The 72,089-nt window shown below is 40.8% G+C and overlaps 2 protein-coding genes across 2 annotated transcripts in view; both read left to right on the forward strand.

Moving 5' to 3' along the window:
- The first annotated feature begins 22,453 nt into the window (after nucleotides 1–22,453).
- Nucleotides 22,454–53,648, forward strand: LOC135197855 (uncharacterized). The gene is made up of 2 exons (XM_064225037.1): nucleotides 22,454–22,612; nucleotides 50,798–53,648. Exons 1-2 carry the CDS (start codon nucleotides 22,570–22,572, stop codon nucleotides 52,444–52,446), a joined length of 1,692 nt encoding a protein of 563 aa, XP_064081107.1. The 5' UTR covers nucleotides 22,454–22,569; the 3' UTR covers nucleotides 52,447–53,648.
- Nucleotides 53,649–62,417: 8,769 nt separating this feature from the next.
- LOC135197856 (activating signal cointegrator 1 complex subunit 2-like) overlaps nucleotides 62,418–72,089 on the forward strand; it is a 283,256-nt gene continuing 273,584 nt past the window's right edge. The window contains exon 1 of the mRNA XM_064225038.1: nucleotides 62,418–62,780. Coding sequence (XP_064081108.1) covers nucleotides 62,736–62,780 — 45 coding nt within the window. The 5' untranslated portion in view covers nucleotides 62,418–62,735. The remainder of the gene's footprint in view (nucleotides 62,781–72,089) is intronic.

Raw genomic sequence — 72,089 nt, forward strand, 5'->3', positions numbered from 1 at the left:
TAATGGAACTGTTTCAAGACCTCCTAAAAAAGTCTACCAGTCGAAAGGTATACTGGGATGAAATGTTACAGGATCCATTCAAAAAGACTAAAGAAATCTTATGCAATTTGATTGGGGATGGATTGGCCTATTATGATAAATCTAGGCGAACTGCGGTAATCACTGACTGGTCGCATGATAGGATGGGATTTCTGGTGTTACAACAACATTGCAGTTGCGAAGAGGATAAAGTCCTATTTTGTTGCAAAGGGGGATGGAAGCTTGTCCTCTGTGGAAGTAGACATTTAACCTCGGCAGAAGTCAATTATGCAGTCGTTGAAGGAGAGACTGCTGCTGTGGTATGGTGCTTTCAGAAAGCTAGATTATTCTTATTGGGATGTCCGAATATTATCCTTGTTACTGAAGCACCGTCTGCTGGTCAAAGTGTTTGGTGCAAGAGAATTAAAAGACATAGCGAATCCTCGTTTGCTTAGATTAAAGGAAAAAACATTACAATACTGTTTCACAGTGAAATACATTCCTGGGAAGAAAAACTCAGCAGCCGATACTCTTTCAAGATACCCAGTAATCAGGAGCCCAATAAATGCAAGTGACAGTGAAATGGGGGAGGAGGTTGAGAGTTCGTGTGTTGCAGCACTGATCACGTCGCTAAGTGATGACATCATAACCCTCGACTAGAATTCTGTGAAAGAAGCTGCTGAAAGCGATGTGGAATATCAGCTGCAAAAGAGTATGGTAGCCACAGGTTCTTGGCCGGTATCAAGAAATTTAGTAGACTCCAGCATAAAGCCGTATTTTAATCTACGGGACCGAATTGGCCTTGTGGACAAACTGGTGGTATATTCATATGACGAAGGGCACATACGTCTAGTAATACCTGTCTCACTACGAGACCGAGTTGTCTCTAACCTACACTCAGGCCACCAAAGTTCTGATTCAATGATTCGTAGGGCACGACAGGCTGTGTATTAGCCTGGGATGGAGGGTCAATTGAAACTCAAGAGAAAGCAGTGCAGAACATGTGACGTCATCGCTCCATCCCAACAAAAGGAACCGCTATTGCCTACCCCACCCCCTGAATATCCTTTTCAACAGACAGTCATGGATATGTTTCAAATATGTGGAAAACAATATCTGGCATATGCTTATAGGCTTACTGGTTGGCTGGAAATTGCCTTCTTTCCAAGTGGGGCTACTTCTGCTAAGTTGATCCCACTCTTCCGATGATACTTCATGCAGTGGGGTGCCCCGGAAGAAATCTCCCTCGATGGTGGCACCAATTTGGTAACCACTGAAATGGCTAGCTTCCTACAGAAATGGGGGGTTAGGATGAGAATATCCTCAGCCCATTACCCCCAATCCAACGGAAGGGGAGAGGCAGCAGTACGTACAGCAAAAAGAACCATTCAAGATAATACAAGAAGTGACAGAAGCCTCGACACAGATAGTTTTGCAAGAGCCATTTTGCAAAATAGAAATACGCCCCTAAGAGACATCGATAAATCGCTGGCACAATTAGTGATGGGACGACAACTCAGAGACTCAGTCCCCATGATTAAAAGCTATCATAAGATAACAGAGCAGTGGGCAGACATTATGATAGACAGAGAGGAGAAGATGGGTAGACACTTGAGAAATGTCAAGTTCCATCATAATTCGAGTGCAAAGAGACTCCGCCCCTTGCAAACGGGTACCACAGTAGCAGTGAAAACTGTTGTCTCTAAGGCCTGGGATCGTATTGCAAAAGCGATTGAAATGAAAAGAGACTGCCAATATGTCATAAAACTAGATGGTAGTGGAAGGGTATCAACGAGAAACAGAAGACATCTCCGGGAAATAAGAGTGCAGGATTCCCCACCCACTCGTTTAATTCCCCCCGCTGACTCGTGTGCTGACCACCAACCTAGAAGAGGGACGAGGAAAATAAATCCTCCGAGTTGGCATAAAAACTACATTTTGTGATTTTTCAGTTATGTACAATTTGATTTCTCTTTAGTTATGCACAATTTGATTTTTCTTTTTGCACTGAATATGTGACCATTTTTGTAATAACTTGTCAATTTCATGCAACTAAATGTCATCCTACTTTGCAATGAGCACGTAATCACGTGCCACTTATATGATTTTTTTTTCTCTTTCATATAACACCATTTTGTCGTCAGTATGCCATACACTTCCCTTCTGTATAATACTTGATAACCTTCAATTTCATGAAAAGTGTAATACATTTATTTTAGAGAAGGGATGTAGGATGTTTCCATATGATGCACATGAAAGTTAATTGTATTCCCGCCAAAATGTGTTTAAGGCGGGACAGGAGGAACTGAGTCTGGGACAGTCTCGCTGGAGTAAGCGTGGCCTCAACATTGTCACGCGCACTGCTGACCATCATGTATTGGATTACGTGAATATACAGCTATTGCATATTGCTCGTGTTTGAGTATACCTAACCTGCTTACATGGCGCAGTGATATAAGGACCTGGGAAGCCTTCAAGATGTCGGGTGCAAGATATTCAACAACACCAAGAAGAGGGGCCCTTCGACAGGCTGCACGTAGCCGCATCAATGGTGGAAATGACCTTCTGAGTGCCATGGCAAACCTTTTCTTGCAGCAGCGACAGAGCAGTGGTGCCCCCTCAAGTATGAGCGCAATTATGCCAGACAAATGTTCGTACGAAATGTCACTAGGAGCATTTAGGAAGTGGCGTAGGTCTATGACAGATTGGTTCCAGAGGGGAAACCGTTGGTTTTTTACTCTCACACGGAACTTTGTGAATACCGGAAATTAGTGAAGAAGTGGACTGCCTGCCTAATTAGGGGGGTTTCACACGGTCAAACATGTCCATGAGCACCTTTGACAACATGATGTTTGAGCGTATGTTTGAATGTGTAAAAGGGGTAAACATGTTTGAATGAGTTGGATGGATGTCTGATCTGGTCTGACTTTTGTAGGCAGAACTTGGTGGTTCGTGTTTAAAGTCTGAACGTCTGAACAAGCATCAGCCTCCAAACGTCATACTTATTCAATTCTCGAGGTGGTAACATCTTTAAGCAGCTCCTTCACTGACAAAGAGAATTTGCTATTTCCAAGAAGAATTACAACATGGGTTATGTGTGCGCCATTAAAAACAAAGAGAAATTATGGTTGATTTCATAGCAATATATAGGAAACACCAAGCACTGTGGAAGGTAAAATCTAAAGATTATTTTAATAAGAATTTAAGCAATATGGGTATCGAGGAATTACATGCAAAACTAAGAGAACTTGACCCTCAGTGCACAAGGCAGGATGTGACCAAAAAAAAATCAACTGTCTTCGTAGTTCCTTCAGAAGAGAACTATGAAAACTTGAAAACTCCAATAAGTGTGGCAAATCACCTGATGACATATACACACCCTCTCTCTGGTATTTTGAAGACTTGATGTTCATTTGTGACCAAGAGTTGCCAAGAGAAAGTATATCAAATTTGGATTGTATTGATGAAGGGTTGAGTTGTATGGTTTTATCGTGTTATGTATATATCTATATATCTATCTACCTATCTATCTATATATCTGTCTAATTATGTATTTTACCTTATTTATTTACTTAATTGATGTTAATTGTGTTTTTATTTATTTATTTATTTATTTATTTATTTTTGCATTTACTTATTTATTCTTTGGCATTGGGTAGATGATGTTAATCAGCTTTATGGTCACTTTGATATAAGGATTTAAAATGTTTCCTGACTTCTAAATAAAATAATTTGCAAATTCATACAAATCTGGATTACAACATATTATTTTATTAAGATTCTAAATGGCCACCCTAATGGATTTCCTCATAACGGTGCCTTTATGAATAATGAAAGAAATGACCAAATTCAAAGGTTCTACATATGTCGTCTCTTCCATGCGCATATAATTACGCCAATCATCTGGCTGGAGTTTCAGCTCTTTCATAATGTTGGTATGAGAAATTTGGTACCTTTGTCCATGTTTACCGCTGCTTCTTTTTCTTTTCCTTGATCGCAATCACCATCCCAATAGCCATCACCTCGTCTTGGGTAAGAGACATGTTGCTCCTCCTTCTCCTCTTCGTGCCGACTGAGGTTGTCTGTCTCTTTGGTTTGAACGTGTAAAAGCTCTTCAAGCATGTTGTGTTGGAAGTTTGATGAGCGTGTTGAACAACGTGTTTGACCGTGTGAAACCCCCTTAAGAAAGAAGCGCCAGCTGTGCTTCCTGAAAAATTACTTAGAAGAACATGTTATTCCGAAAACCTTTGGACGAATTTGTGACGTCTCCTTTCTCGGACATGAATTTCCTGACTTCCAGAGATCGTTCCTTAAAGATGAAATTGAGGAAGTGGAGTGCGCTCATTTGGACCTGAGGAGACGATGAGAGAACTGCAAGATCTTCTACATCCAGTCATGTTCGAGGGCGCCAAACGGAGAGCAGGTGAGGTAGCCTTATGCAGAAATGTGGCACATAATTGTAAACTTGACTCAAAATTAAGAAATCTGATAAGTAGAACAATATGGACCAAAATTGCAAAATGGTTAATTTATCTTCTATGACTATTACAGCAGAAAAAAATTGCTCGGTCTTGGTTTGAATTGCTGTTTAGGGATTAGTAACACAGACCTCTTACAAAGTATTAGCTATAAAAACCATTTTAATTTCAGACACTATGAGTTTCAGATAAACTTTTTGAAAGGTGTTTTAATCAATAATTATTTACATGGACAAATTGGAATCTTAACTAGAAGACACAAAATAGCCTTAAAAGAATTATATGGGAACAAGGACATCAAAATAATTATGAAAGCGGACAAGGGAGGGTCACTTGTTATTATGGACCATAACATACATTTCCAAAGCGAACTCTTTACTTGATGATGACAATACTTATATTAAACTCAACGAAATACCCTCATTGACTTCACCGCAATTAAAATTCAATAGAGATGTAAGAAAAATTGCTAGTACGTTGACTGAATAGGAACATAAACAAATCATAATAAGTAAGATTTCCAATAAAAACCCGAGTCTTCCCTATTTTATGGCTTACCGAAAATGCATAAGAGTGGTTGTCCCCTGCGTCCTATAGTTGCCACTTGCAATTCACCTCAGTTGGTTTTAGCAAAATGGTTAGCAGAACAACTGAGCCCCTTGTTGGATACTTTTTCTGAGGCTCATCTTCTTCACTCGATAGATTTTATGGAATGTCTCAAGAAACTAGGAAACATTCAGGGTAAAATGATTATTCTAGATGTAACAGGGCTTTTCACTAATGTGCCATTGGAATATGTACTTGATAAGCTCAAGGAATAGTCGGATTTAGGTAACATTAGTTTTGCTTTTGCCAAGCCTTTTCTCCTCTTCCTCCCTCTCACAGAGAGAGAGAGAGAAGAAGAAGAAGCTGAGGACAGAAAGGGAGTGGTGGGACCTCCCTAACTTCCCCGAGCATCTTCTCTTCCACCCTATCACACAGAGAGAAAGAGAAAGGAAAGACTGAGACAGACAGATAGGGAAGAAGAAGAGGCAGACAGAAATGGAGGGTAGGACCTCCCTACCTTCCCCGAGCATCTTCTCTTCCACCCTATCACACAGAGAGAAAGAAAAAGGAGTGACTGAGACAGAGAGATAGGGAAGAATAAGGAGAAACAGACGAAATGGGAGGGGTGGGACGCCACCTTACCTTCCCAGAGCCACCTCTCCTTCTTTCTCCCCCTCACAGAGAAAGAAAAAGGAGTGACTGAGACAGAGAGATAGGGAAGAAGAAGGAGAAGCAGACAGAAATGGAGGGGTGGGACCACCTTACCTTCCCAGAGCCACCTCTCCTCTTTCTCCCCCTCACAGAGAGAGAGAGAGAGGGAAAGAAGGAGAGACGAAGAAGAAGCTAAGGACAGAAAGGGAGGGGTGGGACCTCCCCCGAGCCTCTTCTCTTCCTCCCTCTCACAGAGAGAGGGGGGGCGGTTGGGAAAGAGAGAGGAGAAGAAGAATAAGAAGCTGAGGACAGAAAGGGAGGGGTTGGACCTCCCTTCCTGCCCTGAGCCTCTTCTCTTCCTCCCTCTCAAAGAGAGAGAGGAGAGAAAGCTGAGGTACCAGAAAAGGGGAGGGGTGGGATTGGGACCCCCTTCCTACCCTCCCCGAGCCGCTTCTCCTCTTCCTCCCTCTCAAAGAGAGAGAGAGAAGAAGAAGTTGAGGACAGAAAGGGATGGGTGGGACCTCCCTTCCTATCCTGAGTCTCTTCTCCTCTTCCTCCCTCTCACAGAGAGAGAGACGAATCGAAGAGGGATGAGGACAGAAAGGGAGGGGTGAGACCACCTCCCACCCCGAGCCACATCTCTCTTCCTCCCTATCAAGACGGAAGAGAGAGAGAGAAAGAAAGAAGCTGTCTGACAGAAAGGGAGGGGGTGGGACCTCCCTTCCTACCCCACCGAGCCGCTTCTTCCTCTTCCTCCCTCTCAAAGAGAGAGAGAGAAGAAGAAGTTGAGGACAGAAAGGGATGGGTGGGACCTCCCTTCCTATCCTGAGTCTCTTCTCCTCTTCCTCCCTCTCACAGAGAGAGAGAAGAAGAAGAGGCTGAGGACAGAAAGGGAGGGGTGAGACCTCCCCTCCCACCCCGAGCCACTTCTCCTCTTCCTCCCTCTCACAGAGGAAGAGAGAGAGAGAAAGAAAGAAGCTCTTGACAGAAAGGGAGGGGTGGGACCTCCCTTCCTACCCCGAGCCTCTTCTCCTCTTCCTCCCTCTCAAAGAGAGAGAGAGAAGTTGAGGACAGAAAGGGAGGGGTGGGACCTCCCTTCCTGTCCTGAGCCTCTTCTCCTCTTCCTCCCTCTCACAGAGAGAGAGAGAGAGAAGAAGAAGAGGCTGAGGACAGAAAGGGAGGGGTGGGACCTCCCCTCCCACCCCGAGCCACTTCTCCTCTTCCTCCCTCTCACAGAGAGAGAGAGAGAAAGCTGTTGACAGAAAGGGAGGGGTGGGACCTTCCTTCCTGTCCTGAGCCTCTTCTCCTCTTCCTCCCTCTCACAGAGAGAGAAAGAAATAAGCTGAGTACAGAAAGGGAGGGGTGGGACCTCCTTACTTTCCCTGAGCCTCTTCTCCTCTTCCTCCTTCTCACAAAAGAGATAGAGAGATAGAGAAATGAGACAGACAGAGAGGGAAGAAGAAGAAGCTGAGGACAGAGGGAGGGGTGGGATCTCCCTTCCTGCCCCGAGCCTTTTCTCCTCCTCCTACCTCCCACAGAGAGAGAGAGACCTTACCTTACCTTACAGACCTTACATCTTGTTCGGGTTGCCCCAGGTCCCTCAGTGTGAGGCACCTCTAATGTCTACCAGAGAGTTGCTAGTACATCTTCCGGTATATTTTGCATCTTCCAATCTTGGATGGTCTGGGATGCAGCTTAGATATTTGTCGAGCTTATTCTTAAACACATCTACGCTCACTCCTGATATATTCCTCAGATGAGCTGGCAACGCATTGAATAGGTGCTGCATTATCGATGCTGGTGCGTAGTGGATTAATGTCCTGTGTGCTTTCCTTATTTTTCCTGGTATAGTTTTGGGCACTATTAATCTACCTCTGCTTGCTCTTTCTGATATTTTTAGCTCCATGATGTTTTCGGCTATTCCTTCTATCTGTTTCCATGCCTGAATTATCATGTAGCGTTCTCTTCAACTTTCTAGACTATGTAATTTTAAGGATTGTAGTCTTTCCCAGTAGTCAAGGTCCTTAACTTCTATTCTAGCTGTAAAGGACCTTTGTACACTCTCTGTGCAATATTCTTTTGATAGTGTGGGTACCATATCATATTGCAATATTCAAGTGGACTACGAACATATATTTTATAAAGCATAATCATGTGTTCAGCTTTTCTTGTTTTGAAGTGCCGTTGTGTTCAGCTTTTCTTGTTTTGAAGTGCCGTTGTGTTCAGCTTTTCTTGTTTTGAAGTGCCGTAACAACATTCCCATTTTTGCTTTACATTTTGCCAATAGAATTGCTATTTGATCATTGCATAACATGTTCCTATTCAACATCACACCAAGGTCTTTAACTGCTTCCTTATTTGTGATTGTCTCATTATCAGGTCCCCTATATGCATATAGCTTTCCTTCTCTGTCTCCATAATTTATTTTTCAAATCTATTAGTTAAATACTATCCTATTTACCTCTGCCCAATCATATACTATGTTAAGGTCTCTTTGTGGCGCATTCCTATCTTCATCACAAGTAATTTCTCTACTTATTCTTGTGTCATCGACAAAACTACTCACTACCGAGTCCTTAACATTACTGTCTATGTCTGCAATCATAATAACAAACAGTAATGCAGATAACACCGTACCTTGTGGCACACCGGATATTACCTTAGCTTCATCCGATTTCTCATCGTTTGCAATAACTATCTGTTTTCTGTTGTGCAAAAATTCTTTTAATCATCTTCCTACTTTATCCACTATATTATGTTTTCTAATTTTCTTAGCTAATATATTATGATCTACCTTGTCAAAAGCTTTTGCAAAGTCTAGATAAACCACATCTGTTTTATTTCTGCTTTTCATATTTTTATATATGTTCTCACGGTGGACTAACAGTTGGGTTTGTGTACTTTTTCCAGGTACAAAACAGTTGGCCGTATATTAAACAAATTATTTTTTATTAAATGTTTCATAATATTTTTCTTCATTACCCTTTCATACACTTTCATAATATGTGATGTTAGACTCACAGGCCTATAATTACTTGCCTCTAGTCTTGATCCACTTTTGAAAGTAGGGGTAATATATGCTAATTTGCGCTCATCATAAATCTTGCCTGAATCTACACTTTGTCTTGATAATATTGCAAGTGGCTTTGCGATAGAATGAACTACTTTCTTTAACAAAATAGCAGGGATACCATCAGGCCCAGCTGCAGCTCCATTTTTAATTTCATTAATAGCCTGCACAATATCAGCTTCATTAATATCTATGTCTGCTAAATATTCACTATTTTCATCCCTTACTTCTATATCATTATCTTCATTATCAATTCTAGGAGTGAATTCTCTCTTATATCGTTCTGCCAATATGTTGCATATTTCCTTTTTTTCATTCGTTAATCTCCCTTCAATTCTTAGAGGGCCTATTTCTATTCTTCTTATATTCATCTTTTTCGCATACAAGTGCAATAGTTTGGGGTTTTGCTTGATATTTACTAGGGTTTTTTCTTTTAAGTCCCGTTTTTCATTTTCTTTTGATTGTATAATCTTTTGTTCTGCATTTTCTATCTTACTTTTTAGTTCGATCACTTTCCATGCCTTTTTTTCTTTTGCAAGACCTTTTTTCCACTTTCTGATTTTCTGGAACAAGATCCTTCTGTCTCTTGGTATGCATGACTGATGCTTACTTTTCTTCTTCGGTAGATATTTATCCACTATTTTCTCTAATATTTTATATAATATCTCCGTATTTACCTTTATATCATCACTTACGAAAATATTATCCCAATCTTTGTTTAATTCTTCATTTATTTCTGACCATTTTATATTTTTACTGTAGAAGTTGTATTTTCCATATCCTTCCCACTTTTTCATTTCTTGCTTATCTCTGTTTTCACTTGCTTTGGAATGGACTGTTAATTCTATGACATTATTGTCTGAAATACTTGCATTATAAACTATTATTTCTTTAACATAATTCACTTCGTTCACAAATACTAGGTCTAAAGTATTTTCCTTTCTTGTTGGCAGGTGATTTATTTGTTGAATGTTGTATTCTAGTAGCATATCTAATAGCTTTTCGAATTGCCTCTTATCTTCTGCACTACTATTACTCTCTTTTTATATGTATAACTACAACCACAATCTCCTATTCGTTCTTTCCAGTCTACGAAAGGAAAGTTAAAGTCTCCGGATAGGAGAATAGTCCAGTCCTTGTGATTTCTACATATATCATCCAATTTTTCTATTATTGTGTCAAACTCTTTTGTATTAGGGGGTCTATATATTACTATGTTCATTAATTTTTCAGATTCAAATTCTACCGCTATTAGTTCACATTCTGATTTACTATATTTCTCATATATTTTTCCTTGTTTTTTGTTTTTCCTATATATCCTGCTTCCCCCTTGATTCCTATTTTTTCTACCTGATCTATAAGTTTGGAACCCTTTGATTTGATCTTCATTACCAGTCTCTTGGGAATACCAGGTTTCACTTATATTCATTATATCTATTTTCTTTTCAATTTGGGTTAGTTCTTCTAAGTACTCTATTTTTCTTTTTGAGTTACTCGTAACTAAACCCTGCGCATTCATCACTATGATGGTTTGCGTGTTATCTCCTTCATTTAATATGGGTAATAATAAGGATTTTTCCACGTCTCTTTCCTGTTCTGGTATGTTGTTCTTTTCTTCATTTCCAGAAATTCTAACATTAAAAAATCCAACTTTTCCATAATATTTGATCTTCCTTCATCATAATTATTCATTTTGTGTCTGAATCTGCAATTTTCTCCGTATCTGCAATATCCCCTAGCATCGTACATACAGTATGTATCTCTTGAGCTGTAGTAGTATCTTGGAGCTGATGCTTGGAAATTCTTTGCTGACACTCCATACAGCGGTGATGGCTTGCTTTTTTCCTTCACCTCATGTTTTTTGTTCCTCTCTGTATTTGTTTCTTTCCTATTTTGGATTTTATTATTTAATTGATTTTGATTCATGGCTACAGGGTGCATATATTTATATTTTTTGTCGAACTTACATCCTTTTCCTTCTTTTAGGTTTTTGCATATCTTTAGATGTAGATCTCTGCAATCATCCTTATAGCCGTCTAGGTATGCACATTTACCATAGATTTCATAGTTGTGACATACCTTGGGATGTTTGTAGTAACATCTTTCTCCGAATCTGCAATTCCCTCTTTCAAAAGGGTACAGTCTTTGTCTTTCTTGTCTATTTTTTCCTCTTTCCCATCAGTATGCAGATCTGGGTAGAGCCTCTTCGGGATTTTATTTTGTGTTGTTATGTCGTAATTTATTTCTTCGTATGTAAGCTGCTTGAGAGAGAGAGAGAAAGAAGCTGATGACAAAAAGGGAGGGGTGGGACCTACCTTCCTTCCCTGAGCCTCTTCTCCTCTTCCTCCATCTCACAGAGAGAGAGAAAGAGAGAGAGAGAGAAGCTGAGGACAGAAAGGGAGCCTGTTCGCCTCCTCCTCCCTCTCACAGAGAGAGAGAGAGATGCTGAGGACAGAAAGGGAGGGGGTGGGACCTCCCTACCTCCCCAGAGCCTCTTCTCCTCTTCCTCCTTCTCACAGAGAGAGAGAGAGCGAGCGAGAGAGAGAGAGAGAGAGAAGAAGAAGTTGAGGACAGAAAGGGAGGGGGTGGGACATCCCTACCTCCCCAGAGCCTCTTCTCTTCCTCCCTCTCACAGAGAGAGAGAGAGAGAGAGCGAAGAAGCTGAGGACAGAATGGGAGGGGTGGGACCTCTCTACCTCCCCAGCGCCTCTTCTCTTCCTCCCTCTAACAGAGAGAGAGAGAGCGAAGAAGCTGAGGACAGAATGGGAGGGGTGGGACCTCTCTACCTCCCCAGCGCCTCTTCTCTTCCTCCCTCTAACAGAGAGAGAGAGAAAGAAGAAGCTGAGGACAGAAAGGGAGGGGTGGGACCTCCTTACCCTCCCCGAGCCTCTTCTCCTATTCCTCATTCTCACAAAGAGATAGAGAGAGAGAGAGAAATGAGACAGAGACAGAGAGAGAGGGAAGAAGAAGCTGAGGACAGAGGGAGGGGTGTGATCTCCCTTTCTGCCCCGAGCCTTTTCTCCTCCTCCTACCTCTCACAGAGAGAGAAAGAAGGAGAGACAGAGAGAGAGACTGAAGAGAAGAAGTAGAAGAAGCTGAGGACAGAAAGGGAGGGGTGGGACCTCCCTTCCTGCCCCGAGCCCCTTCTCCTCTTCCTCCCTCTAACAGAGAGAGAGAGAGACAAGAAGCTGAGGACAGAAAGGGAGGGGTGGGACCTCCCTACCTCCCCATAGCCTCTTTTCCTCTTCCTCCCTCTCAAAAAGAGAGAGAGAGAGAGAAGAAGAAGAAGAAGAAGAAGAAGCCGAGGACAGAAAGGGAGGTGACAGCGTAAAAAAAAATACATAATACGTGATATTTATAGTTACAGTTTAAAACCAAATTGCCTCGTTTAAGGTTAAACAAATGTTCCTTTGAACTCGACAATGCAGTGTGTATACTTTAGCCTTGTTAGTAGTTGGGGAGACGGTTTATTTTTCTTTTTCCAGAAATAAATTCCTCTGATTCTGCATGGCAGAGCAGCGGAGGCATATTGCTCCCTTGCAAGTTAAAAAGTACCGAGAACTTACATTTTTTGCAAACATACGATATGAAAGTATAGTGCAACAGATTGTTTTAATAACTGGTATTCTTCAGGCAGTTATAGTAGATTCACATCAACCGTGCATTTGATGTCTAGGCCCATCCCTTACGACGCTCCTGATTGGCTGTTAATAAGCCAATCACAGGGCTGGAAACTCAGTCTCTCTCTCGAGAGAGTGCACATAGGCAGGAAGAATGTTCCACATCTCCTGAGGGATTCTTTGGAAAGGTGTATCCCTCAGGAGAGGTGGAACATAGATGCTACCTATGTGAACTCTCGAGAGAGACTGGGGAGAGTTTCCAGCCGTGTGATTGGCTCATTAACGTAAATTGGGAATAGCTATTGTAATACAAGCAGATTATTTTTGTGGAAGTTATTCTCTGCTGATGATACTTTCATAACAAAGTTTTGGTATTCTTTATTCATTGTCGTATGCATTATCAAAATACTTTCATTTCTTTGCCATTTATTTCAAATAGCATCCATGTCATCAATACAATAAATTCAGAGCAACCTACACGTAAGACTCTAAATGTATATTTTTTTTATAAAGAAATAATTTCATCGCTTTACTGCTGCACCCAGCATAAAAATGAAAGACCATTGCTTTTGTGTATGAGGCAGTTTAAAAAGGGTGGCCTACGTGTATTCATTTTTCATTTCCATACAGGATATTATCGACGACACTGGTTCATTTAATTTACCAAAGGAAAGTATTTTACTTTTTCGTTCCACGGCTCGATACATATCAATGTCTTGAGCCTATTTAGACAATACTATATTGCTGGGAATAATTACAGTTCAAAAGGAATTACAAGGGCAGATTGCCTACAATTGCAGATAGAGGATTTTCAATAGACATGCCCAGATATTGAGAAGGAAATTCTCAAAAGAGCGTGCCCACCTGCACAGGAATGACTAATTTGTTAATGGCGAACTGACCTGCGTCAGATATATATAATAAAAGTAAAGGGTCCGAACAGGACCGAAAGTACTCGGCTATCTCGCTTTTTCATTTTTTTCCTTCGTGGCAAAAAAACCTATATATATATATATATATATATTATATATATATATATATATATATATAGATATAAAATATATATATATATCTATATATATATGTGTGTGTGTGTGTGTGCGCGCGCGCGTGTGTTTCTATATATGTATACGAATTTATTTACAATGGTACCTTAATAACGGAAGAAAAGGATAAGGTCTTACGGACGTAATAGTATTCATTTTCATTAGAGGGAGAGAGAGAGAGAGAGACCATCGTTTTCAGGAACTGGAAGAATTACTACTATAAATAGGGATATACATAGAGAGATAACTTTATTATTATTATTATTATTATTATTATTATTATTATTATTATTATTATTATTATTCTCGGGACATTTGGCCAGGAGGGCCGGTGCGGATCTTGATTATTATTATTATAACTCACACCAGATTTTGAAGTAATTATGTCACGAAAATGGCTATATTATGATATGAATTAGAATATGCTTATCTCACTAAAAAGATTATCTACAAGAAAAGAGCTATTTCATTTGTCCACACAATTAATATGCCACGTGCAATCCTCAATGCATTTCTTTAATGTGAAATCCCGATTTCTTGCTATCTGTGATAATCAACGTCGATTGCGCCTGTACTGAGCTGACAGGAATATCAGGAATATTTGATATTCCTATTGGAAAAGCCCCTGTATTTTAAAGACAGCAAAAACACCCTCAGATATCTACAATGTAGGATTTCATTGAGTTTAACTTTTATTATATGTCATTGCTGTTTACTCATTTGCATTCCCGAGCTGACAGGAACATCAGGAATGTGATATGACTATTGGAAAAGCCCCGGTATTTTAAAGACTGCAAAAACACCCTTAGATGTCTACGATGTAGGATTTCATTGAGTTATTATATGTTATTATATGACATTGCTAAGTTTACTCATTCTCAGTCCTGAGCTGACAGGAATATCAGGAATATGTGATATGATTATTGATAAGTTCCCGGTATTATAAAGACTTTAAAACAACCTATAATGGCTGTAATGTAGAATTTCAGTGAATGCCTTTAATTGTTATCTGTCATTGCTAAAGTTTACTCACTTTCACTGAGAATTAAACGGGAAAATAAATATTCTAGTTTTTTATGTATTTAAACAACTTTGGAGTCAGTAATCAGCATGACATGAATAAAAAGAAACAGTGTAGATCTTCGATCATGACCTGAGTCGTTCGAAGCCAAATTTAAAAAAAGATCAATAAGTAGAAATTTATTCAATTTTAATCATAATGATTTTAAGTGGGTTTAGTCTTTTTGATCGCCAGGATTCTTATTTTTGATGCGACTTCATACTACTTTCAAGAGCAGAAAAATGAAATAATACAGGGTGTCCATAAAGTCCCAGTACCATTATAAGCAAAAAAATACTTGTAATGGTACTGGGACTTTATGGACACCCTTATAGATAGTCAATAAGTATTTTATCTAATTATTGGAAGATTTAATAAAGAAATGCAGGGTGTCCATAAAGTCCCAATACCGTTACAAGCATCAAATACTTGAAATGGTACTGGGACTTTATATGGACACCCTGTATTTCTCTTATTAAACCATCCAATAGTAAGATAGATAGTGAATGCTTACTTTTAATGTCACTTTATATTAATTTCCAACGCAGAAAATTTAAATAATATTTGTTTATTGAACCATGCAATAGTTAGATGAATAGTCAATGCTTGAGAGAGAGAGACGGCGGCCAGCCAATAGCTGACGTATAATTAATTCACAGTGGAAAACTAAGGCAATTACTCCTTTGAATGATTTTGGGGAACTGGTGAATAAAGTGTGATAAGTCAATTATTTTCTCATTAAACCAATTTTATGATCGTTTTTTTTAATTCTTTTTTTTCACATTGAATAAAACTATAAGGGAAACGGGAAATGTTTGATGCCAACTTTATTTCATGGCTTTTGCGTTTGTTTTTTTTTTTGTTTTTTTTTTTTGCGTTCTCCTTAACAAGTCGCTCGATGGAACAACGCGAATCTTCTTCTTCCACGCATAATTGAATGTTTTTTTTATTAGGTTTCAGAAGTGTTTTTAGCCTTTTCGTTCCCCCGGGGGGGAGGGGGAGTAATTTTGCGCGACAGGAGATTCCCTTGCGTGCGAGACTGGGCATGGCTTTGGGCGATCGGGGCAGCGCTTCAGTTACCTTTGATAGGTAAGGGATCGTATATTTTGTGTGTGTATATATATATTATATATATATATATATATATATATAGATATATTAATATATATATATTATATATATTACTGCTATCTTATTATCCGTAGTAATTAGTTAATCTACTACCATAAGCTATAGGTAAATCAAAGGGGAAAAATCTTATTTAATTTGCCACTTCTCAGTGAAGACCAGCATGCAGAAATGTAAGCTCCTAATAATATTGCTTAGTGGACATAAGGAACGGAAATAGCAGAGAAGTGAAACTTAAAATTAGTCATGTAATGTAATTCGTGAGCTTGGGTTAATAGTATAATACTGTTAAACATCGTAACAGTGATTGTAGTGAAGATGAGAGGAAGATGAACAACAAAAGACAAGAAGCAGAGTTTTGGAACTGATATGATGACAGCCAGAAGGACGACGACAGAATTATTGATGACTTGCCGTCCTACTATAGGTGTTACAGTTTGACAAGTTGAGTGATATGTTTTTGCAAAAATATAAGTTTGTGGTTTGAATACCATAGTGCTAGAATACAATTTCTTTAGCAGTTACTGAAGTACGACAGTCATGGGTAAATTTCATGACCTATCACGTCCTATTTATTACAACAGCTGCTTAAAATTCTCAGTGAACATCCCTCACACATTAGTGAGTATAGCCATGCCCACAATGTATTTTAAATAGGTGTTATAAGGAGACAGCTCTAGTTGAAGTTTGAGTGTCAAGTATTCTTGACAGGGGGCTTCTATTAATCGGAAATTGTTTCATATTTAAATAAATTGTAAACTGTTTCATCATCCAAGCTTTATTTTAAACTTAAAACCTGCTAGATACCTATTTATTTGTAGTGATGAAATGATCATACTATCACATTTCATCTGTGAATTCTAATTTGAAGAAATGCCTTGCTGGGAAGTGTGCAGAATTTTGGACACTGGGCCTCAGTATTTTGCAATTTTCCCTCTATTAGTTAATACTGGAAACTCATTGCAATTTAAAATTTTGCTAGTAGCGTAACTTAAAGGGGTTTTAATAACTCAATGGAAGTTTTACCAATAATTACATTAACAACATCTATGTAACAAGTGGACGTGTTAAATTGCTCTGTCACAGACCTAAAATTATGACTTAAGTTTTATTTTAACCAAATGTAAGTGTAAGCCTCAATAGCTGTTGAGTTCCTGAAGCCTTAATGTAAAGACATTGTTTGGCATTTAACTGGGAGAGAGATCTGTAATAAATGATTCTGATGGTGAATAAGAGAATTGGATTAAAGGTAAATTTGGACTTTAACAAAGGAACTATTTAAATTCTTCCCCCATTCTCTCTCTCTCTCTCTTAGCTGTTGAGTTATTGAAGTCTTAACGTAAAGACATTATTTGGCATTTAACAGAGAGAGAGAGAGAGAGATCTGTAGTTAATGATTCTGATGGTAAATGAGAGAATTAAAGGTGAGTTTGGACTTTAACAAAGGAGCTATTTAAATGTTCCCCCCCACCCGAACTGGAAAATGCCAAATAATGTATTTGCATTAATGCTTCAATAACTCAACAGCTATGGAGGCTTACACTTACAATTAACTAGAACAAACCTTGATCATAAATAAGATTATTAGGTCTCTAATAGAGCATTTTAGCATTTGCGCTCTTGTTATGCAGCTGTATATTTTTTTTCAAATGAGTAATTTCAGTATAAAAATTTAATATTCCAAGTTTTATATACCCATGAATTTTTTAGAGGAAAAAACTAGTTTGCTTTCTTAGTCGGAATTGAATTATTTGTAGTGACTTATTGCACAATCGTAATACAGTACATTCATCGCTAAGCATGTTTAGTTTACAGCAGATAAACAGCAACATCTCAGTATAAGAAAATAATTTTTTTCCTCAAAATTTCAAGGGTTTGAGACGCCATTTTTTTTTTATTAGTGAAACCTTTTATATCTCATGATATTAGTGATTTCTCAGTTTCATTATGATTCAGTTGACTAAGCTATTCAATATGTATTTCGATAATCTTGCCATAATCTGTATGTGCAGTTACTAGACAGAAACCTTCTTAGGGTGCGAATTTCAACAAAATCGGAAATGAAAATTTTTTTGGGGTTCTAAATGGATATTATATATATATTATATATATATATATATATATATATATATATATATATATATATATATATATATATAACTGAATTGCGAAAGTTTGGAACGTGATCAATGCATAAATAAAGGTATAAGCGAAGGAAAATGAAACACTGGAGTAGCTCCAAGTCCTTTTCGACTCAACGTCCTTTACTATATATATATATATATATATATATATATATATATATATATATATATATTAGGGCCGTTGCCTTGTATAATAAGGCGCCCTATGAGGTAATGTTAGACTTGCGATAATCTTACGCTAAGTCGGTTGGTATTGCACTTCCATATTCATTGGAGTGTCTTGGGGTTTGTAGATCACTTACGAAGTCGGTATTATCTTCTTTGGTTATGACGACGATGTGTTAAACTCATGATGATTCGGTGATGAGGTGAGGATCTAGAAACCACGAAGTATAAAAATATATATATTCTTCTGAGTTTACATGGTGAAGATCAGGTATGATTGTACAAGTCTTCTAATTATAAAGCTTAGGTAAAGAGATACAGGTCTTCTAATGACGATAGCTAACTCTATTCTGTTCTACTACCATCTCGATTACCAGTCATAAAGGAACAGACAGTAGCTCGAACATACGAACATACAATCAGATGACATAGTTACATACAAACATACAATCAGATGACATAGTTACTAATCACGTAGGCCGCTTGAGCTATAGGTCACGGTGTTTGTCTCAAGCAGGAAGCTTGGACTAAAGTTTATAAACAATTGAATGACTACAGGTGACGGCATGTTATCTTAGCCTACTTTGTTGTATACGTCATCTTTACCGTCTCTGGTCTGATCACATTCCTGCAAGCAATCTGGTTGACCTCTTTAGTTTTTAGTCTTTTATATATATGGAGTAACATTCCATATTTTTATTATGTAAACACTTACTATATAATATATATATTTATATATATATATATATATATATATATAGATACTATATTTATATATATAAACGAATCTTCAGAGGGTGTCCATGATACAAGTTTTAAAAGGATCACGTTTTTTGCAACGAAGCGTTTCGCATCTGTGCATCTGTGCATCATCAGTCTGCGAAAGAGCAATAAGACAAATGAATAACTTATAAAACCATAAAACACAAACAGAACTTACATGTATTAAAACAGTTTTAAAATTAATCCATAAAAAAGGGAAAAAGTACAAAGTAAAAACAGTAAACAGAGAGAATACCCAAAACACTAACCGTCCATAAGGAGAGAAAATGGAATGACCTGTCGTCAAATGTAGGTGACGACGTTAACTAAGGACTTACTTATAATTTTTATAGTTCCTGTCAACATTCTTTTAAATTAAACACCATCCACACATTGGTAAATAGGGCCCTTAAGTATTCATCTTCTTGGAAATTTTTTCAGGATGAGATTTCATTTTTGCTGGTTTTTTTTAAGTCCAACTCTTTTCCACAAGACTTAGTTTTTAAAATTGTCAACCAGATACTTGCGAGGTTTTTTTCAGCCTTTATCTCCTAATTTTGATGTTCCAAAAAGGTTATTTTATGCAACTGCTCCTCATATTTCTGATCTGAAATTCATATGCAATTGAAAACAAATCAGTGAACAAGAAATTCCATGTCTCAAGGTCAAATTAATATCAAACAATCCATGTACAGTAGGTTCCTTTTTTAATTTCAAAGATCGCCTTCAGCCCTTCATGAGATCCAATGTCATTTACAAATTTACATGCCCTGGATGTCCAGGTTCTTACGTTGGTTCAACTCGAAGGTTGCTGAGGGTTCGATATTGCAGTCATTTAGGTTTTAGTTTCCGAACAGGAGAAAAATTAAAACAACTAATATCAAGAACCATGCTTTTAATTGTAAAATTGAGCTCCAGAAAGAACAGTCCACAATAATAGATCATGTCAAGCATCCTGATCACTTAACTACCCTCGAGTCATTATACATTAAGAAACTTGTTCCCTCGTTAAATGGTAATACTTCTTCAGCCACTCTATACCTGACATAGTTAACGTCGTCACCTGCATTTGACGACAGGTCATTCCATCTTCTCTCCTCATGGACGGTTAGTGCTTTGGGTGTTCTCTCATTTTACTGTTTTTACTTTGTACTTTTTTTTCAAATTTTGATTGGTTAGTTTTAAGACTATTTTAATACATGTGAGTTCTGTTTGTGTTTTATGATTTTATATGTTATTTATTTGTCTTATTGCTCTTTCGCAGACTGATGATGCACAGATGTTTCATGTGCGAAACGCTTCGTTGTAACAAACGTGATCCTTTTACAACTTGTATCATGGACACCCTCTGAAGATTCGTATATAATTTCTCCACTGAACGACTATATCTATCTATCTATCTATCTATCTATCTATATTTTTGGAGCGTACGTTTGAGGCAAATACCAAAAGATTCTGTCTGTCTGTCTGTCTGTATAATATAATATTTGGAGCGTACGTTTGAGGCAAATACCAAAAGATTCTTATCAAAATCTTGTTTTGACAACACGTTAACCGGTTTGCAAAGGATTCTTTTGAGACTATGGTGATTGGTGAATATTCTCTGACATTTTGAATTATTCTGTGTCCATTTCACTTTCCTTTAAAGAAAACTGATAATGAATACAGCACGGTAATTTTTCTTTGCTGATCGAAGCATAAACTGCGAAAGTTTAGTATCCTGAAGGCATTTATGAGAAGACAGCCACGTCATAAGAACGCTTTGGAATAAAATGTCAGGCGTACTACAAACGAATTAATTGTTTTTCTTAAAAAAAATGAATTACAAATAGACGAATCTAAGACAATATCCTGTCTGCCGCAGTGAATCTCGATCCAAATTAAAATGAGTGGCCACTTGAAGGAAATGGTAGATCGACCATTCCTAATTTCATAATGAACTGTTAAATATTTGCTTACATTCACCATCAAACAAAGAAGTTCCATCTGTTATAAAATGACGCTTTTATTTTTGATCACGAGGCTACGCATGAGGTACTACTGGTTCAGATTCGCATGGCGCAATTTATCACTTTCTAACTAAAATTCTGGCTCATTTCCCGTTGAAAGGTGTAATTCCTTCGTTTGTTTGAGGAGAATGTGGACCACAGCAGCGTTCCTTCATAGAGAACACATGTGAGTGTTATGGTGAGTGACGTGTTTTAAAGCGTAACGTCGAGCAAGCAGAACGTCCACACGCCACAAAAACGATCGAAATGGTTTACCGACTTCTCGGAGATAAATTATAAACATCAATTTTACGTAATGTCAGTCCGGAAAGTCTACTGCAAAGAGAATTACCGTCCACACCAAGATATTTGTTAACATTAATGTCATGACTGGACAAAAACACCTTACTGCAGACTACATTAGTTGCCGCATTAATTGGGATTCCAAAGGGAAACTGAAAGAATCATAGTCCAAGGCGTAACTCTGTTGAAGGGGTGACCATAAAAGTCGCTTAAAATATTCCTAAATGGGAAACTTTGGTAAACACAAAGATCATGATCGCTGGTCATTTTTCCAGAAAACCGTTCGACTGAGAGTGTTGTTGACAGTTACGGATATTAAAATAAGGGCAACAACCGAGTTAAAAGAAACAAAAATACAACCCAATGTTACGAAATATGCAGATAATATATCTGGCCGGTCGATATAGGATAGCGACTGAGAGACGTTTGCACGAGAGGAAGTAAAGTAGTACCTCACAAATACCTAAGAGTTTTTTAAATGTGCGAATAAAACAACTGAATTATACATCACTCTCAATTGTTTATATGTTTTTTGTAAGATAGTAATTTTCAGTTTCGGTGAGACCTTTAAAAATATGAATTAGTATCCCCATACAATCCCACACTTTCGTACATTCCTGGTTGCTACATGCCTGTCAGACGTACGAATATAAATAATACGGGTTTGACTTTTTCATCTTTAGAAGTTTGATGTTTCAGATAAATTATATATATGTAATATATATATTATATATATATATATATATATATATATATATAGATATATATATATATATGGATTCATGAATTGCTTTAATAATATGAGAATGATAAAGGAAAAAGTAAATTTAAACAGGGTTTGACTTTTTCATCTTTAGAAAAGTTTGATGTTTCAGATAATATGTATGTATGTATGTATGTATGTATGTATGTATGTATGTATGTATGTATGTATGTATGTATGTATGTATGTATGTATGTATGTATGTATGTATGTATGTATGTATGTATGTATGTAATGTAATGTGGATTCATGAATTGCTTATTTGACAATATGGGAATGATAAAGGAAAAGGTAAATTTAAACAGCGTAGTAGACAAATTAATGTAAACAACAAAAGCCACACATTAAAAAGCAAGACAATCTAATTTCTGCAGCTAGAAACTTACATTTCGTTTTTGTTGTGTTACTAAACATGTTCTTCGATTAATTAAAAATGTAACAACGGTGTATATTCAGCAGAAAAATTACGACTCATTTGATAATCACCATCTTGATTGAAAGATAAGACAATTGCCCCGACATCTGCCATTTGAAGGGACGTGTGAATTTAGTGGAACTGGAACATTAACGGTCAAATGTAAATTACCTGCATTGTAAATAATAAAAAATCACCAGTTGAAAAACAGCACTGAAATATTTGCATTTGGTGCGTTAATGAGTAATGAGCGGCGATTGGTTACCATAAGGACGTGGCAGCGTCGGCAACTTTGCTATTGACCAATGAGAGAGCGACTTTCATTTCGCGTGGAAGGAAAAGGTCTCCCTCTCGACGTCTACCAGTTTTCTCTTGTGCCCAACTTCGAATTTAGGTCGGAAACTGCTACAAAATGAGAAGGAAAGGGAGACCAACGAAACAGAAAGCTGGGAAAAGTAAGAATCACGTTCTCGCATGTTACCGTTGACTTGAAAATACCCCAGATGAAAAATAAAGAGAAAGCAACCGTGGTTTAAAGCGTTAAATCTGTGTTAGGCAAGAATGGCGGCGGGCAATGCAATGAACAGGGTAGTTTGCCTGCGGTAGTGACGTTGAAGATAAACTGTTTTTTGTCGTTTTATTTCTGCAAAGAAGTGTTTTCCCGATTTCAGGGCTTAATTGTAGCTTTGTATGGCTGCTAATTTTGTGGAATTTTGGGAGGGGTTGATGATAACTATCCTAACAGGTCGTGTTTGTTTTGGTTCGAGGTAACCTTAGTAACAACAATAGGCTAGATAGGCTACCTAGGCCCACTTGTCTACAATGGCAGGCTTAGGTATTTACTTTCATAGCTTAGGCTAGAGCGTTGCCTAATTTGTTAGGACTAGTTCGGTTATATACTAGCTACTAACCTAGGACTAGCTAGGTTAAATAAGGTAACCCAGACTAGTTAGGCTAAATTACGTCTGTTCTTGTGTAAGTCTACAATAACTCGTTAACAGTAATGTTTTCGTGGCCCCATGCAAGAAAACAATATATTTTCCGGAGATTTTCCTTCAATACCACAATTTGATATTGAAAATATGTTTTGTAATCTTAATTTTTTTAATCTTAATTTTTGTACCTAGCCTAATATGAAAATCATACTAGGGTGAAATACCAAATGGCCAGTCTCTATCAAAGTGCGACCACCTTCCTGAAAAAGTACTTTAACACGTCCTGTAACCCAGGATAGACCTTGGGACCTTTACTTTCCTCTAAAAGTAAGCTTGTTCTCCCATCATTAATTAAGGCCATAATTTAAGATTTTTGGGAAGATGGTCACGTCATGATAGAGGCTGGCCATTCACTATTTTACCATGGGTACTAACAACCTACTAAAATCTATTGAAAATTTACTGAGATAGCTAGTACTCTATTTAGGTAGTTAATTTCAATAAGGTTGTTACTAAACAGGGTACATTTGGAAGTGGATGTGATTTTTTATTATTTTTTTTTAATTTGCAGAATATCCTACAAATAGGCTTAACTAGGGTCTGTAATGGGTTATTGACGTCATTGCACTTCACATTGTGCATTGTTGGCATTAGTAAAAGTTGTTTGTAGCATTCCTTTGGCCCCAAGCTGCATCTACTACTCTTTAGCTTTTTGCTTTAGCCTATTACCATTCTTCCTTTTGTCCATCTTGCTGTCTCCAAATACTGCAACTCCGTTTTAGTGCATAAAAGTTAAATGGATGAAAGTGCCCTGGTTCTTGGGACTAAGCTATAGGTATTAGTAGTAGGCTGCTAGCCAAAATTTGAAAATGCAATCAATCTTTTTCCAAATGAGGATTACTTAAGTTAATAGCCTAGAGCCTAAGTGTGGGCTAGTTATGTGTTGTCTGTAACATTTCCAATACCTAGGTCTAAAACAAAAGAAAATTATAGGCCATATAGATATAGGACTTTGGTATGCTACTAACCTACTCCTTCATCGTATCCTAAACATCACGTCCTCAGATTTTTGTTTTTGACCTGAACTCCCTTTTAGTTTCAGTTTTCATCTTTTTCCAAGGGTTTTAGTTGTAATGTTTCCAGATCTACCAACTGTTGACTAACTTCCACATCCAGTCTCATTCTTCATTTACTGCCTCAAGACTACAGATTAAATGCATTGTAAGAAGAGGGTGCCATATATTTCTGTATTGGTTTTACCATCTTGCCAGTTATATCAATTGTATTCTATTGCATTCTGTTCAAGTGGATGGCAAAAGTTGTGATTTTTTTATCATTATTCTTGCATGTACAGTAGACCCCCCGTATTCGCGTTCTCCAAATTCGCGGACTCACACATTCGCGGATTTCTCTCTGGAACGTTTCCCTGCATTATTTGCGGAAAATTCGTGCATTCACGGTATTTTTCTATGATAAATATCCACAAATTCCTGGTTTTTTTGATGAATATCATCATAAAATGCACTTTTTGTGATAAAACTATTTAAAAAACCATGTAGGAAAATTTTTAGTGGGTTTTTCTTGAGTTTTAACTAACAAAATAGGCTGTTTTTAGCATTTTTATAGGGGTTCCAAACATTCGCGGGTTCTAACTATTCACGGAGGGTCTGGTACGCATCCCCCGCGAATACGGGGGGACCACTGTATTCATAATTGTCATCCCACCCATTGGTGATTTCTGTAGGAAGCCCAATTTCTGAGTTTGATTGTTTGAGAGCCAGACTTAGGAAACTACAGAACCCAATTAGAATTAAACTAAAAATGTGAAAGAACCACGAAAATACTGCAAAAAAACTAATATAATTCAGTATTTGCAACAATTGCCAATAATGAAGGAATGCCAGAGATTGCTATGGTGGTAAATATCACCAGATGTAAGAAGAATCTAGATCAAGTACAACTTCTATTTTGGTAAAATATACTCGCCTACCATAACTCAGTAAGCAATATCCTGGTCCTAACGTAATGGTGGTGAGAAATGGCTAATGGAGATACCTATAAGTTCATTTTCGTCAGGCTATGTGAACATGTTTTGGATGCTTGGATTAAGACAAAAGGTTTATGCAGTGAGTAATTGTTGAAAATTGTAACTCGTGTGTTTGTGTTGATTTTGTTATAGAATAAAAGTCGTTAGTGTTGACTAGGTTGAAAGGAAATACAGATGTTATACTGGTGTTTTGCTGTAATAATACATACATAGGCCTTTTGAAAGGATCATAGACCCTCTCTTTGCCAAAGGTTCTTTGAAGGACCCTCCTTTTATATATAGTATATATATATATATATATATATATATATATATATATATATATATATATATATATATATATATATGTGTGTGTGTGTGTGTGTGTATGTATATGTAATTATATATATATATATATATTAATATATATATATATATATATATATATATATATATATATATATATATATATATATATATATGTAACCATTATGGAGGAGTTTTCCTAGCCTGAGCAAGAAGTGGTTACTGAAACAAGGTGACAAAGTGGTTAATTTGCCGTTACTGGCAAGGTCAGAGCCTTTTGTGTACATGTTTCTTACGACCAGGGAGGGAACCCAGGTTGAGCAAACACCAGTTTGTTCACAGACGACTGATTCCACCCACCAATAAGTGAGTCTTCTGTATGTAAAGGACCGAGGGTTTGTATAACGTGTCGGAACAAATCAAAATTTTTTAAAGTAAATCGTATTTTTCTTCAACTATATAAACCTGAGGTCCTTTATGTATAGTCCCACCTCATGCTACCCCTCACTCTGTTCCTTGGCCTAAAGCAAAGTGATATGTTTACCTCCAGTCGGGCGGGACTCGCAACCATCGGACAAGCAGTTACTGCCAAACTACCTTGTTAATAAATCTTACGACCGGTCCAGTTGGCGCTGAATAGTAATTAATTATGTAAATGACCTCAGGTTTGTATAGTTAGGAAAAATATAATTTACTTTCAAAAATTGTGATTTTCTCTAACTCTTTCACTACAGTAGTACCTCGAGATACGAAATTAATCCATTCCGAGGCGCCCTATGTATCATGAGGTTTTCGTATCTTGGACCACATTTTACATGTAAAATGGCTAATCCGTTCCAAGCCCTCCAAAAACACCCCAGTAAATTTCATAATAAAGCTAAAACAATGAAATACTACAACAAATTAGACCATTCAATACCTAACTTAATAACATAATGCAAATTTAACCTGTAAATAAAGTGTAATTAGTGTACATGGTATACAAGAAATCCTGTATGTAAAATGTGGAAGCTTACCTTTCGAGTGAGGCTATCTCCGAAAGTGGCGGCAGAGGAGGAGGAGGACAAACGGCATACGTACGTACACTTAACTTTACGAAACACAAAAAAATGTAAGGAAAACTAAACTAAAATTTACGAAACACATTAACAAAACTGTAATACTTAACTTTACAAAAAACTAAAATTTAAAAAAAAATCTTTTTTTGTTTTAGCCTTTTTTTACTTTACGTAGTTTTTTTTTTTTTTTTTTTTTTTTTTGTTTTTTTTTTTTTTTTTTTTTTTTTTTTTTTGTTAACAGAATTTTAACTTCACCACTTTCAACTTTCTGTTTTTTATCACTTGGTTCTTCCTTTTTGCCTACAACTTTCTGTTTTTTATCACTTGGTTCTTCCTTTTTGCTTACTCCTGCTAATGCTAAAGGCCTCTTTAAAAAATAACAATCTAAGGAAGATTGCTTCTGCCTACTTTTCACAATGTTCCTGAAACGACTCAGGCAAACGTCATCGAACTGCGCAAGCATACGACCTGTGTGAGCCATTTCGGGATGTCTTTTTTTCTATAAACGATTGCACTTTATGAAAAGCGGCTAGAACATCCTTAATTTCTGCCGTTGTCATAGGGTCCTCCTCCTCTTCCTCGCCGCTGCTAGAGAACTCCTCTTGAACGACGTTATGTTGCATGGTCTCTAACTCCCTCAGGTCATCCGTCGTAAGCTCCTCTTGGTGCTCCTCGAGAAGATCGTTGATGTTGTCCTCGTCGACGACCAGCCCCATGGACTTGCCGAGTGCAACGATCTCGTCAAGACCTGGTTGGGAAACAGTTTCGGGATCGTCAACTGTTTCTGAATCTGCAGCACCAGCTTCGCCCACGTCGAATCCCTCGAAGTCTCGGGCGGATACGGCATCAGGCCAGAGTTTCCTCCCTGAGGAATTCAAGGTTCTCCTCGAAACTCCTCCCAAGCTTGGTTGATGAGTCTGATGCAAATGACGATGTCGAAATGCTCCTTCCAAAAGTCACGCAAGGTGAGGTTTGTGGTATCAGTGATGTCGAAACATCTCTTGAAAAGATGTTTCATGTACAGCTTCTTAAAGTTCGATATTGCTGGTCCATGGGCTGGAGGAGAGGGGTGGTGTTGGGCAGAAGATGAAGAATCTTGACAAAGGAATACTCCGCTAGGATATCTTCCTCGAGGCCAGGAGGATGGGGAGGGGCATTGTCCAACACCAGCAGACATTTCAGGAGGAGGCGCTTCTCTTCCAAAAATTTCTTCACTGTCGGGCCGAAACACAGATTTACCCACTCGGTGAACAAAAGCCTCGTTACCCAGGCTTTTGCATTAGCCCTCCACATCACTGGAAGCTTCTCCTTAAGCACTTTGTAGGCCTTGAAGGCTTGAGAAGTCTCGGAATGATACACCAGTAGGGGCTTCACCTTGCAATCCCCACTGGCATTTGAACAAAGTGCGAGCGTAAGCCTGTCTTCCATAAAGGCCAGTCTCATCACAGTTGAAGACTTGCTGAGAACTGAAGCCTTCCTTGGTCATCATCTCGTCTAACGTCTTTTTAAATGCTTCGGCCGCTTTCGTGTCCGAGCTGGCAGCCTCCCCATGCCGCACCACTGAATGGATGCCAGTCCGTTTACGAAATTTCTCGAACCAGCCATGCGAAGCCTTGAACTCTGGGGTTTGCGTTTATGTCCCTTCCCCTCTGTCGTCTTCCGCCTGTGCAATCAAATCGCCGAAAATAGCGCTGGCCTTGTGGGAGATTGCCGTCTCCGTTATCGTATCGCCAGCGATTTCTTTGTCTCTTATCCAGACAAGAAGCAGCCGTTCCATCTCGTCGTGCACGTGGGTCCTCTTGCTGGACAAAATAGTGATGCCCTTGGAAGGTGTAGCTGCTTTGATGACATCCTTCTGTTTAAGGATGGTGCCTATTGTCGACGGATTTCGGCCGTATTCCTTGGCGATCACACTCAATCGCATACCAGCTTCATACTTCTTGATAATCTCCATCTTTTTCTCCAAAGAGAGCATTCGCTTCTTTCCGTGAATTTCAACTTTCTTGGGACCCATGACTACGTTATCTTGTACGTAATTTACGTATACTAAGTAGAATAAAGTTTTCGCACAACACGATAAAGTACGTATACTGCAACAAAATCACTAACAAATTTACGTTACTAAACGAAATTGTTAGACTGAACGAATACCGCGTGCGTACGATAACGATGCTGGTACCGAGTGGCCGAGGCACGCCACCACGTACATAGATGCATGATGGGAGGGATGCTGACCAATAGGTGAGAAGGATCTCATGGCGGTGACTAGCATCAGGAACCAATGGGAGAGCAGGAGGATGGTGGTGAGTCTACTAAGTTGGCGGCGCGCGAGTTTCAAAATTGTTATCGGTGGTTCAGGCAAATCTCGGACTTTACAGAAACCTTTCGTGTCTTGAAAACTTTTCTTATGTAGAGCCGTTAAATTTTTCGTATTGGCTTTCATATCTCGAGTTTTTTGTAAGTTGAGCCTTTCGTATCTCGAGGTACCACTGTATTTTAATGGCAGCCTAAAATGTTTGTCAAAATAATTCTTTTTCTTGCTCTTGATACCCAATCTGAGGACTTTATGCTGATATATTTACTACATACTTTGTCCCATATTATTATTGGAATCTTTTAAAGCCTATCATTTACTCTTTACCACTTTTTCCTTCCAGCTGTTACTTACTATAATTCCAACTCAATTTTTTCCCTTTTGTGACCCACTGTGATAGAGCTTCTACCTATTTCCTATCTCTCTAGTTCCACTCATTCCACCTAGTCTCTAGGGGGAATCTGACGTGCGTTGCTTACAGGGGACAGCACTCATGGTTTATCGTTTGCCAAAGGGGGTTATTACGACCTCATGCCCTTACTGTCAGCAACCATAGTTATTGGCAGTGTGCCTAGCCTTTGCTTAGCCTTTTACTAAAAAGTAAGACAGTAAGGGAGCAGTTTCCACAGTTATTGGTGGTGGGCCAAGCCTTTTACTAAAAAGTAAGACTGCAAGGCAGCAGTTGTCCTTTTAGTCACCTTTTACTAAACGCAGGACCTACGGTGGTATTATTTTTACACCCCTACCACAGGACAATCATGTGACATCTCTGTTGAGTAGCATACTTACGTCATCATAGGGTATCTCCTCATAGGATGTCTCCTGTTGAAAATCCATGTTCTTTTTGCAGCACAAGGACATCTCTTTCTACAGTGCACAAGTTGACAGTAGGATATTTAGAATGTATCTACATAGAGCATATTATCATAGGACATCCCCTTGGGTTATCCTATTGTCTCCTCTGTCTACTTGGATGAGACATGTTAGACCTCTTTGCTACACGGTTCAACAGGAAGCTAGAGGTCTACTGTTCAGCGGCCACAGATCCGTTCACTGAGGAGGACTCCCCTCTGCATACTGGAAGGAACTAGGGAGTTTACACATTTCATCTGTTCTGCGTGTTCTGTCATGTTCTGAACTGAGTAATGGGTTCCAAAATCTCAGGGTGACCCTAATAGCTCCTTGTGACCCCAGACGGAGTGGCTACTGGGTCTTTTCACTTATATAACTTACCCGGTGGTTACATATAGCTGTCGTCTCCTGACGTCACGGCAGAATTTGAAATTCGCGGTAGCGCTAATGGTTTGACAGGTGATCCCTCTACTCCCGCCCTCTACCAGGTACCGGGAACCATTCCAACAATAAATCAGAAGTTTCCTGCCGTCGGAACCGGTAACACGGTTCCTCTGCTGGTTGGAATTTGGATTTGATCATCTTGGTTTTCTCCTTTTGGTGATGTACCTTGAGTTTACTGATCTTTTTGCTAGCGCTATAGTTATTTTGGTTTTGATATTGTTGTCCTTTTTAGGAATTATTTTGAATTCTTCACGATGTCTGACACCGGCTCTGTTCAGTATAGGGTGTGTAGTAGTGGGTGTAAGACTAGACTTCTTAAAGCTTCACTTGATCCTCATTCTACTTGTGTTAGTTGTAGGGGACGTGAATGTTCTTTTGAGAATACGTGTGAAGAATGTAAGTCTCTAACATCTCATGAGTGGAAGGCACTGGGAAAGTATATGAGAAAGTTAGAAAAAGATAGAATCAGAAAGGCTTCACAGAGATCTTCTTCTAAGTTAGTGAGTAGCCAGGATATTCCTCTGAATTCTATTAATCCTGTTCCTATTAACCCCGTAGTGGTTGCTCCTGCCCTCGAATCTGTATCTCCCGATCCCGATCCCGTGTCAGTATTACGAGCCGATATGGACTCAAAATTTGTCTCTTTCCTCACCACTATGCAGAAAATGGGTGAGACAGTGCAAGAAGTGGTAGTTAAGTGTGATAAATTACTTAGTGCAAGTGTAGTGGAGGAGGTGGTTGTTCGGCCCGTTCGTTCTCCTAGGTCTAGGCCCCTGTCAAACTCCCCAGATCCTGGGAGGAGGCATGCCGAAAACCGAAGGGAGGCGAGCGGGACCTGCTCCCGAGCAGCCGCCCCCTCAAGCAATCCTGTAGCCGTATCCCAGGATGCTGTCGCTCACCATTGGAAAGGTGTTGCGAGGAAGTGTTTTTCGTCAAGTGACTCTAGTTCAGATGTTTCCTCTTATAGAGGTTGGCGTAATAAGACTTCTAGACCGCTGAAAAGGTCGCGCGATGTTTCGCCTGCTGCGGTTCCCAAGAAGGTGGCGGCTGCTGAACCTTCTTGTAGTTTTTGGGAGGAGCCTGAAGCTTTTTCTCCGGCGGTTTCGATTTATCGCCCTTCTCTCATAGAATTGGAGAAGCCGAACACGCACACTCCTTCGGAGCCTTCTCCAGAGCCTCCTCAAGCGATAACTCCTGCGGCTCCAGACGTGTTTGTGGATCATCCTTCTACACCTCCCGCGCCTTCTACGTCGGTGGATCCTCAACCTTCGGTGTTTGAACAGATGAATGCCAAGTTAGGCAGTATCTTGGAGCTTTTTGGCAAGTCTCTTTCGTTCCCGAATGCGCTCCCGACCGCCTTACATCTTCCGCAGACTACTGTGCAGTCCTCTTCGCAGGCTCCTTTGCAGTCGCCTCTTCAGGCTCAGACTCTCCATGTGACTCCTCTTCAGGCGCCTGGTCGGACTCCTTTCCTGACTCCGTCTATGGCGCCACGTCAGGCTCTCGCTCGAGCGCCACCTCAGCCGCCAGCTCAGCCGCCAACGCAGCCGCCTGCTCAGCCGCCCGGATACGTCTCAGTACAGGCTCAGACGTCTTCTCCTGCTTTCTCACACCCTCCTCGGACGCGTCAGGGTGTGACTTCGCCGAACAGGATTCCTCTTCCGATGGAATGTTCGCCAGTTTCGTCGAAGGAAGCTTCGGATTTGGAGGAAGAAAGAGAAGGACTTACAGAAAAAGACAAGCATTTGTCGGGGTATAAACTCCTTTTACGATCCTTCGTTGACAACTTTGGAGATTCTTTTGCGCCTTCCGTTCCAGTTTCTCCTAGTTCGCAGTGGAAAAAGGACAGTAAGCCTGACTCCTCGTCCTCGTTCACGCGTCTCGTCCTCTCGATTTCGGCTAAGAAAGCGATCAAGAAAGTTAACGCTTGGCTTTTGGAGAAGAGGGAACAGGGGAAAAATATTTTTTGTCTTCCCCCTTCGAGACTTTCGTCAAGGAGCCGTGTCTGGTATGACACTGGAGAAGTTTTTTCCCTGGGTGTGACTGCCTCCGCTCAGGGAGACTTTTCTAGTCTCGTGGACTCTTCCCGCAGAGCAGCCCTTAATACTGCTAAGATTTTCTTTTCAACAAATGAACTGGAGCATCTTTGCAAGAGTGTTTTCCGTGTTTTCGAAGTTGTTAGCTTCCTGGATTGGGCCATTGCTTCGCTGGCCAGGAGAAAGTCAAGTCATTTGGACTTTCGGAGGAGCAGTTGAAGGATTTTGCCTCGGTACTGGATTGTATCGATAAAGGCATCTGTGATGGAGCTTCGGAGCTCGCTGCCATTTTCGCCTCTGGGAGTGTTGAAGAAGAGACAGCTTTGGTGCTCCTTCTTGTCGAAAGGGGTTTCATCGAACCAGAAGTCTGCCTTGCTCTTCTCTCCTTTGGACAAGAAACACCTATTTCCGCAAGAGATTGTGAGCGAGATCGCTCAATCTTTAACACAAAAAGCGACCCAGGATCTTTTATCACAGTCAGTGAAGAAGCCCAGGAAGATAGCTCCGGTTCTTTCTGCTTCTCGGAGTGCTCCCTCCACGGAAGCTCCTAAACCACCTTTCGAGGGAGAGCTCCCGTTCGATCTTCCTCCAGGTTTCGTGGGAGAGGTAGAGCCTCTTCTAAAACCACTCCCTCTTCCATCAAGAAGTAGGCCCGTAGTCCTCCACACAGCAGTAGGAGCCAGATTACACCTTTTCTGGCAGACCTGGTTTCATCTCGGAGCGGATCCTTGGACGGTCCAGGTCCTGAAGGAAGGATACACCATTCCATTCATCAAGCACCCCCCTCTCACAGAATTTCCTGTGAATTTGTCAACCTACTCGGAGAACTCCGAAAAATTTGCTGCCCTCCATCAAGAAGTTCTCGCCTTACTGGCAAAGAGGGCCATAGAGTTAGTGGACTCTCCGCAGGAACCAGGATTTTACAATCGCCTTTTCCTGGTAAAGAAGGCCACGGGGGGTTGGAGACCGGTGTTGGACGTCAGTGCCCTGAACGTCTTTGTCCTGAAGACGAAGTTTCTATGGAAACGACCCAATCGGTATTAGCAGCTCTTCATCCTGGAGATTGGATGGTTTCCATAGACCTTCGGGACGCTTATTTTCATATTCCGATTCATTTGGAATCGAGAAGATTCCTGAGATTCGTGTTCCAGGGCCGCATTTATCAGTTCAGGGCCCTCTGCTTCGGCCTGTCGACAGCTCCACAAGTGTTCACCAGAGTTCTGTCGTCAGTAGCAAAGTGGCTTCATCTAGACGGGATACGAATATCCATGTATCTAGACGATTGGCTTCTCAGGGCAAGGTCCAGACAGAAGTGTGTGGAGGACCTACAAAAGACTTTAAGGATGACGGAAAGCCTAGGTTTGTTAGTAAACAAGGAAAAGTCATGTCTCACTCCTTCTCAGGAGATAGTTTATTTAGGAGTGAGACTGAATTCAGTTCTTTTTCAGGCTTTTCCGTCTCGCCAAAGGATCGACTCATGCCTGAACAAAATAGACGAATTTCTCGTCAGACAAACTTGCTCGGCGAATCAGTGGATGAGCCTTTTAGGAACCTTGGCTTCAATAGAGCAATTTGTAAGTCTGGGCAGGCTCAACATGAGACCACTTCAATTTTACTTGAAGCAGAAGTGGCAAAGGAAGAAGTTCCCAGACTCCTTCGTGTTCCCCATCTCGGAAGGAATCAAACAGGACCTACTTTGGTGGAAATCAGAAGGAAGGCTAGAGGAAGGCTTGTCTCTAAGCCAGTTGAGCCCCCCAACCTTACGCTTTTGTCAGACGCATCGGACAAAGGGTGGGGAGCTACTCTGGGGAGAAAGGAAGTGTCGGGACTTTGGCAGATTCATCAGAGAAGCTGGCACATAAATCTAAAAGAGTTGAAGGCGATTCATTTGGCTCTAATGCACTTCAAGACAGAGGTAAGAGGGAAAGTAGTGCTGGTTCAAGCAGACAACACCACGGCTCTCTCTTACATCAAAAAACAGGGGGGACACACTCGTTCTCTCTGTGCGAGGCGGCGAGAGACCTACTCATTTGGGCGAAAGAGAACAAGGTTGTCTTGAGCACAAGATTTATTCAAGGCTCGAAGAATGTAAAGGCAGACATTCTCAGCAGGAGAGGACAAGTCCTCTCCACAGAGTGGACGTTACATCCTCAAATATGCAAGAAGCTTTGGGGGATTTGGGGATGTCCTCAGTTGGATCTCTTCGCCACAAACAAGACAGCTCGTCTACCACTGTATTGCTCCCCAGTTCCAGACGAGGAGGCGTTTACAGTGGATGCCATGCTTCTGGACTGGTCAAATCTGGATCTGTATGCCTTTCCACCTTTCAAAATGCTAAGATTAGTTCTGGCAAAGTTCAGAGGTCATCAGAACGTCAGGATGACTCTGATAGCCCCCTTTTGGCCGGCCAGGGAATGGTTTCCGGATCTACTACTGCTGTTGACGGACTTTCCGAGAGAGTTACCGTTAAGGAAGGATCTACTCAGACAGCCCCACTTTCTGAGGTTCCATCACAACTTGTACGCTCTTCGACTAGTCGTCTTCAGACTGTCGAGCATCTCCTCAGAAATAGAGGATTTTCAAAGAGAGCTTCAAGGGCTATTGCTAGACCCAGAAGAGAATCCTCTGATCGAGTGTACCAAGCTAAGTGGGTCCAATTCAGAGCTTGGTGCAAAGAAGAAGGAATTTCGTCTTCTAAGACCTCTATAGCTCAGTTAGCTAACTTCCTTCTTTTTCTTCGTGAGAAGAAGAAGCTTTCTACCCAGACGATTAGGGGTTATAGAGCTATGTTGTCTTCTGTGTTCAGACATCGAGGATTAGACATTTCTAATAATCAAGACCTCTCAGACCTGATTCGTTCCTTTGATACGACCAAGACAAAGGAGTCAAGAACAGTAGCTTGGAACCTGGATGTAGTTCTTAAATGGCTGATGTCAGATAGATTCGAACCGATCTCCTCTAGTTCTTTTAGAGATCTGACCAGGAAGCTTTTTCTTTGTGCTTTAGCATCAGCTAGAAGAATCAGTGAGCTGCATGCTATTGATAAGAGAGTTGGATTCGCTAAGGGCAATGCCATTTGCTCATCAATGCTGGGGTTTTTGGCTAAGAATGAAAATCCCTCACGTCCTTGGCCTCGTTCTTTCTCTATAAAGAACATTTCGGAGTTAGTGGGGCCTAATGAGCCTGAATGTCTTCTCTGTCCAGTGAGAGCACTTAGACATTATGTGCAAAGGACCAAAGGTATAAGAGGTAAGAGTGATAACCTGTGGTGTTCAGTGAAAGATCCTTCTCGTCCTCTTTCTAAAAATGCGCTCTCCTTCTTTTTAAGGAATTTGATTTCTGAGGCACACGGACAATGTCAGGACTCAGATATCAAAGTGTTTAAAGTCAAAGCTCATGAAATTAGAGCAGTGTCTACGTCTATGGCCTTTAGACGTAATCTGTCTTTGAAAGACATTATTAAATCTACATATTGGAGAAGCAATTCTGTCTTCGCATCTCATTATCTGACAGATTTGCAAACCACATATGAAAATTGCAGTACATTGGGGCCATTCATTGTGACTGACACGGTATTGGGTGAGGGAGAGAAGGATGTATCCCTTCCTTACTAACTTTTCTCCTTGATTATGTTTTTTGTATTTTTAAGGTTGTCTGAAGATACAGGGAGTTTTTTGAGTATCTTTCAGTCTTTTAATGTCTGGTGTATTTCTTAAACGGTTGTGGTGATCCCTCGTTTTTCATTGTATTTTGTGGTGATTTGTACTGCGCCCTGAGCAGGGGCATTATATGTAGTCTTGTCCGTTACGGTCACGTCCTCAACGGCAAGTACTTATTATTGTGTCCGACGCACGGATCCATATATCCTGTCGGTACAATAAAGGCCAGCAGACTATAGAGGCAGTAACCACTGAGTCAGCGGTCTTTAAAGGTAAGGAACCTATATCTTCGGATAATTCCAACAGTTGTTATTTTAGCTGCCATTGTCCCACCACCTAAATGTGTCAATCAGCTATATGTAACCACCGGGTAAGTTATATAAGTGAAAATGACATTTTTATAATAATATAAAGTTTCACTTATACTTACCCGGTGGTTACATATAGCTGTCGTCTCCTGACGTCACGGCAGAATTTGAAATTCGCGGTAGCGCTAATGGTTTGACAGGTGATCCCTCTACTCCCGCCCTCTACCGGGTACCGGGAACCATTCCAACAATAAATCAGAAGTTTCATGCCTACCTGTCCATATGAGGGGAGAGGGCGGGCTTCGTTATGTAACCACCGGGTAAGTATAAGTGAAACTTTATATTATTATAAAAATGTCATTTTTCTCTTCTTTCAGCAGTGCTGAGAGAGATTCCACCTTAGCACAACCTTTGCCACCAATCTCATGTGGAGAGATACCACCAATCTGTAGGATCTTATCTCATGTCGAGCAGGAGATGCTTCTTGTGGAGCAGTGACTCAGAAGTAAGGCTACTTCAGATCTTTATCAGTTGTGTACAAGATGAGCCAATTGCTATGATTGGTGTCATCGAAGAGATTTCTCTCTAATCAGTGGATGAGTCTGCTGGGCTGGACTTTTGTCAGTGGAGCAATTCTGAAGCTTGGAGGACTTCACATGAGGACACTGGAGTTCTTTCTCAAGGCGAGCTGGTACAGGAAAACTCAGCGCAACAACAGTTTTCCTTATTACAGACAAAATCATCAAAGAGGATCTCTCTTGTTGGCTTTTGAGGGAGAGACTTCAAGAGTGAGTATTCCTTCATCCTCTGAACCCCAGCCTACAGTTTTATTCATAAGCGTCGGACGTAGGTTGGGGACTCCTGTTAGAGGATCGGAAAGTGTCAGGAGTTTGGACAGAGGCTCAAAAGACACTCCACATCAACATCAAGGAACTTCTAGTGATTTACCTGGGGCTTCAGGAGTTTGTACAGCTAGCATCAGGCCAGGAAGTTGCTATTCACTTGGACAATTTCACAGCCTTGACCTACGTTTAAAAACGTGGGGTCATGTTCCTTCACCCTGTTTTTGATCACCTGGGATCTTCCTCTTTGGGCAGAGAAACATCAAGCAGCCTTGTTCCACTTTTCATTCAGGGATGGGATATATATATATATATATATATGATAATATATATATATATATATATCTATATATATATATATATATATATATATATATACTGGCAGACAAACTCGGCAGAGGTCGTCAAGTTCCTCCGTCAGAATGGACAATGGATTCAAGAGTATGTCTCAATCTTTGGAAGATGTGGGGAAGACCGTCAATAGACCTTTTCACGACATCCAAGAACAATCGTCTTCAATTGTTCCGCTCCCCAGCCTCAGATCCCTTGCCTTGGTCAGTGGATATGATGTTGGACTGGTTGGGGCTCGACGCTTATGCCTTCCCTCCCTCCAGGATGATCAGGGAGGTCCTCAACAAAGTGAAAGTACATACATCAAAATGTTTACCTGACATTGGTAGCTTCATTCTGGCTGAGAAAGGAGTGGTTCCCAGACCTTCTTCACATTGTGATAGATTTTCCAAGGCTTCTTCCTCAAAAGGAGTGCTCAAACAACCCCCATTTCCATTTTTACCATCAAGGGTTGTCTGTTCTGGCCCTGACAGACTACAGATTGTCAGGAGCCTCACCAGAGCAAAAGGCTTTATGTGTAGAGCTGCAGATACACTTCTTCTGACAGGTTGTACCAGGCAAAGTGGAATGTCTTCAGAAGATGGTGCAAACAAGTTAAAGTCTCTTCTTCTGAGACCCCTTTTAAGTCAAATTGCAGATTTCCTTCTTTATCTGAGGTCCACAAGAAAGTTGTCTCCCTCGACTATTAGGAGATATCAAGCCATGCTCAACTCAGTTTTTAAACATAGGGGTCTTGATCTTTCCTTCATCAATGATTTGTCAGACCTTTTTCAGTCTTTCAAGACCTTGAAAGTGCCAAAAGATTGTGTAGCCTGGGAATTTGGATGTCGTCCTGAAGTGCCCTTCCGACTCTCCCTATGAGCCCCTTCGTTCAACATTATCGAAGAATTTAACTAAGAAGACTCTTTTCAATAGCACTAGTATAGGCAAAGCGTGTAAGTGAAATTCACCCGATAGACAGAGTGGGATTCACTCAGGGAGACGCAATCTTTTCTCTAGTTCTTCAGTTTCTTGCAAAGAATGAAAACCTGTCAGATTCTTGTCCTTGCTCTTACATCCTGAAGAACTTATTGGGTATTCTCGGACCGGAAGAGGAAGAGAGACTTCTCTGCCCTGTAAGATTGTTAAGGTATTAGCTACACAGGACAGAGGAAATAAGAGGACTTTCATCACATTTATGGTGTTCCGTTATGGATCCATCTCGACCCTTGTCAAAGAATGCTCTTTCTTTCTTTTTGAGGTTTTTGATTATCGAGGCACATTTGCAAGTAAAAGAAGAATGGTTTCGCTTTTCAAAGTGAAAGCAAAAGCATTCGAAGTGAGAGCTGCTGCCACCACCACACTCGCTTTTTGCCATAACATGTCTTTGTCGGTGATTCTACAAACAACCTATTGGGGATTAAAGTTAATGTTTGTGATTACATGAAGGAAATAGACAGTGTTTGAGAATTGTAGCATTCTCTGACCTTTATCCATTGCTGGCATGGTATTGGGAGAGGTGACATAGGGGGTTATATATCCCTCTTAAATTTTTGCCGTGTATCAAGGTTGAGTCCTTGGGAAGTCTGAGAGTTAGCATAGAGGGTTTTGTTGTTTTATAGTTTGGTGTAGATGACCCTTTACTATTGTTGCTTGTTGTTGACTCTGGTTTTTGCTCAGGGCAAGGGCATTGCTACTTTGTAGTTCCTTGTTAAGTCAGTGGTAATGCCCATGACTTCAAGGAATGTTCCACTATTGTAGAGGTGACCCCATGTCTTGCTACCAATCTCTACTGATTAAGCTGAGCGCCAACCAGAGGCAGTACGTACTCGCCTGCAGCAGCCTGCTTACAAGGTAAGGTATGACAAGCATACATCCTTATGCTACCACACCTTTCAATATGTAATCAGCTTGATAATTGCTTAGTAAGGCCCTTGAATAAAATGAATTTGTATAATAAAAGCAAGTTTTATCCAATACTTACCAAGTAATTATATAATTGGAGCCCTCCCTCCTCCCCAAAGGTAGAGTTGGCGACTGAAATACAAATTAAAAGTTTGAATCTTGGTCTGCTGTGGTAGGAACCTACAGCTTGATAATTGCTTGGTAAGTGCAGTGGACCCCCCCGTATTCGTGTTCTCCAGATTCGCGGATTTCTCTCTGGATCATTTCCCTGCATTAGTCGCTGTATTTTTCTATGAGAAATATAAATAAATTCCTGGGTTTTTGTAATCAATTTCATCACTTTTTGTGATAAAACTTAAAAATCCAGGTATAAAAATTTGTAGTGGTTTTTTCTTAGTTTAAACTAACAAAATAGGAGTTTTAAAGCATTTTTATAGGGGTTCCAATTATTCACAGGGGATCTGGTACGCATCCCCCGCGAATAAGGGGGACCACTGTATTCAATAAAACTTGCTTTTATTATAAAAATTCATTTTATTCAAGGGTCTTACTAATTTTCATGACTAAATTTGCTTGTTGTGATGAAGATACGGGCAGCCCATGGTTAACAGGGGGGAGGGGTCTATTCCCGTCCGATGTCGCTAACCGAAAATCGGTGATAACATTGCTAAAAGTTTGCTTAACAATGCCATTAACCAGAGATTGGTGCTGCTGTTGGCTAGAGATCAGAGCTGCTAACCAGATATCAGTGCAGAAAAAACCAGTTAACAGTGTCGCTAGACAAGCGCCATTAACAGAGTAACCTGTATTAAAATACTCAGGTAGAAGCCTTTTTAGAGGATTTCTTTTGTGTTTGAAAGGGCAAAATAGGATTTCTAAGCCTTTTTGATGGGTGTTAAGTATTTGTGGGTTTTAGCTGTTCGCAGGAGGTTGTGGTACACATCCCCGCGAATACTGGGCGCCCCTGCTGTATTTGGTCCTAGACCTGGTATAACATTTCATCTTAATCCTTAGGGCCAGCCCTTTGAGAGGTGATAGTCAGTTCAGCAGTCTGGTTGAGCCATGTATGTCTTGAATCTGGAATTAGGGGCCGGCCAGAACCCTTATATATGGGGGTATAGGGCGAAAAATGCAAAATCATGATAAAATTCATGGAGCTTTGTTTGGCAATGGAGAATACATGTACAAAATATTTTGTCAAAATTCCTCTTTACTTTTGTAGTTAGAGGGTAATTAGTAAACGTAACTCTATAAGCCAAAAACATTGATCCGTACAAGAAAATGCAATATTTCTTCTTTTATTGTAAATTTTGATAATTATTGTCAAAGTAATTGTAAGCAATGGTTGAACCATGTATGTCTGAATCTGGAATTAAGGGTGCCAGCCGGAACCCTTATATAAGGGGGTATAGGGCGAAAAATGCAAAATCATGTAAAAATTCATGGAGCTTCGTTTGGCAATGGAAAATATGTATACAAAATATTTTGTCAAAATTCCTCTTACTTTTGTAGTTAGAGGGTAATATGCAATATTTCTTCTTTTATCTTAAATTTTTATAATTATTTTCAAAGAAATTGTAAACAATGGCATCATTAGAGATTCCATGAGGCAGCAGGAGGGAACTTGGTCAGTTTGCCATCTTCCAGTGTGAGGAGAAACCTCTTGTAGTGTATATGTTCGAGTTTCACCTCTGACATTCACTTGCTTTTACTTATGTTTATCTTTGTTTCGGCAAGAATTTCATCATGCCAATGAGGAAAAGACTAAGCAAAACATCTCGCTAACATACAGACGAAGAAAATTTGCTCTAATATGATTACAGAATATCATAATATATGCGATATTAGCGTAGTTAGTGAAGAGAGAGAGAGAGAGAGGGGGAGGGGTGCGGGGTTCGGAACGCCCCCGTCTTGCCTGACGCACACGTCGTGCAGTACCCCAGGCTACGGTCTTTGAGCAAAGGATTCTTCATTATGATAAATAACAGTTTTGGTTTATTAATACCCAAAAAGGATTATAAAATTCATAATAATCATGGTTTATTAACATTGTCTTTGAAAAAAGAAAGTACACATTCAAGTTTCACCGCTGACATTTTCTTGATTTTATGTCTGTTTATCTTTGTTTCGGCAAGAATTTCATCATGCCAAAGAGGAAAATACAAGGAAAACATCTCGCTAACATACAGAAGAAGAAAATTCGCTGTAATAAGCCGAGTTAGTGAGGGAGGGAGAGAGAGTTGCGTAGGAAGGAGTGCCCCGTCTTGCCTGACGCAGTACCCCAGGCTACAATATATGAACAACGGGATCGTCATTTATGATTAAATTATGATAATATAGTTTTGGTTTATTAATACCCAAAACAGAAATATGCATTCTTAATAATCATTATTTATTAACATTGTCTTTATAAAAATACAACATAAAAATACAACAGAAAACTTTGAACGGCCGTATCTCAAAACTATATGTACTTACATATTGACCTTCAAAATCTATCTCCTCACTTAGTTTTAAAGAGCTATAGCACTGAAATTTGGTATATAACTCAGAAAGACATTATAGAACAATCAAATAAAGCCCTTTTTTATGCATTCAACTTACCTGTCAGATATATACTTAGCTATAGACTCCGTCGTCCCCGATAGAAATTCGAATTTCGCGGCGCACACTACAGGTAGGTCAGGTGATCTACCGCCCCGCCGCTGGTGGCGGGAATAGGAATCATTCCCATTTTCTAAGACAGATTTTCTCTATCGGCCGTGACAGCAACATTGTTGTTGTTACTCCTGATTTGATTTTCGTGTTTTTTCATCGCTATTGATCTTCTAAGCCGGTTATTTTGGTGACGTATTGGATCTTTGGTTTGGCATACTCTTTCGTGGACTGTTTTTTGGACTTGGTTTTGGATATTTCTCATGATGTCGGATTCTAGCTTTACGGTTAGAAGACAGTGTGTAAATGAGGGATGCATGGTGAGGCTACCGAAAGCTTCGGTAGACCCTCACACAGTTTGTAAGGGGTGTAGAAGGAATGAATGTTCAATTTCTAACACCTGTGATGAATGTGTAAATATGAATGAGGAAGAATGGAAGAATTTAAATTCATATTTAAGGAAATTAGATATGGATAGGGCTAGGAAGGCTTCCTCCAGAAGCGTAAGTAGGTCTCGCTCTAACGAGCCTATTAAATTAATACCTAACCCTAAACCTCTATCTTCTTCCTCTAGTACTAAGACTGCAAATCCGGCAACGGAAATTGCAGATCTTAAAGCTGCGCTACAAAGGATGGAACGTCAAATGCTGACGTTGAAAGGTAAGCACAGTGAGTGAATTAAGTGTCCCTAGTGCATTGGAGGGTGCGTCTGATCGGCTCTGTCTCGCTCCCAGGCCTAGACCTCTTCCAAGCTCACAGGCCCAGAGGAGAAGGAATGTCGAAAGCCTTACGGAGGTTACGGAGAATCCCCACCGATCAGGCGTCCCCTCGGCAGATTCTGTGACGACCCGAACTGCCAAGGATCGCTATCGAAAAAGCATCCTAAAGAAGTGTTTTTCTTCGTCAGATTCTTCACCGAATGTAAGGGGATGGAGTTCTGATGAACTGTCACGCCCCTTAAAGAGAAGTTGGAAGGCTCCAACTTTGGATTCAAGCCCTGAGCTTTTCTCCGATCTATCACCTTGTGAGAAGAAGAAAAGGAGATTGGTTCCTAAACGGAAATCGGAGTTTCCTTCCGCTTCTAGACATCCCTCACCTGAATCAGGGAAGGAAAAAGAGAATGCGGCTGTGAAAATTATCCTAAATGTGCAGGAGCAACTTTCGGCCTTAGTAGGAGTTTTTACTAAGGAAACTCCCAGGAGAAAGGACTCTTTCCTTCCTATAAAGAAGACGAAGGGAAGGAAAGAAGAAACGGAAGTTGTTTCTGGCTTATACTCAGAGGAGTATGAAGAATGCGCCAAAAACGCCAACCTGGCGCAATGCGCCAGATGCGTTTGAGACTCCATACGAGTCAGAAGAGCCAGAAGCGCCATATGCGCCAGAAGCGACAGCCTGGCGAAATGCGCCAGAAGCGACAGCCTGGCGAAATGCGCCAGAAGCGCCACCCTGCCGAAATGCGCCAGAAGCGCCAGCTTGGCGCAAGGAATCACGAGCGCCAACCCGGCGCAATGAGCCACAAGTGACAAATAAGAGACGGACTTCTTCCAAAAGACAATTAAGCCAAGAGGATTTGTTTAGCTTTTGGAAGGATAAACCTTTACCTGACAAGGACTAGTTGTCGCACAAGCGGCCGTATTCCTTGTCAGGACATAGGTGGTTCCGGAGAAAGCGATAGGAGAGGACATCCTTCGTCTGACAGGAGAGAAAGGTGTCGCACAAGCGGCCATCGCTCTTGCCAGGGGAAGGATAAGGTCGTTTTGCAGGATCAACCTATCTCTCGTAGGGACGCAAGTTATCGCACAGGCGGTCGTCGTTCTTGCGAGAGTGTGGTGGATGTTGCAAGAGGCCAGTCTCCTGCTGGAAATAAACAATCCTCTTCGGAATTGGATTTGGAAGAGATTTCGGATTCTGAAGATCACTCGGCTCCGGGTTTGTCAGATTACAAGACGCTGGCAGCCCTCTTACTTCAAGAGTTTGGGGACTCTTTAAGCCCGACTGCTCCTCCTTCTCCAAGGTCCTTATTTACAAGTACGAAGGTCCCGAAACAATCATCTTTTATTAAAATGAAGCCAACCATTTCCATGAACAAGGCTCTCCGATTCGTAGGAAATTGGTTGGAATCCAAGGAGAAGGCGGGGAAGACAGTCTTTACCTGCCCTCCTTCCAGACTATCAGGAAAGAAGGGAATTTGGTACGAGACGGGCAAACCACGGGGTCTAGCTCTCCCGTCCACTGCCGAAGCAGATTTTTCGAATCTGGTGGATTCGTCTAGGAGACAAGCCTTGTCATCAGCAAAGATCACATGGGGGACTTCTGAGATGGACCATCTCCTCAAGGGATTGTTTAATGTCTTAGAAGTTTTTAACTTCTTAGACTGGTCCCTTGGGGTGTTGGCCAAAAAGACACAAGAGAAGGAATCTCTTAGTCCGGAAGTCCTTCATAGTGTTCTTTCCTGTATGGACAAGGCGGTTCAGGATGGATCAGGAGAGGTGGCCTCTCTGTTTGGAACTGGTATTCTGAAGAAGAGAGTCTTATTTAGCTCTTTTCTGACGAAAGCAGTTACTCCTACTCAGAGGTCATCTCTTCTGTATGCTCCTCTGTTGGACCAATTGTTTCCTTCAAATCTAGTGAAAGATATTTCTCATTCTTTGACAGAAAAGGCCACACAAGATCTCTTGGCCCAATCTACAAAGAAATCGAGGACTTCGGGTCCTATTAAGAGAGAGAATCGGACTCCTCAACAGCCCTTTCGAGGGAGCTCCTCGGCCAGACCCTCTTTTAAGAAGAGAGGAGTGCAGAAGAGAGGTAGGTCTTCTTTCAGACCTATCAAGAAAGCGAAATGAGACAACAGTCCTTCAAGCACCGGTAGGAGCCAGACTTCGGAAATTTTCCGAAGAATGGACTCGGAGACAGGCAGAAATATGGTCCCTTTCAGTGGTAACAAAGGGATATATGATCCCCTTTCGAGACAGACCTCCCTTGACTACGAACCCGAGGGAACTGTCAGCCCAATACAGGGACCCTGCCAAGAAAGAAGCATTATTGCAACTGGTAGAACAGATGTTGCAAAAGGAGGCCATCGAAGTGGTTCGGGATCCGCATTCCCGAGGATTCTACAACCGTCTTTTTCTGGTTCCGAAATAATCGGGAGGGTGGAGACCGGTCCTGGATGTGAGCGCATTGAACCGATTTGTGGAGAACACAAAGTTCTCTATGGAAACATCAAAATCGGTTCTTGCGGCTCTTCGTCCAGGAGATTGGATGGTCTCCTTAGATCTACAAGATGCATACTTTCATGTCCCCCTGCATCCATCATCGAAGAAATATCTCCGATTCATGATGCAGGGGAAAGTATATACCAATTCAGAGCCCTATGCTTCGGCCTTCTACGGCCCCTCAAGTGTTCACGAGGCTAATGATGAATGTTGCGAGATGGCTACATCTAGAGGGGATAAATATATCCCTTTATCTGGACGATTGGCTAATAAGAGCAAAATCAGAACTTCAGTGCTTGAAGGACTTGGAGAAGACTTTGAACTTGACAAAATCTCTGGGACTGCTCGTGAACCTCGAGAAATCACAATTGATCCCCAGACAGAACATAGTCTACTAGGGATACAGATGGATTCTCGGGTTTTCGGGCGTTTCCATCTCAAGACAGAATTACTCAAGGCTTAGAAAAGATCTCGAACTTCTTAGGGAAAGAACGGACCTCGGCGAGGGAATGGCTCAGTCTGCTGGGCACCCTTTCCTCGTTAGAGCAGTTCATTTCCCTGGGAAGATTAAATCTCAGACCTCTGCAATTTTATCTAAAGAGGATGTGGAGTTAAAAGACAGGAGACTTGTCAGACGTTTTTCCCATCCAACAGGAGATAAAATCCGACCTAAAGTGGTGGTTAACCCCATTAACAAGGAACGAAGGGGTGTCCCTCTTGATTCGGAACCCTCACCGAGTGTTGTTTTCCGATGCCTCGGAAACAGGTTGGGGAGCAACACTGGGTCCAAAGGAAGTAGCAGGTATCTGGACCAGACAACAAACTACTCTGCACATCAATGCGAAGGAACTCCTGGCAATTCATCTAGCCCTGGAATACTTCGAAGCGGAAGTCAGAGGGGTGGTAGTTCAAGTCAATTCCGACAACACCACAGCTCTGGCTTACATCCGGAATCAAGGGGGCACTCACTCTTTCTCTCTGAACGAAATAGCGAGAGCTCTATTAACCTGGACAGAGGAACGGGGCATTATCTTCTGCGTACAAGGTTTGTCCAAGGAGTAAAAAACCTAAGGGCAGACAGGTTGAGCAGAAAGAACCAGGTTCTCCCGACAGAGTGGATGCTCACTCAGGAGTCTGCAGACAAATATGGTCACTCTGGGGGAGAGACCCCAGATCGACCTGTTTGCCACGTTCCTCTCCAGGAAAATAGACAACTTCTGCTCGCTAGAAGAAGATCCCAGAGCCACAGCGATCGATGCCTTCCTCATGGATTGGTCAGGCATAGATGCATACGCCTTTCCCCCATTCAAATTGCTGGGGGAAGTAGTAAGGAAATTTGTGGCATCGGAAGGAATGAGAATGACTCTAATTGCTCCCTTTTGGCCTTCCCGAATCTGGTTCACAGAGGTACTGGAATGGACGGTGGACTTCCCCAGATCTCTACCAGACAGGACAGATCTGCTCAGACAACCCCACTTCGAGAGGTTCCACAAAAACATCCAAAGTCTCTCCTGACTGCCTTTCGACTATCGTAAGACTGGTCAGAGCGAGAGGCTTTTCAAAGAAAAGTGGCAACTTCAATTGCTAGAGCCCGCAGAGCCTCTACCCTGCGGGTCTACCAATCGAAGTGGGAAGTTTTCCGTAGATGGTGTAGGTCGAAGAAGCTGTCCTCTTCCAATACCTCTGTAACCGAAATCGCGGATTTTCTCCTCTTCTTAAGAGAAGAATCCAAATTGGCCGTATCAACTATCAAGGGATATAGGAGCATGCTCTCAGCTGTTTTTAGAAACAGAGGGCTGAATCTCGAGAATAATAAGGATCTTAATGATCTCATCAGGTCTTTCGAGATTAAGAAATTGAGATCGTCGATTCCCCCGAGTTGGAACCTGGACGTTGTCCTAAAGTTTCTTGATGTCGGACAGTTCGAACCTATAGATAAAATCTCATTCAGAGATCTTACTAGCAAATGCATATTCCTGTTGGCTCTAGCAACTGCTAAGAGGATCAGTGAATTGCATGCTTTGGACTCTCGGGTGGGATTTAGAAAAGACTCGGCTGTCATTTCTTTCCAGGATCTTTTCCTAGCAAAGAATGAGAACCCTTCTAAACCTTGGCCTAGAAGTTTCGAAGTCAAGGGACTCTCTTCTCTGGTAGGAAGAGTGTTGGATCGGTCCCTTTGCCCAGTCAGGACCTTAAAATTTTATTTAGAAAAGAAGACACAGCTTCAGGGATGTCGACAAGGTCTTTGGTGTTCGGTAAGAAACCCCAAGAGACCTATGTCAAAGAACGCACTGGCATTCTTTGTCAGAAATGTAATTACCGAAGCTCATAGGAATTGCCAAGAGAACTCTTTAAAGCTGCTGAGAGTGAAAGCTCACGAAGTCCGGGCTGTGGCAACTTCCCTTTCCTTTACGAAGAATATGTCCATGAGAAACATTTTAGCAGCAACTTATTGGAGGTGCAATTCAGTATTTGCATCCCACTATTTAAAGGATGTTAGAATAACATATGATAAATGTTTCGCTCTTGGACCTTATGTATCAGCGGATACTATGCTGGGAAATGGAGCAGACGCTGATCCTTAAATTTGTTTTTAATATTTTTAATAATTAGTTTTAATATTGTTGTTGAGTTGTGGGTTGCTTGAAAGGATGTTCGGGGATGACTCCTTTCAATCGTAGTACTAACCCCAATGAGGATCAGGTGATCGGGATTAGTGTCGTGCTCTATGATCATGCCAATAGGCAAGGTGTTTTGTCATGTAAGTGGATAGGACCCCATTGACAAAGATCCTAAGGTTCTGAAGCGTAAGTGGGTAAGACCCCTGTAACAGACCATCAAGAACTCTTAGCATGAGGTCACTACCTCGCTGAGGCTCTGGAAGCGATACGGGCGCCTAGGCAGTAGCCATGAAGTCTTTCGCTAACACAGGTAGGAATCAAGGTTTTTAATTTTATTACCTACAACATATGTTGTTTCCTGTCTATTTCAGTAGATTAGATGTCTTACCCTCCGCCAAAGGTGCCAATCAGCTAAGTATATATCTGACAGGTAAGTTGAATGCATAAAAATGTTATTGTCATGATACAATAAAGTTTTATGCATACTTACCTGGCAGATATATACGGTGTATGGCCCACCCGACCTCCCCTCAGGTGGAAGAGAAAATCTGTCTTAGAAAACGGGAATGATTCCTATTCCCGCCACCAGCGGCGGGGCAGTAGATCACCTGACCTACCTGTAGAGTGTGCCGCGAAATTCGAATTTCTATCGGGGACGACGGAGTCTATAGCTAAGTATATATCTGCCAGGTAAGTATGCATAAAACTTTATTGTATCATGACAATAACATTTTTCCAATTTTTTTTTTTTTTTTTTTTTTTTTTTTTTTTTTTTGTAAATTTTACCTGATTTATATGGTTTATTTTTTTTACCATAATGAAAAATTCATACCTAGCAAAAAAAATGACTTAGAAAAGAAACTCCTCATTTGATTGGAGGTCTACATCAAGTCTATGTATAGTAGTAATCCCAGGTCTTAATATTAAATATCAAGAGAGGAGATAGAATTTGAAAAATGGTTATTTTTGGGATAAATCGGCCTGGCGTCACAAAACCAAAGGTCAGAGGCAAAAATCATATGCAGTTTGGAGATGTCCCAAGTGACCCTATCAAGTGGTATGAATATTAAAGCCCTGTCCTCAAAAAATGGCAGTAGCTGGCCGGCCCCCCTTAAATCACAAATTGATCTGGTCCCACATCTAAGGGGGGAGGGCTGTCCCTACCCCCCTTAGAAGCAATAAGAGAATCAACAATAGGACCAAACTATCCTCTGAAGCAGCTGTTGAGGAGGCAACAGACGAACATTAACTGGTAAATTCTTCCAATGAAGAACATGAAGATGATTTAGGGAAGGAGAAAAGGAACAAGAAGGAACAGCATCATCAGTCGCCATCGAAGAGTCGAAACCCTCCCATGGCTGACCAGCACCCTTCCTCTTGTACCTCAAATCAAAATGCCTCCGTTGCTCAGGAGACCGATCACGACATTCATAAGAGGGCTACTTATATTGCAAAAGTGAAATCTACAGCTGCTGCTAGTTACATGAGGATCAGTTTTAGTAGAAGCTAGGTAGTGGAAGCAATGGTTGTTGGCTATACCAGGGCATGTCTTTTACTTCTTAGCACAAGGCTTAGGTAAATCATGGGTTTGCATGATGATAAAGCAAACATATACACAAAAAGGCACAGAAAATAGAACCAGTTGTAAACGAAATGTCAGGAAGAGAAATAAAATCGGCTTTGATTGATTCCTCACAGCTCTGGAGAGACCTTGGATCGAGAACTCACCTTTAGGACTTGTTCTGCTGGCTCTAGCCGGGTCAGAACTAGAAATTCCCTTTCTCTCATTCAAGAATTTGTGGCAAACTCAGAACACTGTCATTTTACAAAAAAAAAAAAAGAGAGAGATAGAAGTCTCTTGGTTCCCTCCATTTGAGAATTTGTTAGCAGAGAGCCAGATAAGGTACTTTTGTGCTCGCTGCAAGTTTTGTGGTGTTATCAACGAAAATCTAACTTCTTAGGCCAGCATGTCTCTGTCTCTTGTACTGCAGATAGACACAAGAATTCATATCCAGAACACACTTTCTTTTTGGCTTCTTAAAGCAATCAAGCTGATATACAGTTCATCATTTGAGGAGACGAGCTCATGAAGTCACGGTCATTAGCCCCTCCTGACCATTTAGAGACTTACTGTTCGCAGGTAATAAGGACAGGCGTCCAGAGGCACCAGACTACATGTACATAGTTCCCCCATAGATGTTGCCCCCAAGACATACCTTTCTCCGTAGTATATGTGGTGGCTGTGTAGTCTCTAAGCTGCTCTTGAAAAAAAAAAAATAATAATATTCGTGTACTTGAATGGCAAAAGGCCGGATGTTGAATGTGTGAGGAACACTTCTCTCCGCTTCTTTGTTTCTTCCTTCCTCTTCAAGGCCGTAGCCAGGACAAGCAAGCCAATGTGCTAGTCGGGCTATGATGCAGGGAGACTTTATGATTGGGTATTCTATAGCAGAGCTTTTATAGATCTGGCTCACAAAATGGGTCTTTCTCTTGTCTCTCTTTTTAACAGAGGGGCCAGGGTGGACACTGGTAAAGCTTTAATCTGAACCCATCAGTTTAAGATTGACCCAGATACTAGCTGTCTTCTGGTGTGTGTGTCTAGAGTGATAGATAATGTCACTTGTACAAGAAGTTAAAGGAGTTATTGCTCTTATGTGTGAAATCATTGACCCAGATACTAGCTGCCTTCTGGTGTATGCCTAGAGTGATAGATAAATCTCATTCGGGCTCACGGCCCGTGCATCGTATTGTCAGTTGTACAAGAAGTTAAAGAGTTATTGCTCTTATGTTCACAATCATGACCAAGAGCATGGCATTTCAAGTGGGGATTGCACTTGCCAATCAGTTAAGAGACTGTCCACATATTTAAGGATTGAGTCTCCTACATGTGAGGCAATTGTTGGTTTTCCTGTAGAAGCAGATCATAAATTTTTAAGTCATAACCACCTTGCAAAAGTTTCTTGGCCAGATTTCCAGCTCGCTGAAAATTAATCCCATATGTAAAGATCAAGGGTTTGTATGTTAGGAAAAATACATATATATTACATTAAATAGTTGTCTTATTACTTTAAAAATTTGTGATATCTTGTGTTGTAAGTCCTTTTATGTAAATCTAATAGCGTCTTACTTTGCAGATCCTGGCAAACGTGGTCGTCAGGGTAAGAGGAAAAGAGAAAGTTCCCCCCTTAAAGTGAAAGTGCCTAAGAAAGCTGCCATTGAAATGGTAGAATCAGCAGCAGCAGCTCCAGGTAAAAAAGCAGGAAGTACATCTCTTTCAACAATAATTGTTGTAGATGATGGCATGTCAGAAGGACTTCATATGACGACAAGTCAGGTGAATGCACTCAGTCATTTGGTTGCTTGCCGAGAATGTGGTGAAGCAGTAAATGTTGGTGTACGGCCAACAACTAAAGGTATGATATCAGAGTTCACAGTCACTTGTAGTGTTTGTGATGATCATAAGTCTACAAATACACCCAACCTAGTTCGTGAAAGAAAAAGGAAAAGGGAAAGAAGAGATTGCATGTTACAGAAGACAGAAAATATCAACTATGCTCATGTTGCTGCCTTCTTAGACAATGGTCTTGGGTACAGTGGCTTACGCCATTACTGTAAATACTTTAATGCTAGGTGCCTCAATGAGGCTACTTTTATTGTGTATGCAAGGCAAGTTATTATTGATGTCATTAATGATACTGAAGAAAGCTTGCTTTATGCTGCAAGCATTGTCAGAGAAGTATTCAAGAGCCAGTTGGAAACTGATGGTCTCATTGATCTCACTGTTGCCTTTACAACTACTTACCATCAGTGGGGTAGTGATTTCTGCTTAGTTGCAGGTGCTGTTATAGAACTGACAACTGGTCTAGTATTGGACTATGATGTTGCCAACATGTATTGCCATGTGTGTAAGATCAATGCAAAAAAGATTGTATCCATGTCTCCTGCTGAAATGACTGATTGGTTTAATAAGCATCAGGATTCATGTGAAATAAGAGAATGGTGTGATGAACTTGACCATGATGCTGAGGAAGGGGTCAGAGAGATAGAACCTAAATATTTAGAATGCTTTGTAGCAAAGAAGATATGGATGCGGTCCATTGAAAAGTATGGATTTCGTTACACAACACTAATACATGAAAGTGATGAAAAGATTCATGAAGAACTATCCAAAGCTGCCATCTATGATGATATTCCAATTCTTATTGATGCTAACTCATCTTGTTTTAGTCGAAGAAAAAGTGAACATGCCAGAACATCTTTTCAGACCAAATTGAAAGCCAAATGTCCAAGGGAGCGAGTTCAAACCAAAGACCGGATTTTGTATGTTTATGCCATGTCCATTCCAGAATATAACAAATTTGCTGTGTCCTCCAACATAAAATTAAGACATTTGGTCAAAGAGATGGAAGGGCTGGAGGAATCTGCTCTGTTGTATGACCAGTCAGAAGAACAAGGAGAAGAAGGTAGAATACAGGTCATTGAGGCTAATGGAGACGAACTTGAACCACAAAAAGGAGAAGTGATTTATGCTGAAGTAAGGGGGGAAGAGGTTATCCCAATTCAAAAGGGAGGAACAAGTCAGGAGGCAGAGATGGAGGCAGAAGAATTGCTTCAAGAGGAGCAGGAAGAGGAGGAAAAGGAAGAAACAGTTCTTGACCAGGGTGCTGATACCGCAGACTCTGAAGAGATGGAAGAATCAACGGAGGCAGTTGTCAAGTATTTGAAAGAAACTGATCCAGCCTTAAGAGTCAAGGAGGAAGTTAAAGTGAAACCTGAAGCGTAATAAGAGTTTAAAGAGTAAAATCATGATTATGGTGAAAATGAATGTAAAGTTCATCACACAGACTAAATTATACTTTTCGAGATGTGATAATTCCACAGATTAAAACAATATACACAATACAGTTAGTGTATACCTAATAGCTACTGTATCAGTATAAAAAAAAATTGTACGTACATCATACAAAGAATTTTCAAAACCCCAGTAGATCAGGTTCAGGAGTAAGAATAGAATGCTTGGGTAAAAGAACTCTTGCAGTACTGTAGATGTTTTGTAGATGCAATGTGCATTGAGATATGATATAGTCATGATTTTTAGTATGTTATGGTTCAGGGAGAATTGGTAACCTGGCACGTGCATAGTGGACTCTTAGAAAAACTGAAAGGTGCTTTGTATCAGGGCATCTTGGGGACTGGTTATTGCTGAAGTGAAAGTATGTTATATCACATGTTATTAGCTGAGTGACGGAAGGTTTATCAATGTGAGTTAAGAATTTCGTTGCAGATGAACAGTATTTTGAGTTTCAACTCAGAATGGTGTATGCTTGTAAACATTGCCTTTACATTTAAATTCCATGTGTTGAGTATAAAAGTATTGAAGTAAATTTATGAATTCCTTTAAGTATCATGTATTGTTTAGTCTAGTCCCTTTGCAAGAAGTAAAGATGTAGATAAGTGAGGGATAACACAAATATACAGTACCTTGTTCCAAATTTGTCGAAACACCGGTTATTTATAGTAGAATATTTTTTGAATGATGGCTGTGTTGAAATTTTCTGTATTATCAACCTGGCTTCTCAGTACATGGTTCCTACTCTCTTTAATCCTAGTTTTTGTCTTTTACTTAATGTACTTAGATGTTTTAATGCAATATTCTTTGTACTGAGGTATATATATATATATACTATATATTTTTCCTTTTTTTTTCTTTTCTTTTTTTCTTTTCTTTTTTTTTTTTAGTAATAACCAAAGCAATTCCTTAGTTGAAAGGTGATAATTACACTGATAATTCATTTTACATACCATTATATAGATATATTTTTCAGATATGTTTATAAGCTATAAAAAGAGTTTAGCTGTCCTTGACAGGATTTACAGTATCACCTGAAGATGTTTTTAAGCATCTTCATTGTGATGTTTTATGTTTTCTTATGTAAAGTATGCATTTGGTCCTCTTTACTATATCTAATAAAGAAATTTATCTAAGGTTTTCTTATTTACACATTGAATTCAGTTTGCTTACTCCAGACTCTCTCCTGCAAGTGGTAGTAAGTATGTAACAAGAGTTCCTGCTTTCTTCAGTCAACATATAATTTCTTCAAAAAACAAAATCACCATAATTTTTGTGTGTACAAACTTGCCACATATAATAGCCCAATTTTTAAATCCAAGATATACTCTTCCCAGATAACTGGCTAGCTGGGATTAGTGCTCCTCCCCTTCAGCATTCAGTTCTACATGGTAAGTATGCATTTGCACACTATTGAATATATATAATATCTATATATATATATATATATATATATAGATATATATATATATATATATATATATATATATTTATATATAAAACAAAATCATCCCTTTGCTGGGAGCAATATTAATTATGGAGGTTGAAGCTGCTGAAGAAAAATTTTCCAGATAGCCAGGTTGAAAAACAAGAGCAGTGTGCTGGATTGATAGGAAAGAACCCTGTGCCTTAAGGTCAAAACCATGTAACTCAAAAATAGTATGAAGTCTGTGTTTGTAGATCCTAAAAAGGTTCACAGGACGAAGCTGTAAAGTATGCACATCATACCCTGAGTTGCTTGCCCTAAGGTCAGGAAAACTTGACCCCCATAGAGGGTAGTGCATGTGGTGAGCTGTAGGCATTCCTTGAGGGTGTTTTACAGTATGTATCCCCTCAGCTTTTTACTTTTCTATTACCACTTCCTTTCTTCAGTCTTGCTGTCCAGCCTCTCTTAATTGTTCTGCAATTGCAGGGTGTTCTCCCAGTTCCACATTTAGATTCTTGTACATACTGCAACTTTATTTCCTGGATCTTCCTACCCAACCACTCTGTCTCCCTCTTTTTGTTGTCATAAAGAGTGAATGGCTGAAAATTTCCTATTGCTGGGCATGAAAGCCTAAATTTCATAAATCACAAACACTTGACACCTCTTGAGTGTCAGTTGAAGTTTATGGTGCTTGGAACAATATGTAAGATAGCGCCTCAGTGGCGTGGTTGGTATGGTGGCGTTCCACCTCAGTGGTCGTGAGTTCAATTCTCGGCCAATCCATAGAGGAGTGAGAGATGTGTATTTCTGGTGATAGAAGTTCACTCTCGACGTGGTTCAGAAGTCACCTAAAGCCGTTGGTCCCATTGCTGAATAACCACTGGTTCCATGCAACGTAAAAACACCATATACAAACAAACAAACAATATGTAAGAGAGGGAAATTGGATTGCTCGAAATTGCCATTTGCTAATGTGCCGTCCTCCCTTGAATTGTGTGATGACTGTAATAGCACTCGTTGTCAATTTGACTATCCTATTAAAAGGCTCTCATGAAGGCTAGGAAGGAAGATTACTTTAGGATGAATTGTATATATAAATTTGACCGTCCAATTCAATGCTGTAGAGGTGTAGTGCTACCAGTGCACCTCATGGGGTACACTGTAGGCATTACTAAATGTTCTTTGCAGCATCTCTTCAGCCCCTAGCTGCAACCCCTTTCATTTTTTTTACTGTACCTCCCTTCATATCTTTCTTCCATCTTGCCATCCACCCTCTCGTAAGAATGATTCCATAGTGCAACTGCAAGGTTTTCCCCGTTACACGTTTCAAACTACCTACTCTCAATTTCCCTTCCAGCACTGAATAACCTGTGGCATAAACTCTATTCCATCCTCAAATTCAAAGAAAGAATGTCTTTTGACAGGTCTGCTAGCAATGTTGGTGAAACTATAGTTCATGAGCCATCTTGATCATCTCTAATTGAGGAAACGAGACTTCCAAAACATCTTGGAGTCAACAGAGTCCAAGGATGTTTCAGTAGCAATAAGGCAATTACTATGTGCCTTAATGTGACCAAAAACAGGTAGTGTATTGGAAAAGCCTGACTAACCAATACCTGCCCTTGAAAGAAGCCTTGATCCAACCAAACTTTAGTCCCCAGGAAGTGGAATGTTTGGAGTTTGTGGTTTGCAATTGTGTGTGATAGGTTGCTCCCAAATCTGGCTTCAGTGTCTTCAGTGAGAAATGTGAGTACATTGAGTCATTATGAGGCATTCCTTGAAGGCAGCCATATTTTTGTTCACTGATTCACAAGATTTCTTGAATGGGCAACTTCCTGTCATAGACACTGACCATCTACAAACAAGAGGTTTGAGAACTGGAAAGACCTGTTCCTTTAGAGTTAAGCCCTTCAACCCTGACTGCTGTTGACCATCTCTGCAGAGGGAAGTTGAAGACTGGGTATAGAGGTCAGTTGCTAAGGAGGAACTCTTTCCTTGTAGTCATGCTCTAGCCCCAGGTCCCCGTAGGGAAATGGTGCTGTCAGTGCACTGCAGGTATTATTTAAGGTGCTCTGCATTGTCCCTTCAGCCCCAGCTTGCAACCCCTTTGATTCTTTTACTGTACGTCATACGTTCCACCTACTAACAATGGATTCATAGTGCAACTGTAAGGTTTCCTCTTGTTACACATTTCGAACCTTTTTACAAGGAGTCAAAGACATCTGGCTCCTTCCTTGGAGCTCTAATGGTATTTGTCAGTAGTTTTATGCTTAAGTACCATCCCATGAATGATTTGCTGGCTGGAGGATTGTTCATATAAGAAAGAATGGTAGCACTCTGAGCTATTATAGAATGTGATGTCCAACTGGACTCGAAAGCAGATAGACTTTGTAAATAATACTATGCCACTGTCAAAATCTCACTGCCACCACCTGCATTTCTCCCTTAACCAAAGGATAGAGTGAGAGTATGTAGCTTTGAGGAATTATTCAAAATGTGAAGAATGAAGTCTATAGAAATGCAAACAGCAAATACAATTAACATTATACTGTATAACCCTTTTAAAAGTTTTTTTTAACATGAAAATATAATTTTGAGATTCTGATAAGTATATCAGTATAATGCCGGAAAACTGCTAATAATTAATTGTTTCATTAATTCATCTGTATAAATTTAAAAACTTAACCATGAGTATCCTTGACAATAGGTAATCCTGGGATATTGATCGATCTTCCATGCAAGTTAAGTCTGCTCAAAGATAATTATTGCTGAATTAGTCTCAACTAAGCCATTAAAGAATTTGCTGATTTCTGCTTACATTTTCTATACATTATGTATGACTTACATCGGCGCTGTTATCGCTGATTTTCGGTTATCGTGAGTATCAGGAACGGAACCACCACTGATTGTGGGGGACTGCTTGTTTGTAATATATATGTATATTTAGTTTTTATCACACCGTGATTCATATACATACATCGAGCTACAAATGCACTTTAATATATACTATATGTGAGTGAAAATTTATAAGGTCAATCAAAGTTAGTGCATTGACAAGGATGAGAAATCACTAAAATTACATACAAATGAATTGTCTTACTAAAAGCTTCATTAGAAACAAAATAAAACGAACAGCACGCACACTAAAAAAAATTACGACAAAAACTAAAGCAAACCCAAAACATGCAAAAATAAAAATATGAAAGGTAAACAAACTGCCACACTCAAAACGGAAAGGGCTAACGACCCACTTTGTGTACCTACTATGAAATTATTCGATAGCTGGTTGAATACCGGACGAGTTGTTGTTCAATTCCGGTCCGGAATTGAACAACAACTCGTCCGGTTTAAACCTTGAAAGTTCGTAAAATAAAGAATGTTCTTCCTGGTCTTGGCAATATTATTTATCATTAAGCGAAGATTTCCAAGTAGCCGCCCAATCACTGAGACTATATATATGAATATATATTAGTGAAAATTTATAAGGTCATACTTTAAGGTAAAAGGTTAGTTAAATTAAAAGTTAAGGAATAATAAAGGTCACCTGCAGTCAACATAACGATTTTAAACTCAGTAGTAGGAACAAAACTTTTAAGCACGAAACATACAAGCCACACATGCTGCGTGTAGTACACCTGAACTTTGGATCAAGTTGTTTAAAATATATTTTTAAGTATACACAAGTTTCCTTAATACATGAACTGTATATGATTTTATGTTTTTTCTCAGATGTTTAGGAGGTACAGAATAGAACAATAAATAGAGGCAATGAAAGAACAAATGCACAAGAAGTGTTATAATTATATGTACGTATAGTTAGTTTATGTATATTAATATATATAATATATATAATTATATATATCTATTATATATATATATATTATATTATTATATATATTATATATAATGTACAATTTAATATAAAATTTTATTATGAATATATACATTTCTATCATATCCACTATACTACATAGTAGCTTCAAGGCTCGACGTATACTCTCTATTTATGGTATTGGTCATTATAGCCAAGGTAGTTTTGCAATAAAGATAATACTTAACATAATACATGTACATATACCATAAACGCAAGAGAACAGGACAATTAAATCATATATATGGGAAAAATTTATCAGAATGTTGCTTAACAGAAATTATGTTTGCAAGTGGTATGAGTTTTCATATTTTCAGGTTTATAGATTACTGTTTGAACCGTCCAAACTAGGTGTTTATTATTGGTAAGTTGATTGACGAAGCGGCAAATGACAAAATCTTAACTATTCATACAAATTTTGGCAAGGCTGAAAAACTGCGAGCATATCGGTATGCCACCATAGGTCCTACTATTTCAAAATTAAAATCTCGTCTTTTATGGTTAACTTTAGTTAGAAACTTATTATTAGTAATTTTAACATCAGTGTCTCAAGAAGGATCCAGTTTTGTAATGGTTATTATTGGTAATAAAAACTTCTAGTACCGTGGGGCGCACTGAACTAACATCAAATAATATATCACTTATTTAACGATATTAGACCATCTATCTTTATTTTTATATGTAAGTCTACCGTCTGATTATATTGCAAGGAATTTGATTCATAAGACAAATATAATCTGGCAATATTAGGGCTGCAGTTCTCATCCATAGGGACCTATTTATTGTATGCAATTCTTAAAAATAAAATTTGATATGGTTATGAATAATGCAAAACATCACTATTTTAACAATTATTTTACACACAAGTGAATCGATTCTAGTACTTCAGTGTTGTTATTAATGATCCAATTGTTATCATTGATACAATATTATCAATTATATAAAGTTTATTAAAAATATAGCATATTCATATGTTTATTAATGCAATTTACTGGACTCGATTTATCTATAGATTTTATTGGACTTATGAAATTTTGTTATGGTGTACAGGAACGGTAAATTACGTCCACAGACAATTTATTAATATAATAATACCTTTTTTTTTCAATATTGCACCTCAAAGGTGTTACTAGATTCTGAGATTAAAACTTGGGCGTAGTTTTTCAAACATAAAACCAAAATTACTAATTAGCCTTATAATACAGGCAAGATGGCATATTTATTCTGAATATCCTTAATCTTATTATTCAAACTGGTGGTGCATGGAAACTTATTTGGAATCTTTCCTGGTGGTGACCCCTACGGCTTTGCCTGGTATTTATCCACCTTTGCGGCGTGCCAGTACTACTACAAGCCCGTTGGGGATTGCCGTAGCCGTAAAAACATAAGCAAAAGACAATATCATAAAGGTAATGACCCCAAGAAATATTCATCCTACATAACGACGTCCGAAATCGGGGTCACCATTTAGGAAAGATCCCTTATTTGGAATGCCAATATTATTCATAATAGTTTTAATTGGTTTGTTTCCATTTGATAAATTTTCCAATATCTATATTAGATTTTATGAAGTTTATAGATATATTCATTAATTTGGTTATGTTAGTAATAATTTCATTTGTATTTGATTTGATATCGATCTAAAAATAGTTTTAAAATACTAATACGATCATTATTAAGGATATTATCCAGATTGCCTGTTATTAGGCTACATCTTCCCAAAGATCATCTTTAATTCTACATCGTTAATATTTTAAGTTCTTAGCAATCTCCACATTGTATGAAAACGTAAAAGCAATTTTACCTGATGATTGTGAACATATAAATGTGATTTTGGGATAAGTAGTTTTTAATGGGGGAAATCGTCTTCGGCTCAGGACTATGAATTAATTTAGGGACATTTAGAGTATCGGTGAATTTATGATAAAAATATACTATTATGTATGTATTCATTATATTACTCCTAACAACTTCTAAATTCCAATTTTGATTTTATTGAGTTTAAATTAAAGTTGATCAAATATTAAATCTTGTAGTGGGCTATAGCAAAACTGTTGTTTTAACATAATTAAATTTTTAGCTTTGCTACGTTTCATTCCGAGAATCTTACTGCGCCTGATTAAATTATATTTATTAACAGCAGTGTTATCAGTATCATGCAATAACTCATTAAAAACATCACATCTAATACTTCTGTTGCGTTTTCTTATTCTAATATATATATAATATATATATATATATATATATATATATATATATATATATATATATATATATTCTATTTATAACATTATTGCAACAAAATAATGATAAATAACAATTGTATCAATAGCCGAGTTCACTGAACATATCGTTAAGACCATATAGATAAGCATTTTTATTATATAACAGGAATTTTTTTTACATCAAGGCTACTTTTGTAATCGTTGACATTGTCAAGACACCAAAAGATTAATAAAAATAAAAGATCGGGCTTGAATTCAAAATTTTTACATGGATGAAATGGTTGAATTAAATGCTAACATTTTTGTATCTCCATTCCAAAGTGATACTGTTTCTAAAGTAAAAGTTTTTACAAGGTTTAGTCATGGCAGCTCGTAAAGGTTCTTGAGCTTAAGAAAATTAGACCTGGAAGACAAAAATGAAATGTGCAATACGTAGTACGCCATATCTGCAGGTCATGCCTAACTAGAAGCCCTTGATTGCACCACTAGATGTAATGACAGCAACACTCCTGCAAGCAACAAATTTTTCATGTCGCGTTCCCTTGGCGCTCACTTTCCAAACACCTTTGCTGCGCATGACACTTCCTGAGTAGAGAGCAGAACCTGAATTTTATGCTTTGCTGAGGTTCGCACATTACATGACAGATCATTCCATACAAAAGATATGCAAAAGTTGTGACCGACTGTAAATTATGTAGCATCAGTTAGCTATAGTAGATTCACATTGACCTGCATCTGATGTCTAGGTCAGTCCCTTACGACGCTCCCGATTGGCTGTTGATAAGCCAATCACAGGACTGGAAATTCTCAGTCTCTCGAGAGAGTTCACACGGGCAGGATGTATGTTCTCCCTATCCTTAGAGATACGTCTTTCAGAAGTATCCCGCAGGAGAGGTGGAACATGCACGCTGCTTATGTGAACTCTCTCGAGAGACTGAGAGTTTCCAACCCTGTGATTGGGTAATCAACATTAGATGCACAGTTGATGTGAATCTACTATAGTATCGTTGACGCCTAAGTACCATTTCGTATGTAAGAAAAAATATATAATAATATTCTAGATTAATAAAAATGTATGCAAAAATTATAAATTTAAAAACCATACAAGAGAAGATTATGGTGTTTGGCCAGCAAATGCTTCATATGAAAATAAAATGATCACGGGAAGGATGCATTTGTTTATCAATGGGATACCGATTTTTCAACCGTGTGTGGCCAATACGAAGACAGCATACTTGCGGTCTGCTACTTATTTGGAATCACTCCACATTTCCAAGAGGGTATTAGTTGAATAAAGACCACCGGTGGTCTTGTTCTATCTCGGTGGTCTTGGTTGAACTAATTTCTCTTAATTTGTTGGAACCTAAAGAATAAGTATACGAGCTATAAAAACATTAGATCAAAATGCGAGGATGAAATCTGTGCCTTTAAACAAAACGGCAATATAGTATTGTTAATTAAAAAAAAAAAGAGGCTGAGATAGATGGAAGTAAAAATGGACATGCTAGGGAAACCGTGTGCAAAGCTATCTTATAGATTAAGCACGAAAATGAAAGGAAGATTCTCTAAGACCAGATTTAAAAGAACTAGAAATAAACCAGTAGATCACATTATCTGCATGAGCTTCACAAAGAGTAATAAAAATACTTTTTTTTGTGGGGTGGGAGGAGCGACAAGAAACTAGAGGACTACTCGTACATTTACCTTTAAAACTACGTCTTATTTCTGTGGTTGGCATGTTTCCATCAAAATCATACCAAACTCTGTAATACAGATCTATCGAGCATTTTCTGCGCAAAATACGATCCAGTTTACAACAGTGAACTGAGTTAATGAAAAATAGATTAATTATTGAGGTGTGCTCTCTAGTACAACTAACCACGAGTGATGCTAAACTCAAATTTGACATATTTACATCACAGTATGTAACACCTTACTACTGATTTATCGTGCATTTTTTGTGCAAAATACAGACCAATATACTACAGTGAGCAGAATTTAGTAAAGAAATAACTAATTAAATGTACAATCGGTAAGACAGCTAACTACACGTGATGGTGAACTTAAATTTGACACATTTACATCACAAGATGTAATACTGACCAACAATTTTACTATGTAAAACGTCAGCAAACGGGAATTCTTATAATCGTAGTTGGTATAACCATGGCCATTTACGCAGTATTTCAGGTTGTGCTTATTATTAACAATACGACGTTTTTCCGGACTGATGATTTACGTAGTAAGAATAGGGTGGCAGATTTTTTTCAGGAATTTCTATGAAGAACCCAGTTTATAACCATGAAAAGACAAATAATACTCGGGAGGTAAAGCTCATAACGCGTATAGTGTGATAGATAAGGAATCAGAACGTGTTCAGAGATAATCCACTGAAAAAAGGAAAAAACGCAGAGAACTTACTAATATGCAGAAAATATAGCGAAAGAAAAAAGTGACTGGTTTTGAATGGCGAGAAATAGAACAAAACTAAAAAAGTACGTTAATGCAGCTGTCAGTAAGGGTGCCGTTACAAAGTAATACATGTTGACGATATTCCAAAAGAGGAAAGACGGTTACACGTTCGATTATCTTGTTCGCTGGTTTACCGTATGACACTTCGAGAGAGCCACTGACCAGACGTCCGAAGTCAGGTTACATTATGTTACGTTACTGATACGGTTTAGAGCTGCTACTGGAGAAAATGAGTGGCGCCATACCAAAAGGCTCCGTGCGACCCAAACAGGCTGTAAGTATAATAACGCCTGAGTTTGTCATATAAGTTTTAAGTAGGTGTCGGCTGTTCAAATAGGCTATGGACCTTTCTAGCTTTACGTATGACACCCCAGTGTATGAACAACTAGGTAGCTATACTAGGTAGGTATAGCCTAGGTGTAGTTTCACAGTGTTTACCTAGTACTATAGGCTAGAGTGGTCTTAGTAGAAACTCTAATGGACAGACTAGACTAGTGTAGTCTCGACCCAATGTTACCTACCTAGGTACTACCTAATACTAGGTAGTAGCCTAGGTAGGCGGAGTAAGTTACTCAATAGCTAGGTACTAGGCTACCTAGCTACTAGGTATAGGCTACCTTATGCCAAGCTTACGATACAGCTTACGCCACCCATCCTGTGTAAGTTCGTCCTTAATTTAACAAGGTAGTCGCTACATACCTAGGTATAGGTACTCTGTTTTTTTTTCATCTGTCCATCCGCCTGTGGTGTTTTTGTATGGTAACACTGCGTCCCGGGCTTGAGATAGTTACATTCAGCTTACATTCATCGATTATAGTAATATCATAGTATTTCGAATATTAACGGTGTAGTTCGCATACAGTAAATTATTAAAACACTTTTCAGTTACAAATATACACCCAGATATCCTTTTATTTACCTAAAACTTACAAATAGCGTAAGTATCTAAAGCCCGGGACGCAGTGTTACCATACAAAAACACCACAGGCGGATGGACAGATGAAAAAAAACAGAGTATAGGTACCTAGCTATTGCTACAAGGTGAGCTCACTATCCTAAGCAGTTCAGCTATAGGGTAAACAACCGCATCGACTGGCCCAACACACCAACGGTCACAGCTGGACACCCTCCGAAAAAGTACTTAGTATAACGCGCCCTGGCACTGGAGATGGCCATCAGTCTGTACTTGTTGTTGGTGAGAAACGCAGCTAACGACCTCTACTCTCCTTTCAAAGTTTGAAATTAAGGCCAAATTTAAAGCTTTAAACAGAGGGTAGTGAAAAGGGTAGCCAACGCAGTGCAAACTTCACCAAAATGCTTTCAAAATTTTTACTTACAATTAGGGTAAACAAACGCATGGACTGGCCCAACACACCAACGGTCACAGATGGCAACCCTCCGAAAAAGTACTTATAACGCGTCCTGACACCGGAGATGTTCATCAGTCGCGACTTGTTGTTGGTGAGAGAGACAGCTAAAGACCTCTACTCTCCTTTTGAAGTAAGTATTTTCTCCAAAATTAGATATTAAGGTCAAATTTAAAGCTTTAAACAGAGGATAGTGAAAAGGGTGACCAACGCAGTGCAAATTTCACCAAAACACTTTCGAAAGTTTTACGTACGCTTGAATGACTTAAAAGGTTGACCCCATCTCGATGTTTGCGGATTCGCTTGTGTCAACAAACTTCCTATTTCCTGTGATAAATCCGCACACCACTTGTACCCATAGACGCTGGGGCACTTTCATCACAACAATCGGAACACTGTCTCTGGCCACGACATTTTAAGGAAACTACCGTTTTGGTAGAAGACGACGACAAAGCGTGCACTGGATAATTATTTAAATATATAGTAAAACATCAATATTGTTCCGATACGTATACAAACCCTCGGTCCTTTAACAATAGGAAGTTACTTAGCGGCAGCTGAACCGGTCGTAAGCTTCGAACAAGGGGGTTCGGTAGTTAACTACTTGTCCGGCAGTTGGTGGTCAGCTCAACTGCGAGGAGAGGAGTCACTTTGCTTTCGGCCGCGTTGGTGGATAGACGTGCTGCTCGCCTCTCTGCCCGCTTCAAGTCATATGCTTGGTTTTCTTCACTACTTGAAGGCTTTTCTCTTTCTCTATTACTTTGTGTGCATGTGCAAAGCTATACGTAAGTACGTGTCTGTTTTGTATATCCAATACTCGGTGATTATCATGATTTGTTATGGAATCCCGAGAGCCAGAGAGACCCCCTCGCCCCCCCCCATCAGCCGCAGATTGTGCCCTGGTGTGGAGGGCCATAAGTGTGGGGCCTTTCGGTGCTCTGTAGAGGTTGACCCTCATGAATTGTGCACTCTGTGTCGAGGGCGAGAATGCTCTCACACCGAGCCATGTGATGTATGTGTTGTATGGTTGGAGGAGCAGTGGGAATGTTATGGGGGGAGGAAGAAGTCGCGTAAGCCGGCCAAGGAGTCATCGGAGGGTTCTCCTGTTACTCCCTTGGTTACGGACACGTCTTCTTCTTTTCTCCCTTCATCGCAGCTCCCTCATATGGCTCCTTCCCCTTCCGGGGGGGGGCGGCTTAATCTTGCTCCTTCTCATCTCCTGATCAGTCGAGCGTAGAGGATGGGGCTAGGTACCCCAATGTTCAGTTGTATTTGGGGTCGTCCGTTTGCTCGGGGTGGGAACTATCCCTACCTGGGCGAGGGGAGACCCCCCCCTCTTACTAACCCGAATCTGTTTCCTTCCTCAGATCTGCTTGCCACGGAGAACGATCTCGGCCGGGCCTGGTACTCGCTGGGGCTCCAAGGGACACCGAGTGTTCAGGGGCTGCTGAGTCATCTGGCAAGAGGGGCCAGGCTGGTAACTCACGGCCCGACCACCACGACAACCACGACGGTATCAACGCCTGGCTATGCTGCTCCACCTCACCTGGTGTATACCCAGCACGTTGCCATGGTTACCCCTACAGCTGCTGTTCAGGCACTGCTGCCGGAGGTGAAGAGGTTTACCATGTCACCACCGCCTGGTTTTGCCGCTCTTGCTCCAGCCCCCCGACTTCCGGTGTCCCAAGAGCTCTCCCCTGGACCTGCCTCCAGTACAGATGATGCCGCTGGTTCCTGCTCCGCCTCCTGTTCCTGAGATTGCTGCCGCTCCAGTTCCAGTTCCTGCCGCTGTTGTTCCTGCCTGTGGTGTTGCTGCTCCCACCCCAGGTCCTTCCAGACAGGTGCAGTCGGGCCCTGTTGCTTTGGCAACTGCCCCGGCTCCGTCCTGGATGGAAGACCTGACGGTGGTCCTGAGGAAGTTGACGAAGAAGAGGAGGAGGAGGAAGGTGTCATCATCGTCTTCATCGTCGTCTTCGTCGTTGTCTGCCACCACTTCTCCTTTGTCTTCTAAGGCCCCACAGCTTAAGAAGAAGAAGGTAGCCTCCTCCCCCTTAAGAAGGCTCGCTCTGAGACTTTTAAGGGTCCGTCCCACCGGATGGGACTTCCACTGGTCCTCCTGTTCCTTCGGGAACGGGGCCCTTCTCTCCTTCCGCAAGGAAGAAGACGACTGGGACCGGAGGAGCGCCGGCTAACACCGGTACCTCCTCGCCTGGCGCCAGAGGTTCTGCCTCGGCGCCAGGTACCGTCTCGGCCTCTCGTTTGCAAGAGGTACTGAGTGTACGGTCACCTGCGGGTGACCGTGTAGCCAAGACCCAGGCAACAGAATCCGCTCGACCCAGGATCCAGGCACAGAGCGGAAGACTGGCTGGAGTCGCCCAGGTGACTCCCACCAGACTAGCGATTGCTCTCGTGGCGATCCGCCGGTACCCAGGGTTGACGCGATGGTCCCAGACCGGCCGCGGGCTGAGGCGAGGAAGCGGTCCCCTCGGTTGCCTGGACCAGCCGAGCGTGACGCGCCATGATGACAGGCCTTGCTCCCACCGCAACAGCGGACTCTGCCGGTCCCCTGACCGCTGCTCCTACCGGGACCGGGCGGAGAGGGGGACCAGCAGCAGCGCTTCTGATGCTCGAGACCGTCGCCGCTGTTCTCGGTCCAGTTGCTCTCCCCGTGAGAGCCGCTCGACCAGGCCTGCAGCTCCATCGCCACCGCGGGTTGGTGATCGCCTGCAGCCCCCCCAGCACACCGATTCTGCCGGTGGGTGAGGGGAGAGCGTCAGGTCTACCTCTCCTATCCCTTCAACTTCCTCGGGCTACACCGGGAAGAGCGAGGCGACCAGGAGTGATTGCAAGGGGCGCGCTCCTCGCGATCCTGCCACGACGCCCTGAGAACCTGGCACGGTCCTAGGACCGAACAGATCGTATGCGCAAGTGGCAGGAGGAGACCATGAGGGGTCTGTTGCGGTTCCTCTGGAAGGAGGAGGGTCTTGGGAGACGTTCTCGCTGGATGGGCTTGACGGTCCGTCTCCGCAGGACACAGTCACTCCCGAGATCCAGAGGTCGTTCGCTGAGGTTATTGCACTGATCCGTCAGCACAACGACCTCGGGGAAGGATCGCCGCTCCCACCTTCTGAGCCTACATTGGGTTTGGAGTCGTTCTGGGGACCCAAAAGGGAACCCAGGACGACGGTGGGTCTACCGCGATCAGCCTTGGCCAACTGTGTGCTCAGCCAGGTGGATGCTCTCGTCTCCGGACAGGAGGGTTCGCTTCGGTATGGCAGGTCTTCCAAGCTCCTTCCCCCACCTCTACCGTGACAGAGGCGCTTTTACGTGCCATCAGAGGACCCTCTGCTGCCCAAACAGGTTAACACAGAATTAGCTAGGCTAACTCCAGGGTGTCTGCAGAAGCTCCTGTCGGAGAACCTCTGGTTCTCGCAGCAAGAGGCACTTACCTTGGAATCTACCGCTATGGCAGCATTCCAAGCAGTCTCGTGGATAGACCTGTGGTCCCTCACAGTGTCTAAAGTTGCAGCCTCCTAGGGAAACATCACTCCTGAAGGGGACCCGGCTTTCGTGAGACTGTGCCTGTCTGGAGGTAGGGCCATTTCCTACCTGGCCCACCAGACGGCTAACCTGTGGGCCAACCTGGTACTGAGGTGTACGGACGCTGTCCTCACTTGAGTGACCAGGGCGGCTGGGCGAGAGGCGGCCTTGGGTCTTCGCATTGGACCGGTGCGGAGTTCCTCTTCTCTCTCTTCCCCAGAGAGCTGGTGGATGCTGCAGTGGAACAACGGCGCACTGACTAGAGTGACTGTTTAGTCCACCAGGCAGTCTCGAAGGTGGCTGGGCTAAGCCCAAGAGTTTAGCTAGCATTCCCTCTGCGGCTAAGACGATCGCTTCGTCGAAGCCGAGAGGAAAGACTCTGCCTTCGACTTCGACTGTAAGAAGTGACCGTAACCAGTCCTCCTCCCAGTCCTCCATCTCTCGTGGAGGAACCAGGAAGAAGAATTCGAAGAGAGGAGGGAGACGCTAAGGACGGCGTTCCCCCCTCACCTGCTGCTGGAAGTGGGGGGGTGCCTAGCGAGCCATTGCGCAACATGGTAGCGCTACAGAGAGGAGACCTGGATAATGAACGTCCTTTGGGAGGAATATTTGCTACCCTTCGAGTCTTGGCCACCCCTCACCTCCAACCCGGTCCATCATCATCAGACGTACGTCCCTGGTTTGGCCAAGGACATGGCGCTTCGCCAGGAAGTAGAAGCCATGTTGAATAAACATGCTGTGGAGATTGTATGGGATCAGTCGCCGGGCTTCTACAGTCGACTTTTCCTGGTGGAGAAGTCGTCGGGGGCTGGCGCCCGGTGATAGATCTCTCTCCCTTGAACCGATTCGTTCGCCAGACTCTGTTCACAATGGAAACGGCACGGTCATTGCTCGATTCCATCAGGGAGAACGACTTCATGATTTCTGTGGATCTGAAGGACGCGTATTTCCAGATACCCATCCATCAATCCTCCAGGAAGTACCTCCGCTTCATCCTCGACAGGACGGTGTACCAATTCAGGGCACTTTGTTTCAGTCTCTCAACTGCCCCTCAGGTGTTCACGCGAGTATTCATGCTGGTGTCGGCTTGGGCCCACTCGGTAGGTATTCGTCTTCTGAGGTATCTCTATGATTGGTTAGTCCTGGCGAGCTCCCGCTCACAGTCGCTACAGGACAGAGATCAACTCCTCGAATTCTGCCACGATCTGGGGATCGTAGTGAATTACGAGAAGTCAGATCTCAAGCCAAAGCAGAGGATGAAGTACTTGGGCATGCTGATTGATACGGTAGCAGGGCGAGTCTTCCCCGCAGATTTGCGGATCAACAGGTTCAGGGAGGCAGCAAAAAAGAGGCTCAGCAGTGGCAGGTCGTGATCGGTCACCTGTTGTTTCTCGAGAAGCTAGTCCCTCACGGGCATCTTCACCTGCGGTCTCTTCAGTGGAGACTAAAGGAGTGTTGGTCACAGGCAAGAGACCCACCTTTCTTCCCCGTGTCTCGCATGGAGGAGGTGAGGCAGGACGTAGCCTGGTGGCTGGACGACGGGAACCTCTTCAGAGGAGTGCCTCTTCGCACTCCTCCCCCGGAGATGCTGTTCTCATACGCACAACCTCCTGTCCCAGCCACACATAGAACGGTACCACCGGTCGGTTCGGTCCCTGTGTCTTCACGGCTGGCTGTTATCCACCATCTCTGGCGAGTGAGAGGCTTTTCTTGTAGTGCAGCAACAGAGATGGCTGGATACCTCAGACTGTCCTCTGCAGCTGTATATCAGGGAAAGTGGTCCGTCTTCTGTGGTTGGTGTCATGGACGGGGTCTCTCTCCTCTCAGAGCCACTATTCAGCAGGTAGCGGATTTCCTAGTTTTCCTTCGCCGAGAGAAGCTCCTCTCCGTCTCCGCCCCCTCGAGTAGGACTCCTTCCAGTGGTGAGGGGATAAGGGACCCTGGCTTCTATGGGAATGCTTGTGCATTCCCATAGGTGCCCCGGGTCCTGACGGAACATCCTACAACCCTTTTTCTCTCACTTTTAATCCTTCTCTCTTCGCTTTCTTTCCTGAATCCTCTCCAACCTCTAAATTTTGACTTTTTTGGACTGCTTTTGCCGATGACCTTTGGAATGGACTTGGCCAAGCTTTGACAGTCCTTGTGATTTGATGGAGGGTGGGGTTGGACGGCATTCCTCCTCACCCGTAGAACTGGAGTACCTGACGTGTCAGAGCGAGGGGAAACTTTTATGTTAAACTCTGCACTCAGTGCTGGGTCTTATCTCGACGGACTGACGACCCTCAAGGCACTGGGTGTGGGGTGTATATCTGGGTAGGACTCCTAGGGTACTATATCACCCTCTAATTGTGGCTCGATGGTGGGTATGGGGCCAACCTGGATGAATATTCACACCATAATCTGATGGATTTTTATTTAACCCCCTCTGTTGATGACTCTCGCCTGATTAAGGATTCCGCATTAGGCTCTCCACTCGACCAAACACCAGGACACCGGGGTGTAAATACTGGTGGTGTAAATGAAAATCTAAGAGTTGTATATTGTAGTAATATAAGTGATAAAGTCAATTTTGACATATTACATAATTACATGAAACAGTTTGGCAAGGTAGACAGAATAAAATTACGAATTGTTAAAAGTCCCATCTCTTACGAAAGTTACATAACCTTTTGCAAAGCTGAATATGCCTCCAAAGCTCTAGAAAATCTTGATGGTAAAAATGTCTTTGGTTCAGTTTGCCATGCGAAGTTGTTTAATATAAACAATTTGGAAGAGGATGAAAAAAAGCACCGACTATGTGCCCAGCAAATTTGAGGTTGATAGCCAAAAACACCTTGCAAAAGATGACCGATTTGGCATGTTGCAAATTACAAACAGGGCAAAGAAAACTTTTTAACAGCATGCAAGTATTTACAGAGGAAGATTGGTGCCATTCCTAAAGGCAATATTAAAAGATATGGTAAAGGAGTCTTGATCAAAGCAAATAACGATATTCAAATTAAGATGCTTTCAAAATTCCAACCAACTGAAGATGGTAATATTTTAGATGTATTTCCTCATCGATCATTTAACATTAAATGGGGTATAGTTTATAGCAGAGACCTATATTAGTTCGAAGAGGAGGAAATATTAAAAATGTGTCCTACATATGTCATTAAAATTAGAAAATTGAAAGGGCACATCAACCATGCCATTGAATTGAACTTTCACCCTGCCTGCCTACTTACTGGAATATATTGATATAGACCACTCTAGGGTTTGGGTTAAGCCATTTAAATATCGGCCAACCCAGTGTTATAAATGCTTTGAATATGGCCACGTATCAAACTCTTGTACAAAACCAGGAAAGTGCTTTGTGTGCTCTGGTGAACATGTAAAGGACAACTGCAAAGCTGATAAATATTGTCTCCACTGTGCTGGCAATCATTCTCCCAATTGGAGGGGCTGTCCTCAATATATTTTCCAACAAGAAGTTGTAAACACTGCTCATAATAACTTTATCAGCATAGGAGAAGCCAAACGTTTTGTTCGAGGTGCTAACAAAAGTGCTGGATCCTCATTTGCTTCCACTGTTATGGGAAATAATGCATTCCATCAGCCTGCTAAACCCATCATTAAGAATAATACACCCTCTCAGGATATTTCTACTTCTGTGGTATGTAATGAACTTCAAACTAAAGTGGCACAAGCTGTGATTGATGAACCTCTTCCTGACCTGCAAGCAAATGCGGTCTCAGTGTTGAGCTCCTCTGTTAAGCCCAAAGAAAAAATAAAATCTAGAGGAAATCTTAACAAATCTTATGACAGTTTTCAGTCACCCCCGAAGTCAACGAGATGTAGAACATCCTCTCCTATAGAGTTTAAAACTCCAATTTCCAACAGATTCAATGCACTTGATGACCCCTTTAAGCCTTTAAGCCATTATCAACCTCACAGCCATTGGAAAAGATGTCTCGGTCGTGCTCAAATTTAAGTATGACTGACCTCTCCCAATCCCCTCAATCATACGCAGAAACTGCTACTTCTGAAGTGGAGGGAAAACATGCTGACTCGCTAAATATAGTTAAAAATTTAGATAAATCTAGTCTCAAACTGAACAAACAGGATGTGCAGGAAAAATGTTCAAACTTCCCCTCATCTAATAAAAATAAAAGTCTCCCAGGCACCAGACTTAAGAGACTTTCAAATCCAAAAACATTCAGCTGTGTTACTTTGAAAACCCAGCTAAATAATGACTTGGCTGGGCACAAGAATCAAAGTTAACATTCCAATTTAGTATCTTGCAATGGAATTGCAAAGGCCTTAAGACTCGTTCTGAAGAGTTAAAATTACTGTTGAACCATCATGATCCAGATGTAGTTTGCCTTCAAGAAACTAAGTTAGGCAACTCATTATACAATCCAGGATTAAATTATAAAATGTTTATGATGAACCCCAGAGATGGTGATCGAGCTCATGGGGGGGTTACAATTATTGTTAAAAAGTCTTTGCAACATACAAGTGTTCCTTTGAACACAAACCTACAAGCAGTCGCCATTCGAGCATGCTTTGAAAAAGAGATTACTATTTGCTCTATTTACCTCCCACCTAGGTCAGAAATTACTTTGAATGACATTCAGGCACTAGCTAATCAACTACCTCCTTTCTTACTACTGGGAGATTTTAATGCCCATAAT

This window comes from Macrobrachium nipponense, chromosome 21, assembly GCF_015104395.2.
Source record: "Macrobrachium nipponense isolate FS-2020 chromosome 21, ASM1510439v2, whole genome shotgun sequence".
NCBI lineage: Eukaryota > Metazoa > Arthropoda > Malacostraca > Decapoda > Palaemonidae > Macrobrachium > Macrobrachium nipponense.

What these genes read in the sequence shown, in the direction of transcription:
- LOC135197855 (XM_064225037.1), top strand. Translation starts at nt 22,570, where the DNA reads ATGAGAAGGAAAGGGAGACCAACGAAACAGAAAGCTGGGAAAA. An exon ending in GAAACAGAAAGCTGGGAAAA is followed by an intron (nt 22,613 to 50,797) that starts GTAAGAATCACG and finishes CTTACTTTGCAG; the next exon opens with ATCCTGGCAAACGTGGTCGT.